This window comes from Nelumbo nucifera, chromosome 1 (genome assembly GCF_055504915.1).
Source record: "Nelumbo nucifera cultivar China Antique chromosome 1, China Antique-T2T, whole genome shotgun sequence".
NCBI classification, from domain to species: domain Eukaryota; kingdom Viridiplantae; phylum Streptophyta; class Magnoliopsida; order Proteales; family Nelumbonaceae; genus Nelumbo; species Nelumbo nucifera.
The window spans coordinates 48,944,852-49,016,940 of record NC_142649.1 but is presented as its reverse complement, the minus strand read 5'-3'; the positions used below and the strand labels follow the sequence as shown (position 1 = coordinate 49,016,940).

The 72,089-nt window shown below is 40.5% G+C and overlaps 2 protein-coding genes across 2 annotated transcripts; both read right to left on the bottom strand.

Annotated features, from left to right (window-relative positions):
- Window positions 1-37,524: 37,524 nt before the first annotated feature.
- On the bottom strand, window positions 37,525-38,008 carry LOC104590564 (protein RALF-like 12). Its single transcript, XM_010249278.2, has one exon. It carries the CDS (start codon window positions 37,923-37,925, stop codon window positions 37,701-37,703), a length of 225 nt encoding a protein of 74 aa, XP_010247580.1. The 5' UTR covers window positions 37,926-38,008; the 3' UTR covers window positions 37,525-37,700.
- A 3,408-nt stretch (window positions 38,009-41,416) lies between these two features.
- Window positions 41,417-42,374, bottom strand: LOC104590560 (ubiquitin domain-containing protein 7SL RNA1-like). The gene has a single exon (XM_088899537.1). The coding sequence runs from the start codon at window positions 42,371-42,373 to the stop codon at window positions 41,417-41,419; it is 957 nt and encodes a 318-aa protein (XP_088755663.1). The 5' UTR covers window position 42,374.
- Window positions 42,375-72,089: the final 29,715 nt, after the last annotated feature.

Sequence of the window (72,089 nt, the reverse complement as noted above, 5' to 3'; positions counted from 1 at the left end):
GTAATTCAAATTCATTTAAATTGTATCTTAATTTCCAATTTGTTGTACATAGAAAGTTGTATATATACAAAAACTCACCTCACCCAAAGATCGTCGGTGAGATTTATTCCAATCCAATCTAATCTCGTTCAATAATGAAAACTTATTATTCCTCATGAAATATATATTGTCATACCAATAAGAAAAGAAAAATAGATCATTACACATTTTACCAGAAAGAATTATCGATGTTTGGTGAACGACCAAAACATAGGGAGGGGAAGGCAAGAGGGTGAGAGGGAGACAAGAGAAAAAGATTAAGGAACAATGTGTTTCTCCTATCCAACAAAATATTCGTGTTGTTTAATTAATAAAAACTAATAAATGGTGAACTGTGACTAGTAATTGGCAAATATTAATGGTAGGTTACGTGAGGGAGAGGGGAAGGGAAGATGGGATGAGCAAGGGAAGAGGGAAAGGAGAAAAGACAAAACATGATTCCCTTTCTCCCAAAAAAATATAACTTTTAGTTAAAAAAAGAAAAACCCTTTGAATCTTTTGACATCCCTTAATTATCTTCGTTACATGTTGCATGTTGTGGCATAAAGTTGTGCATTTTGAGTAGGAATTCCTGCCTTGAACGGGCAGCCAATATTTTCCCCTATGTTGTTTGATTCTAAGAAGTGAAATGTTGTGATCCCCAATTTAAAATATATACTAGAGAATGACCCTATGCTTGGTACAATGCAACCACACATATGTATCATTTTGTGTTCGAGATGTAATACTTATATGATATATTTAATGTGAATTTACTATCTAAAAAATAATTAAGTCATATTTAATTTGTAATTAAGAACCTATTTCATTTAGAAAAGTGGGTCCTACATCTTTTAAAGTTGATATTTTTTTGATAGATAGGCATATGTATGACGAAGCTAGGACTTTCTTTTCTTTGAGCATTGTTTTAAAAGGCTTAAGCCTTGAGGTGTGAGGGATAGACCTCGAGGCAAGGCACATATATAGATTTTGCCTCAAGGCTTAAGCCTCACAGATGTGTGGCTTAAGCCTTTGTCAGAATGAGGTGTAAGCCTCAAGCCTCAAGGCGTGAGACATAACTTGAGGCATAAAAAGGCATAAGTCTCAAATATCAATAATTACTTAGTGATTTAATGAAAAAACACATTTTTATAATTTAAAACATATAAAAAGAAAACTTCCATAATTATAGGCCAAATAAAAAAGTAAAAAGAAAATCTAATAAGGAAAATCAAATTCTATTAATATTTCTAAGTGTTTTAAGAGAGTTCAATGCAGAAAGGATTATTCAAGTTTTTACTTTCTTTTGGATAAATCAAATGAGATTTTTCTTATTATTCTAAATGTAATGTTCTAAGTTTGTTATTTTTCTCATTTCTTCTTCTATAATGGATCTTTTCTCTTTTTAATAATAATAATAATAATAACAGATCAAATCAACTAAGTTGTTTCCTTTTTCTAAATTGGTTTTTTAGATGAAATGTAAAATGTTTGTAGTTGTTAGATGATTAGTTATTATTTTATTTAATGCCTAAATGCCAAAACTTATTGCTTATAAACTTTTATAGTTTATGGATATGTGTACTTTCTATTATTGTAATTTAGCATTTATATGTTATTTTCATCAATTTACAAACTTTAATTAACTTTTTCCTTAAACTTTGATGTTTACGCCTTGCAATGCCTTGAGGCTTATGCTTCATCTTTTTTGGCCATTACACCTCAACTATGCCTTTAACCTTTTAAAACCTTGTTTAAGTGAATACATACACGTCTAATGAAAAAAACTTCAATTGGAGAGTGCAAATTTTACGTCGAGAGTGCAAGTCATAATTAATTACAAACAAGCGTATGCAAAAAAAAAAACTAAATTTGAGTGCAAAATTTTTGTATTCAGTTCACATTTGCATTGCTTATAAATACAGCCTTAGGTTGCCTGTAAAATATTGTATATAAGAAAAGCCCAAGGGAATGAATCCCATTTGACAATGCTGTTAGTTAGCGTAGGTTGAACAATGCCAGTCAATACATGGTCAAGTTACTATGTCCCCAAACCCCTATACACCATGAAAATTTTAATATCATGCCAAGACTCTGACCAAATGCAGCCTAGGACGTAATCTAATAGAAACGCTCACAAACAAAATGAATAAAGGAAATAAAAACACAATGATGAAATGCTTTATTAATAGAAGCTTGAAGAATAATCCTTGGATGCAAGAGGGCTTGTAGGGATCCTTGAGAGATCAGTGGAGTGGCATCAGTTGGAACCTTTACAAACCATCTTCATTTGCGACACCTATCTCTTTCGCTGCAGCCACGATCAAATCGAGTAACTTCATGAGCATCGGATTTTGGGTCTGCGGCCTCTGCGCAGTGAGGCGGTGGATGGGGTCCTTTACATGGATCGAGGTCTAGCCAAGCGCCATTAACTTGTTCGTTCATCCACGCCATGTTGATTAAGATAACAAGTAGAAAACAAACTTTCACCTTGCTCATTTCCATGGTGCTGTTCTTCTATTTTTCTCTCTAACCTGCCTATGACGAGTTTTACATGTAAACGGTTGAGTGCTGCATAAATAGGTTTTGGATGAGAATGACAGCCATATATTTCAATCGGACAAGAATAGTGTCTGAGTTGACTGGGTTGATTTGCCAAATATTGAGGGCTTATTTACTAAAATTTATCAGCTGTACACGAAATGGATCGTTGGATCCTATTAGATGCAAAATTATCAACTTTTTTATTTTAGAACAGACCGAAGATCCCTCAATAAAATGCAAAGATGGAGCAGCGTTTACAATAAATTATTCAAGGCACCATATCAACTGATTTATTTATTTATTTTTATTTTAAGAGCAAATATGTTGGCATTTCATTGGGGTTGCATGTGACCTGGTAGCTGGAAATTAAATGTATTCTTTCCGTATTTTGTGTCTATCAAATGGCATATTCAGTCAAGCTTGAGTGGATACTAAGGTTAGATTAGGGTCCGACGACCTTTATAGTAGGGGGATTTGTTTGTTGATTAGGTTACGTTTTCTTCATAATGTTGGTCACCTTAATTTTGACGTAGATTAATATTTTATTAGGGGGCTTTGTGTGGAGTAAGACCAAACGGTAAAACACCCGTTAGATTAATATTTTATTTATTTTTTTAACTTCAAAAAAGGGTAAAAGTGAACAAAAAAAGGAGTGAAAATAAAAGTTTGTTGACCTTGGACTCCAAACAAATTCATGATAAAACCCTAAATTTATATAGAAGAAGACCTCCTTCCTCAAGCTTCAGCCAGGGGTGAAAAATCTATATGAAAGTACTCATTTGCGAGTTGCTTCCTCGAATTTTCACGGTAAAACTTTTTGAATTGTGGGATTCAATCTTTCTTTAAATATGGGTTTTCTTTTTCAGTAAGACTGAGTTTTCTTTTTCCATCTTCAGTCAAGAGCAGGATTTGGAGGCTTCATTCAAGACAAGTCTAATTTTTCTTCTAGGTTTGTAGTTAAACTACTGCTACACATGTTCAATCAAGATGAGACAGTGTACACAAACACAATTGAAGTCATTAAAGAATTTTTTTTCATATTACACATCATAGCTTGATGGAAAAAGTAGAGGTTAAACAAAACCCCCATGAAATAGAAATCATTGGAGGTCAAAGATTAGATGCATTGCAGTTTGTAGCAACTGCTCCAAGTCCTTTGCTTTGAACATGTGTTTCTTTAACATATTTCTAACATTGAATAAAATCGTGGTACAAGGTTTTCCAACTTTTTTAATCACCAAACTGGGGAAATCTGTTAGACAGTGTATGCCCTTAGCTTCAATCAGATTGATGTACATATACATTTATTGTAAATGAATAAAAATACATAATTGTTTCATGTTATCATTGGTGTGTTTCTGTGTAATTACCCCTTAAACTAGACACTTATGAGACTTGTGTTAGTTTAGAATGTTCTTAGCCGTTAGATAGACTTGGGGAGTTTATCCTGCCAAGGCTGACACTAATGTGCTGCCAAAGAAGTTGGGGCAGCCTGTCTCAGCTACTAAGGTTAGACCTAAAGCATATGTAGTGTGTGTTTGTTTGAAGCACTGAACTCAGACCTTTTTCCAGTTATGCCCTGGACCTTGAAGACTGATGGAAAAAATTGGAAAGTTACACATAACCCCTAGAGTTGATTATGGTACTGCGCTGAGTGTCGGATTGGACTTTCTTTGATATGCCAATTATTGAGATCCATTGTGGGTCGAAACTTGGGTATGTTGGGGCAGTTTGAGAATTCACTTGAGTGGGTGATCATAGTGATAAGATCAACCCCTTTGCATAACCCCTAGAGTTGATTATGGTACTGCGCTGAGTGTCGGATTGGACTTTCTTTGATATGCCAATTATTGAGATCCATTGTGGGCCAAAACTTGGGTATGTTGGGGCAGTTTGAGAATTCACTTGAGTGGGTGATCATAGTGATAAGATCAACCCCTTTGTTGGACAAAGTGAATGATCGAGACTGCACTCTCTCTGATGGAAACTAAAACTGCTGGTAGTCGATTTCAAGAAAAATGTTTGCAAAAGGATTTTAATTCTCGGGACCATCCGAGTAAAGAATGCAACACTGCACCTTGTAGTCAAGGGAGAGGTCCTTCCCGTGAAGGGATGAGAGATCCATCATATGGATGGACAAACCCTATAGGTAGGTTGTAGAAAATACATTCCCATGAGGGAATCACATTCCCTGTTTTAGAAAATCTGCATTTTCAAGGATCAATCTTGAACCTAAATCGAACCAGATCTAAAACCAAAAGGTAGGAGAGGGATATACCTGATACAAAGTAGCGATAACTCCCAACGAAGGTGTTCATGTCCAAGGAAAACTCCAAAGACTACTCCCACTGAAGATGACACAGTGTAGGGTGGAGTAGAATCAACAGGTTCTTCACAAGAACCGAATCCTTCAACAAGAATTCGATGGAGGGTATGTGAGCAGAACTTCATATCAGCTTTTCTCCAAAAAATAATATCAAGAACTCTTCTTGATCGATCCTACATTGGAGATCGAACTGGCAATGGCGGCAGTAGGAGGAGGGCACAAGAGCAGAAGATGGCGCAGTCTTACTGTAGTTGTCTTCTCTCTTTCTGTTATCTAAGATTTGTTGTGATGAGATGTTGTATCTAGAGGTTCGCCCTTCTCCTCCTTTTATAACCTTAAAGAGAGCTCTTAATCTCATTAGGAGTTTCCTAAACCAAATCTGTATTTGGATCAGGACTTCTCTTTAAGAGATAAGGATAAGCCCTTATCTTATCTATAGATTAGATCGGCCCTCCTAATCTTATTAGGAGTTTCCAAATCCAAATATGTATTTGGATCTGGACTCTCTGAGTGGATAGGGATAACTCCCTATCCTATCTACTGATCCAAATCCCAGATCTGCCCCCTTCTTTAACTAATCAAATTAGACCAGTTTAAATTGGGCTTTAGGCCCATTAAGTCTATGTGCTCATTAACCTTCCAAACTGCTGCCCAGTTGGGTTTCCTTGTATGGCGTGGTACCCAAACATTGATCTACACATCAGCCACATGGGTTCAGCTTAGCCTCTATTACAAGGCCTTGCCGAATTCACTGTTATGGGCATTGATCCCCTGAGTCCATCACTATGGGCTCTTAACAGGTCTAACACTTACACTAAGTGGTCCCTAGGTCAAGCCACCTTATAAAAAACCCAAGGAATGTGGGCAGATGCAAGATTAGCCCATCAGGTATTACTTTCAATGGTCTTACACTTAGCCTCTCAGCCCATAATGATCAAACACTGCCCGACAAGAGAGGACCTCTCCCTCGGCTACAAGGAACAGTGCTGCACTCTCTACTCGCATGGTTCCCAGGAATTAAAACCCACACTACATGTACCTCAGGTCTCACCTTGGCAACTGAGACACGCTACCCCAACTAACTTGGCGACACATCAATGTCAGCCTTGGCAGGATAAATCTCCCCAGATCTATCCAACGGCTATGAAGATTCTAAACTAACATGAGTCTCATATGTGTCTAGTTTAAGGTATTACACAGAAACACACCATAATAACATGAATCAAATATGTACTTTATTCATTTACAATAAATGTCATAATGTACATCATTCTGATTAGAGCTAAGGGTATACACTGTCTAACATCCTAGTCGGGCAGTGTTTGATCATTGTAGGCTGAGAGGTTGAGTGTAAGAGACCATTAAGGGTTGTTTACATTTTGGGCTATATCTTACTTAAGTCCATTATCCTTGAGCCTTCATAGGATGACTGGACTCAAAGATCATTTAACTGTAAATGTTGGGCCCATTTTGAGCCCATATTGATGGACTCAGGGGTTTACTGCATTTGGCAGTGAATTCAGCTAGGCCTTTACATAGAGGCTGAGCCGAACCCATGTGGGCTTATGTGAGGTCATTGATGGGGTCCCACGCCATACAAATTGAACCTAAATGGGCCAGAAACTATCTTGGGACATGAGCCACTTGCCTAACGGGCCTAAATCCCATGATTAGAAAGATTAATCAAGATGTCATATGACAGCTTAAGCAATCATGTGACATGAGCGAAAATGGGTTTGAAGCACCCATTCTCATAAGAGGATGAGACCTATCTACTGATAGAGTCTAGATCCAAATAAATTTTTGGATGAGACCTATCTTGTCATAGAGACCAATATGTTGGTCACTTCTGCATCCTAGTGTATTGACTCTGGGGCTTCCACTCATGCATGTAACTCATTGCAGGGGTTCAACGAAAGTAGAAGGCTGAGCAATAACAAAGTGGTGCTCTACTTGGGGACTTTTGCAACTGTTGCAGCTATTGCTATTAGAACAGTAGACTTATTTTTCAGAGAAGGAATTGTAACATTAAAAGATTGTCTTTATGTACCGTTACTTAGAAGAAATTTGGTTTCATTTTCTAAATTGTGTAAGGATGGATATTCTGTTTTGTTCAGTGATAAGATTCCTATTAAACTGAATAACAAATTCCTTACATATGGAAAATTTGAGAATGGTCTCTATGTCCTCCATCATTCTCTGGAAACATACATAGCCAAAACTATGTTGGTAAACATCCCCAAGGAAAGAACACATGATATACGACTTGCTTGTGACATTACCGACTTGGCCATATTAACATAGAACGTATCACAAGATTGGTGAAGGATGAACCTTTGGATTTTCTTGAAGGAAGGTGTAATCCATCATATTGATGACCGAACCATGTTGGATGGTTGGGCGAAACCGGATGGTTGGATGAAACCTTCCGGAAATCCAACTCCTAGTTTTAGTAAAACGCATTTTTTAAGGATCGTTCTTGCATCGAAACTGGATCAGATTTGAAACCAAAAGGAAGGGAGAAGTATACCTGATACGGAATCCACAGATGTAGGTCCCAAAGTGGTATAGTTCATGCCCAAACTGAATGCTAGAACCAGCTCCCATTGAAAATGGTGCTGCTTTGAATAAAGTCGGTTCAGCAATGCAGTTTTTAGCAAAACTGCAATCCAACTGGATGGATCGAGCAAGGGAGGTGAGCACAAAATTTCTCTAATTTTTCTTGCAAAAATCAGAGGTGGAACTAATCGAGAACATGAAAGGAAGGGAAATCCATCATATGGATGGCCGAACCATGTAGAGTGGCCGGGTGAAATTACAAAAATTTCTTTTCTCCCTTCTGGGAATCGTATTCCCAGTTTTAGATAAACTGCATTTTTCAAGGATCGTTCTTGCACCAAACCAGACTAGATCTAAAACCAAAAGAAAGGGAGGAGAATACCTGATTTGGAATCCACATGTGTAGCTCCTAAAGTAGGTGCTCACGCCCAAAGAGGGTACCAAAACCCGCTTCCACTAAAGATGGCGCAGCTTGAGATGAAGTAGGTTCACCAATGCAGACCTTCAGTAAGAACTACAATGCAACAGCTTGGATCAAGCAAGGGAGGTGAGCATGAATTACATTTGATATTCTCTTGCAAAAATTAGAATAAAAACTGATCTCTATCAGTTCAAGAATGGATGTCGAGTTAGGGTTAGGGTAGCAAGAGCAAAAGGAGAGAGAAAACTGAAAGTAGTGTGTAAAACTTGGAGCAGTTTGCTGATCTCCTAATCTAATAAAGAGTTTCCTAATCCAAATCTTTATTTGGATCTGGACTCTTTAAGTGGATAAGACTTATCATTTTATCCATATTTGCTGATCAAAATCAATATTCATACCCAAATTCGCCCATGCTGATTAATCCAATTAATCTTTGGGCTTTAGGCCCATTAAGCAAGTGGCTCACATCCCTTTATTAATTGTGGCTAACTTGGCTCTCTTTGTATGGCGTGGGACCCTAACATTGAACTCACAAAAGCCATATGGGTTCAGCCTAAATTTTGTGACAAAGCATGGCCAAATTCACTACTAAACACAGTGAACCCCTGAGTTCATCAGTATGGGCTCTTAATGGGCCCAACATTTGCACTAAATGGTCCTTGAGTCCAGTCATCTTATGAAGGCCTAAGGACAATGGTCTTAAGTGAGATTATCCCATTAGGTATAATATCCCTAAATGGTCTTACACTTAACCTCTTAGCCCTTATTGATCAAACATTGCTCGACAAGAAAGGACATCTCCCTCAGCTGATAGGTAGGGATGGCAACGGGGCAGGGCACGCACTCCCCATCCCCGTCCCGTAGCTAAAATCCCTGCACCCATCCCCGCCTCATACCCGGTATCGGGGTGAATATTCAACCCCCCATCCTCGGCCCCATCGGGGATGGGGAATCCCCGAAATGTACCTGCCCTGCAACCAATGATCTAGAGACAGGTAATCCGCGATATTTCCCCGCCCCGGTGACTGTATTGAATAGCATTAAAAATCAGATTTAATTTGATTTATTTATATTCAGATTCGAAACCAGTTTAGATACAATTGGGTATTGAATAGCATTAAAAAATCAAATTAAAAATGATCACATTACTGCATATACTATTGTTCAAAATTGACTCAAAATGATTTAGGAAAATAATCACATTACAGTGTATACTATAATCTGCTTCTGTCCAACATTTTCGGGAAATAACATAGAGGACAATGTCTATAAAGCCGTACAATAATACCAAGAGGGAAATAACATTGCACTAAATCGTAATCAGCAAATCAAGCATTCTGCAGAAAAAAAAAATAAAAAAAAAAAGAATCCTGCTCATAGGTAACCAGCAGATCTAGAGAGATGACAAACGTCCTCCAGAAAACTAAACTGTGGGAAAAACCAAATGCATGCCAATCACTTTGGAGTGCCTAATTCCTCAGAAAGCAGTAGAGAGAATAGTCACTTTGAATTTCATATCCAAGAGAATTTCTGGAAACACCAAAAGATGGAGCTCTGCCAAATGTGAAAAACACAGAAAATGCCACATCAGCAATAAAAAATTATGATATTTTTTTTTCTGTTATTTAACCAAGAAGAAAACGAACAGCGATCTAATAGCAGATTTGATGGTTCAACTGGTTGATTTGCTTTGTGAAATTATCAAAATCACCCATATGGTGAATTCTCCCTGTCACAAAGGGTCACCGGTTGATATACAAAAGTTATAAATAGTAAATCAATATATAAGATAAAAATAATTATTTTTTTATTTTCTTTATTTTAAAACCGATGAGGTAGACTCGGATCAAATCCGAATCCGAACTGAGACCCCACTCCCACCATCCAATTAAATTTCGGGTCAGATTTGGATTTGAAGTTCCAATAGTTGGATCAGATTTGGATGTGATTGGATCTAAATTGAATCCGACCTGATTACAGCCACAAGTGTAATAAAGAAAAGTCTTTGCTAACAGGTTGTTCAAGACAAGTCTTTCTCCTAAACAAACTCCCACCATAAAGATATTCAAGTGGGATGGACTCACTTAGATGAATAGAAGACAAATTGAACCTGTTAGCAAAGACAAGTCTTTGAGTTGGGGTGCAAATTTTGTAGTGTTTGAAGGTGCAAATTGAACCTCTCTAGCTCAGGTTTATACTGGACTGTAGTTAATATGCAGGTGCAAGGAACATATGTTTACAAAGTAGCTGTTCTGTTAAGAGTTTGCCCAGAACATCATTGAACCAAAAGTAGTAATTAATGAAAGGAGTGCAAGGGCTTCATTACCCATTACCCCGAATATACAAGTAGTAATTTTGTTGAGTAGATGGGATGCTTATGTTGGTTGTTGGTCATGATTGTTAATCTCAAGCTTTGATTTGACCTATATTTTCTATTAGACAGTTATGCCCTTAGCTCTCTAATCAGATTGATATACTTTTTGACATTTATTGTAAATGAATAAAGTATATAATTGATTCATGTCATTATGGTGTGTTTCTGTGTAATACCCTTAAACTAGACACTTAAGAGACTCGTGTTATTTTAAAATCTTCACAGCCATTGGATAGATCTGGGGAGATTTATCCTGCCAAGTCTAACACTGATGTACTGCTAAGTTGGTTGGGGTGGTTTATCTCAGCTGCCAGGGTAAGACTTGAGCTACATGCAGTGTGAGCTTTCTTGAAACTCTGAACTGGACTAAAATTCTAGTATTGCCCTGGACCTTGGAGATAGATGGGCAAAACTGGAATATTACACCTAACCCCTAGACTCGATTATGGTACTACACTGGGTGTCGGATTGGGCTGTCTTTGATATGCCAATAAGTGAGATCCTTAGAGGGGGTCAAAACCTAGGTAAGTTGGGACAATCTGAGAATTCATTTGAGTGGGTGATCATAGTGATAGGATCAGCCCCTTTGTCGGACAAAGTGAATGATCAGGGATGCACTCTCTCTGATGGAAACCTAAACTGCCGGCACTTGATTTCAACCGTTGAATTTTTTTTTTGCAAAATATATTTATATAAAGATATACATATATATATTATGGTTTCAAAATGTTTGCAAAAGCTTTTAATTCCCGAGATCCATGTGAGTAGAGAGTGCAGCACTGTACTATGCAGCCGAGGGAGAGGTCCTCTTTTGTCAGGCAGTGTTTGATCATTATGGGATGAGAGGTTAAGTGTAAGACCATTGAGGGTAATACATGATGGGCTAATCTTGCATCTACCTACAGTCCTTAGGTTTTCATAAGGTGGCTGCATCGAATGACCATTTAGTGTAAACGTTGGGCCCATTAAGAGCCCATGGTGATGGACTTAGGGGTTCATTGCCTCATACAATGAATTTGGCCCGGCCTTGTAACAAAGGCTGGGCTGAACCCATGTGGCTGATGTGTAGATAAATGTTTGGGTCCCATGCCATACAAGGAGAGCCAAGTAGGCAGTAGGTTAAGAGGTTAAATGAGCACATAAACTTAATGGGCATAAAGCCCAATTCGAACTGGGTTAATAAGATTAATTAAATAGGGGCGGATCTGGGATTTGGATCAACAGATAAGTTAATGAGTTATCCTTATCCACTTAAAGAGTTCAGATCCAAATAAAGATTTGGATAAAAGGAACTCCTAATTTGATTAGGAAGGTTAATCTTTATCTGCAAATAAGATAAGGGATTATCCTTATCTGTTAAAGTGAGTCCAAATCCAAATAAAAGGTTTGGATTAGGAGTTTCTCTCTTTAAGGCTATAAATAGGAGAGCAGGGCGAACCTCCAAATACATCGTTCACTGAATACAAAGAGAAGACCACACAGTTTGACTGCTTTTGTCTTCTACTCTTTTCTCTCCTACTCTTGCCGCTCCTACCCAGTTCGATCTCCAATTGTGGGAGTGGTCAAGAACCGTTTTTGATATTGATTCTTGCTAGAAGAGGCAATTTGTAGTTGTGCTCACTAGCCCTCCACTACATTCTTGCTAAAGAGTTTGGTTCTTGCTGTAGAGCCATCTTGCTAATTCTGCTTCACCTCACACTATGTCATTTTCAGTGGAAGCAGTTTTTGGTTTTCTCCTTGGGCGTGAACACCTTCATTAGGAGTTACTATTACTCTGTATCAGGTATATCCCTCTCCTCCCTTTTGGTTTCAAATCTGGTCTGGTTTGGTTCAAGATTGATCATTGAAAATGCTATTTTCCAAAATAGGGAATGCGATTCCCAGATGGGAGAGAGAGAAATTTTGAAATTTTGCCCAAACTTCCTGCAGGGTTTGGCCATCCATATGATGGAACTCTTATCCCTTCATTTTCATATGTTGAACAAAAATTTCATGGTGGAATGAACCAGTAGAATTTAGGTACTCTTGCTTAATAGAATATAGTAGATAGAGTTGAGCATAACATTTATCATTTGCAAGGAATAGAAAATATATTGTTCAATCCTCCCCAGAAATCTAAGGCCCACCCTACAGGTGGGATGAATCTGGATTGTGGATCAATGCCAAATTCATGGTCCGGATGCGGTTTATAGGGAGTTTCCAACAAATTGGAAAACAATATATGCATGCGGTTTATAGCTTTGATTTCACCTGTATTTTCCAAAATCAGCCCAAGTAGAAAACAATATTTCATGTAAGAAAACTGGTTTTCTCTAAATTTACTTTAAAACAATTACGCCAAATAGGTTTCCAACAAATTGGAAAATGTGTTACCTGATCCAAAGTACACAAATGCAGCTCCATCTCACTCAAACAACTTTCTACTTCAATCCACAGCCCCACTTTCCTAAAACAATAAAAAAAAACAGAATTAGTATATGGAGTTTAAGTTAAAACTATATTAGAATCATCACTATTTAAATACCTCATCATCTATATCTGAATCATCACTATTGATGGTGTTATAAGTGCAAGGATCCTCACCAACATGAGCATCTACATAAAAGAAAAAGTTAATAATAAAGGTGAAATGATGATCAATCATTTTTTTTCAATATATAAAGATTCAATATAAATAATACTACCTTGAATTTCATACGTCAACCAATTTTGAGAACACATTAATGCCTCCAATGTGTTGGCATGAAGTCTACTACGATGTAGACTACTAGCCTTCCCCCAATGCTATAGGCACTCTGAAGCAACTGTGGAAATAGAAATAGCTAGCACATCCCTGACAATTATTTGTAAGGTAGGATACTTGAGTCCATTTGACTTTCACCAAGCTAAAATATCAAAATTTTGAGTTCTAGGCAGCACATTTTCTTCCAAATAATGATCCAAATCTGACTTCACAATCAAATTACTTGAACTCCTATTAACAAACAAGTCATAATTGGAAAGCAGATCTTGTTCTTCCATATCAATGTTTTCAGATGTGTAAACTGGACTAACTAAAGTTTCACGACCATGTCCAACTTCTTTATACTTGGATTTGGATTGATACTCATGAAGCAAGTCATAACACAATTGACGAATCCTCTCGATCTCATCCAATGCACCATTTGCATATATCATAGGAAAATAATACTCCATCAACTTCATCTTTTATCTTGGATCTAATATTGTTGCCACACCCAAAATGCCATTAATCACACACCAATACTTGTTAAATTTCTCCAACATTTTCAATGACATCTTCCTTACAACCTCACATGAACATCTAAGCCATTGAGATAATGCTATTTTGATATCACAAACTTTGGAAAATATAAATTTGTTGTAGGATACTTAGTTCTTGAGAATAATTCAATCACATTATCAAACAACTTTAACCTCACACAAATTTCTCTTGCCAACTCCCATTTTTTCTCACTTGGCAAACATTTATATTGTGATTCACGTTGCCTTAAGCTTGAGAAAACATCCTTATAAATCAAAGCAGTATAAAGCATCTCATATGTTGAATTCCATCTAGTTTTACAATTAAGAAACAATTTCTTACTACTTTGGATTTGAAACTATTGAGATGTTTCCTCAAACTTTTGTTCTCCTTTGGGGGTTGCTTTCCAATACACAATACTATCACAAATTTTTTCAATGGCATCTCCATCTCATATGTTGAATTCCATCTAGTTTTACAATTAAGAAACAATTTCTTACTACTTTGGATTTGCAACTATTGAGATGTTTCCTCAAACTTTTGTTCTCCTTTGGGAGTTGCTTTCCTATACACAATACTGTCACGAATTTTTTCAATAGCATCTCCAATCACAACTAATTCATTTTGTACAATCAAATTAAGTATATGTGCACAATAACGCATATGCAAGAATCTTCCATCCAACATAAGAGAATTCATAGAAAGCTTATTCATAATATCATTGAAAATGGCATCATTTGTAATGCAATTATCAATGGTAATTGTAGATAATTTTCTATCAATATTCCAATCTAAAAATCATTCCACTAACATATTTGCAAGAACCTCTTTTGTGTGTGGACAAGGTACATAAACAAACCTATAACAATAGATAAAATAGAAAAAAAAAAAAACTAAGCAACAAAAGTAAATATAAAAAATGGCAAAACTTACTTAAGAATACTAAATATTATTAATGATTTATTATATTAAAAAGGCATACCTTATAATTTGACTTTGTTAAACCCAATCAACATCAATGAAATATGTTGTGACGGACATGAAACCTTTCTTCTGATTATTAGTAGTCCACATGTTTGTTGTGATGGCTATTCTGCTCTCATTCTTCTCCAACAACTTAATTATCTTTTTCTTTTCTTGTTCAAAAATCTTCAAAATATCTTTTTTAATTGTATTTCTTGAAACCACTATAAATGTAGGTTATAGATTATATGAGTACCTCCTAAATCTAATGTGATTGACCATAGAGAGAGGATAGTCATGTAGAATGATCATATTAGCAAGTTCTCTCCTTGAGTTTTCTGGATCAAAGGTGTTGTATGTGACTTTAAACTTTCCATCCTTCTTATTTTGACTTGCCCCCAGACATTGTTGCCTTATATCCTGTTGATTACGCCTTGGGCACCTATGCAAATGCTCGTGCAAATGTTTAATTCCATTTTTTGATTCCCCACCATGCTTTTTATTACAATAATTACAAACTGCCTTGACTTGTCCATCAATAATTACTTTTTTAAAATGTTCCCATACAATAGAAATGACTCTCTTTTTAGATGGTGCCTCTAAAGTTGTGGTACTTGAACTTCTTTTGCCAACATCATTCCTAGAGCTTGAAGATGGAGGAGCTATTGTAGTTATATCATTTTCATTTGGGGATGAAGCAAGAGACGGGATAGCACTTTGGCTAGCTGGTACTGGTAGAAAGTCCGAATTATCTCCTCGTCCAGACATCAAGATTCAAGACTAACCTTAAAGAAAAAAATATATTTTATAAGTAGTTAAAAATGTTAGACAAATAAACCTAACCCTAACAGCCTAAGTCCCTAATCCAACCCTAAACCCTAAAAAGGGTTAGTATAAGGCAGGATGTGGTCCATTCCTATTTTCATCAATCATGTCTGGAAACAGATGGTTAGATGAAGTGTCACTCTCCTTCTATGTGAATGGAAATAAGCAATGTGTAGAAATTTTATTTCTTGCATGACCAAGCATTGAAATTATATTTCTTTAGCCGTCTCCCTTAAATTGATCATCAACTTGGATGGATTAAAATGCATTAAAAACTAAGACTCTAATAGCATCTTTTTAAGTTTCTCTAAGCTCTGGGGACTCTCAACATTTATATATTTTCTATAGGGGAACCAAATTAAAACTTGAATGGTCTGGGCAGAAATTTTTTTTTTAATGAAAAGGAAAGCTTTATTGATTATCCTATTTTTTAATGCAGCAGATTACCTTGTACATCAGAAGCAAAAATTGCTCTATATACCAACAAATGATCTAAGAAACAAAAAATTTCAAGGTATTGATTATCCTGTTTTTTAATGCAACAGATTACCCTACCCTATACATCAGAAGCAAAAATTGCTCAATATACCAGTAAATGAACTAAGAAACAAAAAATTTCAAGGTATTGATTATCCTGTTTTTTAATGCAGCAGATTACCCTGTACATCAGAAGCAAAAATTGCTCTATATACCAGCAAATGAACTAAGAAACAAAAAATTTCAAGGTATTGATTATTCTATTTTTTAATGCAGCAGATTACCCTGTACATTAGAGGATAGAATTGGTAATCACATGCAATTCAACTTTTCAGAGAGTAATTGAATTGGTTTCATTCACAACCTATAATGGGAATCTACAGATCTAGCAACTGGGATTTCAATTCAGAGAATAGCTTAAGACATATTGTTACTTTTAACCATGTTGTAGCTCAAGGAAAAAATCCACTTACCCTGGACAACAAGAAGGATATTTGAAATATGTTATGCTTGCTGGAGAGAAGATTTTCTCTCAGGTTCTGTTTGTAGATTGCTGCATTTAGCACATGCTTGTTGCTGTAAAATATTTACTTTCTTAACCCAATTTTATCTATGGAAATTCTACAGATTGTAGATCAAGCACATGTTGTCATTTTAGCAGGGGCACCTCGCACTCTACAACCCATAGAGGAGACAAGGGAACGACTATTCCCATGGTTATTGGTTACTACATGAATAGTTGAAGTTTAGTTTTTGTAGGAGCTTTGCATGCATTGTTTTAGTTTTATTGTATCTTATTACACAGTTTGCATTACATGCTTCAGGGATGTGAAAAGTTGAAGGGGAATGAGGGAGTCAGTGAGAGAAAGGAACACGTGTGATTTTTTCCTTGAGCTAATCATTTTAGGCTGTGTGATAAGAAAAAAACAAAATGTAAATCTGTAAAACTATAATGGGTAACAATTTGAAAAAACGTAGAAGAATGAAGGAAGACTGGGAGTTTGGAAAGTTTGTTGCTATGGAAGCGGCGGCGCCCAACGGTCGGCGGACAAATGGAGAGAAAGAAAGATCGAATGAAGATTGCAGCTGCAGACTGAGAAGGTAAGAAGTCTTGAAGACAAAGATTGAACTAAATGATTGCAGAGTGCAGACTAAGCCGCACCTCTGTGTAGTGTGCTACGGCGGTCAGCGATTCCTCGGTGCTACGGTGGCGGCGGCGCTGGACGATTGACAGTTGTGCGAAGGTTGAAGACTTGAAGGACTTTGACTATACCTAGTGGTTCTTTAAAGGGTAACCTGTTGAACAGTTGAAGGAAGACGAAACACAGACATAGTAAACACTAAACATCGAACAAAAAAACTCGACTCCTATTAGGTTTAGGGCTAATACGTTTTAACATATATATAAGGGTATATTTGTAAATAAAAACCAAGGTCAGTTCAGGCTTGGGGATTTATAGGCAGACCCCATCCCCGCCCTGTCACCGGTCTGAGGCAAAAGAAAATTCCCCAAACCCGACCCGTATGCATTTGTGATCGGGGAAAATCTACCCGACTCAGGGCAGATCGGATCAGGGACCCAATTATGTGGGTAAAATTGCTACCCCTACTACAAGGTACAATGTTGCACTTTTTGCTCGGATGGATCCTAGGAATTAAAACCTTTTGAAAACCTTTTCATAAATACAATTATATATATATTCATATAAATATATTTTTTAAAATAAATCTCAAACACGGTTGAAATCGACTGCCGATAGTTTTGGTTTCCATCAGAGAGTGTAGTCCCTAATCATACACTTTGTCCGACAAAGGGTCTGATCCTATCACTATGATCACCCACTTAAGTGAATTCTCAGACTACCCCAACATGCCCTAGTTTTGACCCCCTCTAAGGATCTCATTGATTAGCATATCAAAGATAGCTCAATCTAACACTCAGTGTAGTACCATAATCAAGTCTAGGGGTAAGGTGTAACTTTTCAATTTTTCCAACTAGTCTCCAAGGTCCAAGGCATAACTAGAAAATGGTACAGTTCATTGTTTCAAACAAACACACACTACATGTGCTTCAGGTCTCACCGTAGTAGCTGAGACAAGCCACCCCAACCAACTTGGCAGCACATTAGTGTTAGGCTTGGCAGCATAAACTTCCCTAACTCTATCCAACGGCTGAGAACATTCTAAACTAACACAAGTTTCATAAGTGTCCAGTTTAAGGGTAATTACATAGAAACACACCAAGTATAAAATTAATCAATTATGTACTTTTATTCATTTAAAATAAATGTTTAATGTACATCAATCTGATTGGAGCTAAGGGCATAGACTGTCTAATAGCTCTCACTTGCACTTATATCCAATCGGGTACAAGTAGGAGTCCCTTACTGTCCATGTGTTTCTCAAACAGTTTCTATGTCACTGGCTTTGTCAATGGGTTTTCTACATTTTCCGTTGATGCTACTTTCTGAATCTGTACGTCCCATCTACCAACAATCTCCCGCAGTACATGGTATTTCCTATCAATGTTGTCACACAATGTATGGTATAAGCAAGAGTCCCATACGTTCCCTCTACCAACAATTTGTACATCCCCCTCTACCTTCGAGTAACTCTTGGCTCCTTAGCCTAAGCAATGGTTCTAATGTTTTCACACAACACTAGAATGGGTGATGTGCTGGATGGAACTATTCCTAATTTGTGAATGAACTTCTTCATCAACACTGCTTCTTTGGTAGCTTCACTTGCGGCAATGTACTCGGCCTCAGTCATGGAATTTGCTGTGGACCCTTGTTTGCTATTTTTCCAGCTAAATGCACAGGACTCCATCATAAAGATGTAACCAAATGTAAACTTTTAATCATCTGGATTTGACTAGAAGTCAACGTTAGTATACCCTAGTATCTGTAGTGAACTACCTTCGAATACTAGACAAAACTCTTTAGTCCTCTGAAGGTATTTGAGTATGCTCTTTACAGCTGTCCAGTTCTCCTGTCATGGGTTTGATTGGTTTCTACTTATTACACTCATGGCCTGAGCAATGTCTGGCCGAGTGCACAACATGGCATACATGATGCTCCTTACAGAAGAGGCATAGAGAACCTCTCTCATGCCCTCAATCTCCTCAAGAGTCTTGGGAGACATACCCTTGGAGAGAACAATTCTGTATCTGAAAGGGACAAATCCCTTCTTGGAGTTCTCCATGTTATGTCTTTTGACAATCTTGTCAATGTAAGTAAAGTGGGATAATCCTATTATCCTCTTTGATCTATCTCTATAGAGTTGAAGTCCCAAGATGTAGGACGCCTCTCCAAGATATTTCATGGAGGATTGCTGCAAAATCCATACCGTCACCGTATTCAACATTCCTACATCATTCCCAATGAGTAAAATGTCGTTTACATACAGAACCAAGAACGTAGCCTTGTCTTCCACTACTTTTCTATAAATACAAGGTTCATCTGGATTCTGCTTAAAGTCAAACTATTTGACGGTAGAGTCAAATTGGATGTTCAAACTTCTTGAAGCTTGCTTAAGTCCATAGTCATAGTGTGCTACTACAACTAGTAGGATCCGTATGGATTTAAGCAAGGCCACTAGCAAAAAGGTTTCCTCATAATCGATTCCCTCTTTCTGAGTGTACTCCTTTGCTACAAGATGAGCTTTGTAGGTCTAAACATTCCCATCAAAGCCCTTCTTCCTATTGTAGATCCATTTACAAACAATTGCTTTCACACCACGGGGTGGGTCTATGAGAGTCCAAACTCCATTGGTTTCCATTGAATCCATCTCAGCTCTCATGGCACCTATCCACTTTAAGGAATCTATGTCCAACATAGCCTCCGTATAAGTAAGGGGATCTTCCTCACTGATCGTGGCTTCCATTAAGTAACTTTCTTGATCACATCCATAACGAACTGGAGGCCCAAAAACTCGAGTAGATCTACTAGGTTGGGTGTTATCTGGAACCTATGGGACATCTCCCACTACTCTCGAGCTTTCCTCATCAAGAACAATTTCTTGACGATGATTGTTCAGGATGTAATCTTCTTCCAAGAAGTAGGCATTTCAACTACAAAACACATTTTGCTTTCTTGGGTCATAGAATAAGTGTCCTATAGAGCTTTTGGGAAAGCCTATAAATAGCTAATGACTGGTCTTGGATTCCAATTTGTCAGCACTTGTTCTTTTAACATGTACTAGTCAACCCCAAATCTTCAAGTGTCTTACACTTGGTTTCTTACTGGTCCAGAGGTCATAGGGAGTCTTAGGAATGGATTTGGTTGGAACCCGGTTCAATACGTATATCGCAGTCTCCAATGCGTATCCCCAAAAGGATATAGGTAGTTCTGAGTGGACAAGAAGTGAACAGACCATATCTATTAGAGTCTGGTTTCTCCTCTCTGATACACCGTTTAATTATGGTGTAGCAGGAGGAGACAATTGTGATACAATCCCATTGTCCTTTATGTAGTCCCTGAATTCATTGGAGAGAAATTCACCTCCTCAATCTGATCGAAGGGACTTGATTTGTCTCCCCAAATGTTTCTCAACCTTTTGCCTAAACTCTTTGAACTTTTCAAAGGATTCATACTTATGTTTCATTAGGTATATGTAACCATAGTGAGAACAATCACCGGTAAAATTTATATAATAAACATGCTGGTTACGTGTCCTAACATTCATGGGACCACATACATCAGTATGTTTCAGGTAAAGTGTGCTTGTTGATCTTTCAATCTTTCCTGTGAATGGCCATTTTGTCATCTTACCCTAAAGGCAAGGTTCACAAGTTGGAAGATCTTTTATAGTTAGAAAATCCAAAGGACCATCATTTACCAACCTTGTGATATGTTTTATATTGATGTGGCCAAGTCGGTAATGCCATAGGCACATGGGATTTACTGTATCATGTGATCTTTTCTTGGGGATAATTTCTGACATAGTTTCAATTATATTTGTTTCTAGAGAAGGATAGAGGACATAGAGATCATTTTCAACTTCTCTGTAAGTGAGGAATTTGTTATTCAATTTAATAGTTATCGTATTAGTAAACAAAATAGAATAACCATCCTTGCACAATTTTGAAACAAAAATTAAATTTCTTCTTAAAGAGAGTACATAAAGACAATCTTTAGGTTTATCAATTCCTTCTCTAAAAACTAGATCTATAGTTCCTATAGTTGTAGCTACAATTATTGTAGAAGTCCCCATGTAAAGAGTCACCTCATTGTTACTTAGCCTTCTGCTTTCTTTGAACCCCTACAATGTGTTACATGCATGAGTAGAAGCCCAGAGTCAATACACTAGGATTCTAAAGTGACCAAAAATTGATCTATAGACAAGAGATTCAAAATTACCTTCTTTGTTCTTGGTTTGCAGATACTGAGGACAACTCCTCTTCGTGTGCCCGATCTGTTTGCAAAAGTGGCATGCATTCGATGCTTTGTCATTCTTCTGCATTTTCGGCTTGCTTGCTTTCTTCTGATGCCTCTTCTTGCCTTTCCTCTTTCTCTTGTTTGACTTGCCACCTTCAACAAGCATGGCTATTAGCTTATCCTTCTTTATCAGTGCTTCGAACCTCTACAACATATTGCTGAGTTCTTGGAGGCTAACTTTTAGCTAGTTCATGTTGTAGTTCATGACAAACTGATTGAAAGAGGGAGGCAAAGAGTTTAAGATTCATCATTTTTAGTGTCCTCATCTAGCTGAGAACCAAGAACCTCTAGTTCGTTAATATAACCCATCATTTTTAAACAATGGTCATGGACCTGTTGGCTCTCGGTCTTCTAGGTGGTCATTAACAATTTGAGAACCTTTTGACGGGTAGGATGATTCTGCTCTTCGTACATAATCTTTAGACTATCCAGGATATCATTAGAGACTTTGATCTTATCGAATTGCCTCTAGATAGCATTATCTAAAAATGCTATGATGTAACACTGGGAGCCTCAAAAGCCCTATCACCTGGAGGTTCCAGAGTAGGGTTCTTAACAACCTTGTCCAATTTCTTGGATGTTAGAAATAGGTTAAGGTTATGAAACCATTCAGCGTAATTGGGTCCCTTAAGCTTATTATCATCCAACAACTTAGTGAGTTGTTCATTTGCCATTTCTGATAAAAGGCAACACATATTAGTCCATGACCTAAAATTGATTCATGTTAATTACATAGAAAGGTCCTTTATCTATGTTCCATCTCCATTTATTCATCTCTGAGATTTCCCTACTATCTCAGTGATGAAGATACAGTGCATGTCTCTAGAAATTTAGGAAATCATATAGGTGCATGAAGCCAACTGTTTCAGCTAAAAACCTCACCACTTTCTGTGGAGGATCATATCCACTCATCCAATGAGCTTTCCCTTTGGCCTCTATTAGACAAGATTCATTGCCATTTTAGGTTAAATCTTTTTGTCTAGTAAGTGTTGACCCATCATATCGTGGACCCCAAGGTACCAGGAAAGAGTCTTCCCTTTAGTATAGGCCTCTTCCACATCAGTCTATGATGCCCCTATCATCTCATGAAGCAATCCAACCAACTGGACCAGCAAATGGATAGCCCCATTTTTTGGTGCATCTTCTCATTGCCAATTCAACCCACTTTCTTGCTAATGACAGAGGGCCTTTAGAAATTCCCTATCACTTGCACTTCTATTAACTGGAGGGAACAAACTTAAATGATCCCTAGGTTTAATTTAGGTCATACCAAAGTGGCTCCCACTGACTTTCATAAAGTTAGATTCAAATGGGCCCAAAATGGGCTAGGGTTCCGCTGGGCTCCTCTTGGGGAGGAAACTAATCAGGGGGCCCATTGAGAAGGGAGATCATCAAATGATCTATCAGCATCATGGCAATGATGTGCATTTAGCCATGGTGTCCGCAAGGAGCCACATATGATTAAACATGGGCCAAGCACTTATGACCAATGTACGAATCATATTCAGCACATCACATACATTCACATCCACAAATTAATCCAATCAATTAATCACATGTAAAGATCTTAATTAATTTAAGTTAATACACAATCAGCCCATTGATCCCATGTATTATCAAATAATAACATCTAGGTATATGGGCTAAACTACAAAAAGCAGTGCGACCCATATAGTAGTTATGCTGAACTTGGTTGGTGTTGCTTTAACTTAGCAAAATTAGTTCTTACAAGGTAGGGCTGAATTGTATCATGTGATGAGCCATTAAACCCTTGGCCCATAACCACTTAAAACGTGACCCATGGGGCTTAGATCAGACCCCATCGAACCATGGGTTCAGTCCAACCAATTTGGACCAAATTGGGTCAATTCGGCCTAGGGTTGGGTGTCCAAAACATGTTACATTTTTTAAGATTTTGATATGAAATTATTAACATCTGAAATTGACATTCAATCACAGCAAGAAAAAAACATATCACAGGGCTTCAAGTGTGATGGTTCCAATCTAATCTGGACAAACTGCAAACCTACAAAAAGAGGGTTAATCGTAGATTATAGATTTATTTTCTACAAAATTTCTTCTTCTCCTCTGCGCATTCCAGCAAGTCTTCCAACGTAAAAAACATAAAAAATATAATTTTCTATTAATTACATCAGAATAAATCCTATACATTTTTTCTAAAAATAAAAAAAAAATATTTACAGACAAAAAATGAATGAATAAAATTGCAGGGTGCGCAAATCTTGGCGGCATTAAAGAATTCGATCTCCATCACACAAATAGCCCAAGAATTCAAGAAATAATGATAGAAAAATTCTGAAATTATTGCAGAATAATAAAGAATTAATTTCAGATCAATACGCCCAAAATTTGAGAACCAAATTCTCAAAAATCTGCTAATTGTGCAAATCGGGTAGAATTGTTCTACCAATTTGCTTCTTGCTTCAGGTCTGGTTTATTTTTGGTTCAAGATTGAACCTAGTTCTGACACCACTGAAGGGAAGGGAGGTCCATCATATGGATGGCCGAACCATGTAGGGTGGCTAGGCAAAATTTCAAAAATTTCTTTTCTCCCATTTGGGAATCGTATTCCTAATTTTAGAAAAACTACATTATTCAAGAATCATTCTTGCACCAAACCGGACCAGATCTAAAACCAAAAGAAATGGAGGAGAATACCTAATACGGAATCCACACATGTAGCTTCCAAAGTAGGTGTTCACGCCCAAAGAGGGTACCAAAACCCGCTTCCACTGAAGATGGCGTAGCTTGAGATGAAGCAGGTTCAGTAATGCAGTCTTTCAGCAAGAACTGCAATCCAACAGCTTGGATCAAGCAAGGGAGGTGAGCATGAATTAGATTTGATATTTTCTTGCAAAAATCAGAATCAGAACTGATCTCTATCATTTCAAGAATGGAGGTCAAATTAGGGTTAGGGCGGCAAGAACAGAAGGAGAGAGAAAACTGAAAGCAGTGTGTAAAACTTGGAGCAGTTCAGCCTCCTCTATATATATATAGATCTTAAAGAGTTGATCTCCTAATTTAATTAGGAGTTTCCTAATACAAACCTTTATTTGGATCTAGACTCTTTAAGTGGATAAGACTTATCTTCTTATCCTTATCTGCTAATCCAAATCCATATCCATACCCAAATTTGCCCATGCTGATTAATCCAATTAATCTTTGGGCTTTAGGCCCATTAAGAATATGGCTCACGTCCCTTTATTAATTGCTAGCTAACTTGGCTCTCTTTGTATTGCGTGGGACCCTAACATTGACTCCACAAAAGCCCTATGGGTTTAGCCTAGCTTCTGTGACAAAGCCTGGCCGAATTCACTACTAAACATAGTGAACCCCTAAGTCCATTAGTATGAGCTCTTAATGGGTCCAACATTTACACTAAATGGTCATTGAGTCCAGCCATCTTATGAAGGCCCAAGGACAACAGTCTTAAGTGAGATTTGAAGGGATGGGAGATCCATCATATGGATGGCCGAACCCTGCAAGAAGGTTGGGCGAAATTTTAAAAATTTCTCTCTCCCATCTGGGAATCACATTCCCTGTTTTAAAAAACTACATTTTCAATGATCAATCTTGAACCAAACTGGATCAAATATGAAACCAAAATGGAGGAGAGGGATATACCTGATACAGAGTAATAGTAACTCCCAATGAAGGTGTTCATGCCCAAGGAGAAAACCGAAACCCACTTCCACTGAATATGACACAGTGTGTGGTGAAGCAGGATCAGTAGGACGGCTCTTTGGCAAGAACCGAATTTTTCAGAAAGAATGGAGTAGAGGGCTGGTGAGCACGACTTCAGATTGCTTCTTCTACCAAGAAGCAATATCAAGAACAATTCTTGATCACTCCCACAAGTGGAGATCGAACTAGGTAGGGGTGGCAAGCCCAAAGGATTCTTTATGAGATCGTATTAACTTACTCTTGCTATCTTCTCTAGGAAAATCCAAAGGACTAAAATCAGTTTGCACTCGCCATCCCTTCATCAATATTTATGATATAAGAAAGAATGATAAAGAAAAGTATGAAGAAAAATTAGAAATATTGAGTTGCCAAAATTCCTAGAATCCAACATTGAGCTTTAATCATAAAAATGCAAATAAAATTGTGTGAACCCATAGCCATTAATTGGATTTCCTAGTCAAGCATACATTCTTCATGATACAAGACAATTGCTTAACAAGATCCCTAGTGTTTGAAAGCATGCATATATTTTGTATGGTTTTCAAATTGATTCCTTACATTAGAATCATTTTCTTTACTTTCCTATGTGTTTTTCTTTCTCTTGTGAAATGAATGAAAAGGGAAGAAAAGAGGAATATGAAATGCTCCATTTAGAAGAAGCATCTATGGTAGGGGGAGTAAAAATGATCACACTAAACTTGGTTATGCTAATCAAAATTCCAAACCTGAAGTTCTTTAGAGCTCAATATGTTCATGGTCTTACTCATCAACTAATGATATTTATGGTGAGTTCATTCTATTTATCTATACTTAACTGGATTATGATTTCGCTCTACTTCCCTTCCTTTTTTTGTTGATGACAAAAAGGAGTTAAATTTGTGCTTGATTGAAAAAAATGATTTCATTATAGGTTGTGAGTTGTTGATGTTATGGGAAGAAAGCATCTTCTCAGGAAGAAAGGGGGGGGGGGGGGGGGGGGGAGCATCCATCTATACCAAGTATGCAACAATTCTACATACTTTAAGGGGAGATTTACAAGGCACCTTGACATGGGGAGAATTGAGAAATATATTCCAAATGTATATGTTTCATCGGGAGATTAACGAGAATCCCTTACATGCTTTAGAGAGAGCTAAAGGACAATTGAATGAATATATTGTGCTAAATTGCTATATTTTCTTTTGATTAAGTTTGACTAAACTTGCTAAGATAATGTGCTTAAGTGTTTACATTTGATTATATGATGGTTATCTTGCACTAAAATTGTGATATCCATTGTCTAAATTTTATCTTTGTACTTAAATTGTTTTATCTTGTTGAATGATAAAATATTTTGTGTATCATTGAGCTAAATTGTAGTATATAGCATATTATCTAGGAGAATTGTCTTACTACTCTCTATCTATGCTTAATTAATATTTGTTATCACTGTTTCATCAATGACTTGCCATGATCAAGAAGGGGGAGAATGTTGACCCTATGTGTTTTGATGATAACAAACTTGTTGAGAGTACTAATATTGTGGTAAGATTGCAAGTAATTTAAATAATATTCCCTGAGACATTATCTTGTTAAACATATCATGATAAAGAAAGAAAAACTTACTAATGAGAAGTTGAACAACATTATCATCATCACTTTGCTAAAGAAAAAGGATGCTCCAAGAAAGACAAAACTACAAAGAACAAGAAGCAAAGGAGCAACCTATGAAGACTTGCTACATCAACTAAATAAGGAGGAAGAAATCATTTGTTAACCCTATGTGTTTTGATGTTAACAAACTCATACTAATAGTATATCTAATTGTGCAACAATCTTTAGTAAGCTTCTATTTGCAAATGAGTATAAAAGCTAGAATGCTAGAAAAGATGAAGTGGAAGCTCTATTAAGTTGGTTGTGAAAGGGATGAGAGATCCATCATATGGATGGCCAAACCCTGTAGGTAGGTTGGACAAAATTTCGAATATTTCTCTCTCTCCCATTTGGGAATCACATTCCCTATTTTAGAAAACTGCATTTTTAAAGATCAATATTGAACCTAAATCAGACCAGATTTGAAACCAAAAGGGAGTGGGGGAGGGATATACCCGAAGTAACAATAACCTCCAATGAAGGTGTTCACGCCCAAGGAAAGATCCAAATACTGCTTCCACCAAAGATGACACAGTGCAGGATGAAGCAGAATTAGCAGGATGGCTCTTCAGCAAGAATCTGATGGAGGGCTAGTGAGCATGACTTCTGATTACCTTTTCTGCCAAAAGGTAATATCAAGAATACTTCTTGGTCGTTCCCACAGGTGGAGATCAAACTGGTATGGTGGAAAGAGCAGGAAAGAGCAGAAGATAGAAGCAATCGAACTGCAGGTTCTTCTCTCTATGTAATATCTGAACTGAGAATTGTGTATTGGAGGTTCGCCCTGCTCCTCTATTTATAGCCTTTAAAGAGAGCATCTCCTAATCCCATTAGGAGTTTCCTAATCCAAATCTTATATTTGGATCTGGACTCTCTTCAAGAAATAAGGATAATCCCTTATCTTATCTACAAATAAAAATCAGCCTTCCTAATCAAATTAGGAGTTTCCTAATCCAAATATTTACTTGGATCTGGACACTCTGAGTGGATAGGGATAGTCCCTTATCCTATATGCTGATCTAAATCCCAGAACCGCCCCTTTTTAATTAATCTCATTAAGCCAGTTCGAATTGGGCTTTAGGCACATTAAGTCCATTTGCTCACTTACCCTCCAAACTGCTACCCAGTTAGACATCCTTGTATGGCGTGGGACCCAAACATTGATCAACACATCAGCCACATGGATTCAGCCTAGCCTCTGTTACAAGGCCTGGCCGAATTCACTATAGGAGACAGTGAACTCCTGAGTCCATCACCATGGGCTCTTAATGGGCCCAACATTTACACTAAATGGTCCCTGGGTCAAGCCACCTTATAAAAACCCAAGGACTGTGGGGAGATACAAGATTAGCCCATCAGGTATTACCCTCAATGGTCTTACACTTAACCTCTCAACCCATAATGATCAAACACTGCCCGACAAGAGAGGACCTCTCCCTCAGCTGCAAGGTACAGCGCTGCACTCTCTACTCACATGGATCCTGGGAATTAAAACCATTTGCAAATATTTTGAAACCATAATATATATATATATATATGTGTGTATATCTCTATATAAAAATATTTTGCACAAACAAATTTCAACAGTTGAAATCGACTGCCGGTAGTTTTGGTATCCATCAGAGAGAGTCCATCCCTGATCATTCACTTTGTCCGACAAAGGGGCTGATCATGTCACTATGATCACCTCACTCAGATGAATTCTCGGACTGTCCCAACATACCCAAGTTTTGACACCCTCTAAGGATCTCACTGATTGGCATATCAAAGATATCCCAATCCAACACTTAGTGAAGTATCATAATTGAGTCTAGGGGTCAAGTGTAACATTCCAGTTTTGCCCATATATCTCCAAGGTCCAGGGCAATACTGGAATTCTGGTTCGGTTCAGGGTTTCAAGAAAGCCCACACTGCATGTACCTCAAGTCTCACCCTGGCAGCTGAGACAAGCCACCCCAACCAACTTGGCAGCACATCAGTATCAGCCTTGGCAAGATAAATCTCCCCAGATCTATCCAACAGCTGTGAAGATTCTAAACTAACACAAGTCTCATATGTGTCCAGTTTAAGGGTATTACACAGAAACACACCATGATAACATGAATCAAATATGTACTTTATTCATTTACATTAAATGTCATAATGTACATCATTCTGATTGGAGCTAAGGGCATACACTGTTAACAACTCCCACTTGCACTTAGGTCCAATCTGGTATAAGCCGGAGTCTCATGCTTTCCATGTGTTTCTCAAGCACTTTCTATGTTAGTGGCTTAGTCAACGGGTCTACTACATTTTCCACTGATGCAACCTTCTGAATTAGGACGTCACCTCTTCTAACTTTCTCCCACAGTAGATGGTACTTCCTCTCGATGTGCTTCGACTTCAAGTGGACTCGTGGCTCCTTAGCCTGAGCAATAGCTCTAGTGTTGTTACACAACAATGGAATGGGTGATGTGTTGGATGGAACCACTCCCAATTCATGAATGAACTTCTTCATCCATACGGCTTCTTTGGTAGGTTCACTTGCGGCAATATATTCGGCTTCGGTTATGGAATCCGCCGTGGACCCCTGTTTGTTGTTTTTCCAACAAACAACATACGATCCTATCATGAAAATATAACTAGATGTAGAGTTTCTATCATCTGGATCTGATTGGAAGTCGGCATCAGTATACCCCTGGATTTGTAGTGAGCTACCATCGAATACCAAACAAAACTCTTTTGTTCTTCAAAAGTATTTTAGTATGTTTTTCACATCAATCCAATGCTCCTGCCCTAGGTTTGATTGGAATCTGCTTACCACACTCATTGCCTGAGAGATGTTAGGACGAGTGCACAGCATGGCATAGGGAACGTCCTTCATGCCCTTAATGTCATCGGAAGTCTTGGGAGACATACCCTTGGAGAGAGTGACTCCATGCCTGAAAGGAACATTTCCTTTCTTTGGGTTCTTCATGCTGTATCTCTTGACTATCTTGTCAATGTAAGCAGATTGGGATAATCCTATTATCATCTTCGATCTATCTCTATATAGCCAAAGACCCAGTATTGACGCTTCTCCAAGATCTTTCATGGAGAATTGCTGTGAAAGCCATACTTTCACCGTAATTAACATTCCTACATCATTCCCAATGAGTAGAATGTCATCTACATACAGAACCAGGAATGAAACCTTATCCCCACTGGATTTCGTATAAACAGATGATTAGACTAGGATTAGACTAGAACTTTCTATTTTTGAGAGATTAACTTCAAGAAAGAGTAGGAGACCACCCCCTCCCCTTAAGCTATATAAAGGGGTAGGGGGCGGACTAGAGAGGCATCAAGAAGCAGAGGAGCAATCGCGTTATCAAGCAAGAATTCTACAAGAAGATGGTGGTGGCAAGGAGAAGAAGAGATCACAACTCCAACGGCGAAACCATGAGTTCTTTCTTTCCTCTTATTTATTTTATTTCTGCTAGTATGAACTAATTTATCTGTAGTTAGGGTTTTGGAAAGCCTAATCATATCAATTAATATATTTTTATTCTGATTTATTCAAGATTGTGATTTCCATATAGTCTCTGAATTATCTTGCTAAATGCTATTAGGAGTGACCATCTCTTAGTTGATCAGGCATATGTGAATGAATCGAGAGAGGAATTCACATAGCTGACTACATAATTCATTGTGTGAATTGAATGGTATATAGGGGTATATACACATGATTCATCTGAATATAATAGCTTTTCCTTGGACTTAATGTGCTTCTATCTTGAGAACTCTAGTCGAGAGATCGAGGGGTTACCTGATAGAGATAGTTTTAGTATATCTCGAGAGAGAATATTAAATAAAATTGGAAAGACTTCAACTTATGGAAATGACAAATTATCTTGGATAATCTCATCCATTAATATTCATTGGAATGGTTAGGTGGACCGAAAGCCCTAGCGAATTCAACCAATCGTTACATACTTCAACATTGTTACTTCTGCTCTTATTTTCCTTTTTTCTGCTTTTCATTAGTTTTTATTTTCAAATATGAAATTTGATTGTCCAAATAATTAAGGAAGGTTGTAGTTCTAATACTTATTTTGTTAAATCCTCATGGGAACGATATTTTTATACTACTTGATAACTAGTGCACTTGCTAGGGTTATATTTATAGCTATCAAGTTTTTGGCGTTGTTGCCGGGGATTTAATCCTAAAATATTATTAGAACTTGTTAACCTTGGTTAATTTGGATTTTGCTCTTTATTTAAAGAGATTAGGAAGTATCCTCACCATGGAATACTAGTTTGGTATCAAATTCAAACTTTTATAATGGTATTACTCCATCTAATCGCTCCATTATTGATGGAGATTCAGGAGGCACAATTTTGAGAAAAGCTCTAGAGGAAGCCTATGATCTAGTGGAAGAAATGGTATCAAACAGCTTCCAATGGAGTAATGATCGAACCAATGAAAAGGGAGTACACCATATCGATCCCCTTGCAGCCATATCTGCTCAACTTGCTAACCTGAATAAGAAATTGGATACTTTTAATATTGTAGCAATTAATACATCTTCTAGCATCCCATGTAATTTTTGTGGTCAAATAGGACATACTAATTCTGGTTGTCCATTAAGTAGTCCTTTTACTTCACATGAGAATGCTAATTTTATCTCTCATGCTGGCAGGTCGAATTTCACTCCCTACTCAAACACATACAACCCAAGGTGGAGGAATCATCCAAACTTTTCATGGAGCAACAATCAGCAAAAGGCACCCATGGGATTCCAACAACAGCCGCCCCCATAATAAAAAAAGAGTAATTTGGAAAGATGATTTCTAAGTTCATCAATTCTACTGAAGCAAAATTCCAAGAACATGAAGCATCGATCAAAAACTTAGAAGTTCAAATGGGGCAGATTGTAAATCTGTTGTCGGAAAGAAAAGAGGGACAGCTACCCAACAACACGGAGAAGAATCCCAGAGAGCAAGTAAACGCCATAGCCTTAAGAAGTGGGAAAATAGTTGGCGAGAACCAGAATGATGACAAGGAAGTTGAGGCAACCGATTCTCAAATGGAGATCGAAGGGAGTACACCTAAACTGAGTTTAGATGCTATTAAACTTTCTCTCCCTTACCCTGAAAGAGTTTTGAAAGATAATTTGGATGAGGAAGTTAAGGAGGTTTTGAACAATTTGGAGGCCGGTCAAGAAGGGTCCAAGCCAAGACAAGGTAATGCTCATTATATGATATTGCTGATTTACTACCTGGTTTGCAGTAGCAAAAATTGGATTGACTGATGAATGAGTCATGTGTAACTTGGTTGTGTTGATTCAATGGTTTGCAATAGTTAACCAAGAATATTTGTGGAGAAAGATGAAGGGGAGTTGAGTTTAAAAATCAATAGGCTAGCTAGTTTGTTCTTGTTTTATTTTTGCTTGAATTCTGTCCTACCCAAGGATGGGCAAAAGTTTAATTGTGAGGGGGGTTTGATGAGAGTAGAATTTATCACATTTTTATCTCCAAATATTCTGTCTTGCATACTTAATTAGTACTTAATTGGACTCATTTTTCTTGTATTTCGGTTTAGGGCATGAAAGAAGGCATCAGGAGCAAAGAAAGGCAAATTGGATGATTTTTCACAGTTTCGGCACCATTAAGTAATTTGGGCCTAACTCGCGTATCCGAACTCCGATTGGGCTGATTCAAGACCCACTAGATAGAAAAGAGAAAAATCCACAATTTTCATGTTTTGGGCTTTCGCAGATTCGACCTGAATCGAAATCAAATCTGGGCCCGAAGTCAGGGCAAATTGGTAGGAAGGCCCAATCCGCAGCTTAAGCCCAACTTGCAGAAAAGCCTGGCAGCAGCCCAATTCGTAGAGGATGTCTAATACGAATCCAAGAACAAGAAACTGAGAAGAGTCTTATCAGATCTAAACTTTTGATGTAATCCCATAAAGATAAAGAGATTGAGTTCATTAGATAAAGAGATAAGACTAGGATTAGACTAGGACTTTCTATTTTTGAGAGATTAACTTCAACAAAGAGTAGGAGACCACCCCCTCCCCTTAAGCTATATAAAGGGGTAGGGGGCGGACTTGAGAGGCACCAAGAAGCAGAGGAGCAATCCAGCTATCAAGCAAGAAGTTTGCAAGAAGAAGGTGGCGGCAAGGAGAAGAGATCTCAACTCCAAGGGCAAAACCATGAGTTCTTTCTTTCCTTTTGTTTATTTTATTTTTGCTAGTATGAACTAATTTATCTATAGTTAGGGTTTTGGAAAGCCTAATCATATCAATGAATATATTTTTATTATTATTTATTCAAATTCGTGATTTCCATATAGTCTATGAATTATCTTTCTTAATGCTATTAGGAGTGACCATCTCTTAATTGATCAGACGTATGTGAATGAATCGAGAGAGGAATTCACATAGCTGACCACATAATTCATGGTGTGAATTGAATGGTATATAGGGGTATATACACATGATTCATCTGAATATAATAGTTTTTCCTTGGACTTAATGCGCTTCTATCTTGAGAACTCTAGTCGAGAGATCGAGGGGTTACCTAATAGAAGTAGTTTTAGTATATCTCGAGAGAGAATATTAAATAAAATTGGAAAGACTTCAGCATATGTGAATGACAAATTATCTTGGATAATCTCATCCATTAATATTCATTGGAATGGTTAGGTGGACCGAAAGCCCTAGCGAATTCAACCAATCGTTACATACTTCAGCATTGTTACTTTGCTCTTGTTTTCCTTTTTTCTGCTTTTCATTAGTTTTTATTTTCAAATATGAAATTCGATTGTCCAAATAATTAAGGAAAGCTGTAGTTCTAATACTTATTTTGTTAAATCCTCGTGGGAATGATATTTCTATACTACTTGATAACTAGTGCACTTTATACTACGATATTTTTAGGAAGGTGTTGGTAAGGTTTGGATGTCTCATTGGTTATACCACAATGAAGATTTATGATTTTGAGAGTGACTAACAATAAGAGCAGTCGAATCTAAATCTTTTTCGTTGAAGGGGAAAAATTGGGATTTTAGGTATGTAATTTAATGAAGAGTTGATCAGGGACTCCAAAAAGGTAATGGTATGGTTTGAAGGTCTTCGAAGAGGTGCCAATGATGGAGATCTATAATTTTAAGAGTAGCGAATGATGAGAGTGGTCGAATCAACATCTTTTCTATAAAGAAAAATGTGTATTTTGGGTTTAAAGTTTGGTTAATGGTTGATTGAGAGATTAAGTTTATAATAGGGCTTGGATGGGTTGAGAGATGTGTTGAGATGGAGATCTATGATTTTGATCGAGAGTGGTCAAATTAGAATCTTTTCTAAAGGATGGGAAAAATGGGTATTTTGGGTCTAAAATTTGGTGGATGGTCAATTAGGAGATTTAAGAAGGTAATGGTAGGGGTTGGATGGCTTAGGAGAGGTGTTGTGATGGAGATATATGATTTTAAGAGTGTAGGGCAATGTGAGTAGTCAAATTTGAATATTTTTTATAGGAGGGGAAAAATAAGGATTTTAGGTATAAAATTTTATAAGAGGTTGGTCTGGATGTCCGAAAAGGTAATAGCATGGTTTAGAGGTCTCGAGGGAGGTATCCCAATGGAGGTCTATGATTTTGAGTGTGGTAGATGATGAAAGTGGCTGAATCGAAATCTTTCTTATAGATGGGTCAAAATGGGGATTTTAGGTCTAAAATTTGATGGGAGGTTAGTTGGGAAGTCCAGAACAATAATGGTATGGTTTGGAGGGGTAAATAAGGGAATTTTGCATTGAAAATTGCTGGAGTGGCAAAGATTTGGGTTATGAGACTAATAGAAGGGCTCAATCATGCTAGGAATGTATGGATTATAGGTTTTATGTTTGAGAAGTGTCATAGTATCAAATCCATTAAAATATAATCTTTGATGAATGTAAAGCATATAACCCTACCCTCCTAATTTGGCATGGGTTATGGTTTAAACATTGTAGAAAATTAACAAAGACTTGGAGTTTAAGGGTGAAATTTGGTGTGATTGGATGTGATGTAGTGCAATTGTGATTGTCGGAAGGGAATATTGTAGGTTTAACAGTGGATTTGAGGGTATTTGAGTTAAGGTTTTGTTTCCTAGAGTTTTGTTATGATCTAAAGAGAGGGGTGAGGTATGATCAGGCATTTGGTGTATGAAAAGTGAGTTGGAGAGGGGACCGAGGAAAAACAATAGTGCTCAAGGTTTGAACATCGAAAGAGGTTTTGATTGGAACCGAAAAGACTAATCAAGGTGTGGTAGAGACATATAGAATCTACCAATAGAGGTTTCGATTGAGACCTAGAAGACCAATCAAAGTTTGGTAGAGACCTGTAAGATCTACCAATTGACAGCTTGTTGGTGCCCGGGTTGATTAGTTAGTTTTAGTGGAAACTCTCAACAGATTTTCTTAGCAAAGGATGTAGGCTGGGGTTGGCCAAATCTCTATAAAAATCTTGTGTGCTTTATTTTGTTCTTGTTTTAAGCTTTTGTAGTTATTTGCTATATTGAAAGTAGTTACTTTACTTTCCTTGTTCATTTACATTTTCTTAATTGCTTTGTATTTGCACAAAGAACATACTTGCAACTATTATTTTACTTTCTTGTTTTTAAATACACAGACACAAAGGCTTTCATTCCACTGCATTTAATTTTAATCTTTTGAAGAAGGCCTAGAAGCAACATTTTGCTAGCTCTCATCAACCGTCGAGGTAAATAAAAGATCTATTTGCTCTCATCAACTTTAAACCATTGGAGCTTTCCCATACCTCAACCATTGATGTTTACATTCTTCCGTGAGCACATTTTCATCTTGTTAGTCGATCATGTCTTTTGAAAAGCTTATAATGTTTTCTAGTAAGCCTGTTTTACTTTTTTTAGTTGATCATGTTTCTTGACGTATAGGTTTCCTTCTTCTTGGCCAATCACATCCTCTACCAAGCTAATTACATTTTTTGGTGAGCATATTTTTTCTTAGTTGATCAAGTATTTTTCTCAATTGATGAAGGGTTTTTTGGCAGCACCCTGTTGTTTGGACTACTTCCAAGTGGCCGATGACTTAGAGGATGAAGTGGAGGATTTCTACCGAATGAAGACATGGATGCCGAGCTGACTAGGTCGAGTTCGGGGTACATCGGGTGTCAAGCTAGGTTGATTGTTGAGCTGAGTAGCTCTTCAGAGAAACCTGCAAGGAATCAATGTCAAAGTGCCCAGGTTGCTTTACCCGGGGTGGGCACTCCGATGCTTAAGTTAGTATTGTACATTGGTTGTGAGCTGAAAACTTGAATGGAAGTAATCTAGTGAGAAAGTAATCGTGTGTACCTTCTCCCTTGGGTCTTTGGGGTTGGTGCCTTTATATAGGCATTGTTTGGTGTGGCCCTCACGCATCACCTCCGAGATTTCCGAGAGGTTGTGTCTAACTGGTCTGAAATCCTCAGAGGTAACCACTATGCACGTTGACCATCCTCCAAAACATTCGGTACGTGGGCCAACTTCCGAGAAACGTGTGTCGGGATATGCATGTTGAATTTGTCGGTGAGCACGTCTCACAAGTCACCACCTGGACCTCAGCCAAGCTGGCATGCCCTAGAGGGAGGCCGCTCCTTGCGTCGAGGTCACTTCGGCCGGTAACGAGGTGCTACAGGCTAACCCTAGACGAAGTGCTACAAGCCGACAAAAGTTGTGGTCAAGGTCGCTAGGTCGACATAAAGGCAGGTCGCCAGGTCGATGGTAAAGGCAGGTCACCAGTCGAAGTAAAGACAAGCCGTGATCTGGGACTCCAAATCATCACTTAAGTGGTGTCTAGGTGTTATCTAGCTTTCCTGAGATGCCATGTGTCATAATGTCATTGGAGGGCCAAATCCGCCCTCATCAGTACCATTTTCTTATTTATGGTTGTAGGTCTGAACTCTTTATTGCTAAAAATAATGTTTTATAGATCTGGGAATATAAATCCAGATGGATTAATCACTTTTACTTAAATGGATCAGTAATAGATCTAGTATAGTTGTAAGATGCAAGGAATTAAATATTGTTCGATATAGGGAGACACTGACCGATACGCAGCGCCTTCAATTAAAAATTCAAATCCTACACAAATAGAGTGATTTGAACAAGGGATACTGCACACGTGGCACAAGAGCCTTAATAATTATGATAAATATAATAAGTCCATCTTGGACACTTAATTAATGCATTGTATGATATATTTTTATGTACACTTTCTTATATATTTATACATTATTTATGGCTGTTTGACCATAAATTTAGTGTTATTAGTGTATTTATGAAATTTATGTGTTTTCTAGTGTATCCAAGTTTTTCATATGTTTCGTCTGTATCAATGCGTTTCCAAAGCATATCTATATCCATATCCATATCCGATTTGTCTGGTACGATACTCGATACCAATATTTTAATCCTCGGTAAGATGTAGATCTGTTTTATAACTGTTTTTCTTGAACAGATTGGTAGCCGGTCTATTTTGCTTGAATAGATCAAGAATAGGATCATTTTACTTGAATAAATCAACCATACATCGATTTTAGTTCAATAGATCGCTCACACAATTGTTTTACTTGACTATATTAGCATTTCCAGACTTGTGAAAAGCTATATTACTTGCTTTTGTAATAATTTATGATTAAAAATATTCACGAAAATGCATTGTGACTTTGCCTCATTACAGTCAATTGGAATCAATACAAATATGTATATGGAGATCCGGTTTCAATTTGCATTCTCTTAAACCATTTTCATTCGCATCTGTACTGGTGAAATTTGCGTTTGTATTTTTACAAATGCCGCCTTAGGTATAGAATATCGTTCACCCAAAAACCCAAGAATATAATGAATTTGATTCGGGTATTCTGTAGGTTAGGTTAGGCTGCATTAAGCAAATGAAAACAACCGTGTTCTAATTCTCCCAATGTTAATAGAAATAATCATAAAAAAGAGGAAATAAATAAGTAATTAAGTAACAAATAATAACTGTTATTTTTGAAGAAATTTTTTATTAATAGATGTTTGAACAACATAATACTTGGATGCAAGAGGTAATACAATACATTGATCCGAGAGAGAGAGAGAGAGAAAAGTGCAACCAAATGGAGCTAGCCTTTGAACTTTCTTCATCAGATGATAATATTTTAATTTCCACGACACCTGAATATTTTACTGCAGCCACGATTATATGTATTAGCTTGTTGAGGAGGGGATTTTGGATCTGTACCTGGTGGAAGGCAATGAGGTGGAGGGTTGGGACCTTTACATGGATCAATGTTTAACAACTTTGCTTCAACCTGCTCGTTCATCCACATTGTGCTGATTAAGAATACAAGTAACATACAAGCTTTCACCCTGCTCATTTCCATGTTGCTCTTCTCTTCTCTCTCTATTCTACCTTCTTTTTAGTGTAAAGAACCTACCTTTCCACTCACAACCTTTCACCTGCCTTTAAAAGCTTTATATATAATTGAGTGCTACATAAATGGGTTTTGGATGAGAATGACAGCCATTAATTCATTTCAATTGGAACAAGAATAATGCCTAAATTGACTAGGTCGATTTGTTAATATTGTGGACTTATTTAGTAAAATTTCGTTGTGCATAGAGGAAGCAATGGATCCAATTAGATATATATATAAAATGAACAAATCTTTGTTTTCTTAAATAGCATCTTCAGTTGAATTAGAGTGGCTACTAATAAGGGTAATTAGATTACGACCATCTCATTGACCAATGCAAGACAATATTAGAACAGGCATATGAGCCAAAGTAAATGAATACGATGGTCTTTACGGCTAAAGTCATGCAACCAACGTTGTAGTTTTACAAGAATAACATCTTCAATTAGTGGAATGTTCACTACATGCAAGAAATATGAGCTTTTTCTACGGACAGAATCATGGCTAAAGGTCAATAAAATCATAGCTAAAAATGCAAATCATGTGAGCGTTTAGCCACAAACTGAATCATAGCTAAAAGATGCATATAACTATGGTTTTTAAGTTGTCCATAGCTATATATTAAATCTATAACTACGGATTATTACAAAATCGTAATTAAAGCCTTCCATTTATAGCCACAGTTTATTACAAAAACATAGCTAAAGCATGTACCAACTTATAACCATGATTCTTCTTCCAAAACCGAAGCTAAATACTTCAACTTATTGATACGGTTTTCTACAAACCAAAACTAAATACATTAACCTATAGCTATGATTTTCTACAAATCGAAGCTAAATACATTAACCTATAACTACGACTTTCTACAAATCAAAGCTAATACATTAACTTATAGCTACAGTTTTCGACAAACCGTGGCTAAAATCTGAAGTCTATAGCCTTGGTTTCTTGCAAAACCATAGCTAATTGTTTCAATATATAGCCACGGTTTTAATATAGAACTAATTGAAAACCATGGCCATATTCCATGAATAAAAGCTGAAGTCTATAGCTAATTGTTTCAATCTATAGTCACGGTAAGGGATTGGAACTTGAACTCAAGAACAAGCACTTGAGAACTCTTTCTCCTTCACGGCCTTGTCTGAGTTTTCACACCTCAGGCCTCGCCTACCTTATACCCCTCTTAGTACTAACTTGACCATCAAAGTCTCCGCCTCAGGTAATCACCCAGGGCCTCTGACGCTCTCATCCTTGCAGGACCAGCCTTGGGCGGAGCCTCGGCCTCTCCGGGGCTCAAGCCTCACTGCACCTCAGCATCTTGGATTGGGAGTAAATTGATAGTGTTGCCCTCAACCCATTTTGACCAGCAACAATTGATGCCATCTGTGGGAATGCCGCTAAGACTTTCAAGCAGTATATTGGGGCAAGGTCGGGGCCTCGTCTTCCCAATAGCAGCACCAGCACCACAACAATAACTTCTCGGCATCATAGATGTTAATCGCCAAGGGCACAACCTTGGACAGAGCCTCGGCCTCAGCCTGCAAGGCCTACGCAAGACAACTAAACATCCAAGGGCCGACCCTCAAGAAACCAAAGCAAGAAGAAGACCTTGCATTCACAAATGAGGACTTAAAGGGGGTCAAAGTCCCCCATGACGATGCGCTTGCGATCTCGGCCGTCGTAGAGAACTTGATGGTGAAGAGGATTCTAGTAGACAGCGGCTCCTCACTCGACATCCTCTTCTACGATCCATTTGAGAAGATGAAGTTGGAACCCGAGTGCCTTCAGCCCGCCGATGTCTCACTTGTCAACTTCTCCGACAACATGGTCAGGCCAAAAGGAAGAATCACCCTACCCATCACGGTAGGGACAGAGCCTTGGCAGGTGACGAGGATGAATGAGTTCCTGGTCCTAAGGATCAGCTCCCCTTACAATGCCATCATCGAGAGGCCGACCCTCCATGCACTCAAGGCAGCCATCTCCTCCTACCACCTCGCCCACAAATTCCCCACCTAGCACGGCGTTGGAGTCATTCAGGGGGATCAGCAAGTCGCCTGGCAGTGTTACGTGGTAGCATTGAAGGACAAGAACAAGGAAACCCTACCACTTAAGGGCCTTGACCTCAAGGAGGAACCAACAAGTTGAGGTCAACCGGCTGAGGATCTCGTCTCGGTCGCCCTAGATGAGGCCGAACCCAAGAATACAATCCAATGTCGGGTCCAACCTTCCCCCACAAAGCTTATCTGAACTGGTAAGTTTCCTCTGAACTAATGCCGACATTTTTGCTTGGTCTGCCATTGACATGCCCGGAATTGACCATTCGGTCATTACTTACAAGCTGAGTGGGGACCCGAGCTCTAGGCTAGTTCGGAAAAGAAAAAAGAACTTTGCATCGGAGCATTGGAAGGATATAAGAAAGAAAGTTGACAAGCTACTCGACGTTGATTTCATCTAAGAGGTATACTACCCTAACTGGTTGTCAAATGTTGTTATGGTAAAGAAAGCTAATGGGAAATGAAGGATCTGTATTGACTTTACAGACCTCAACTGAACTTGCCCCAAAGACGGTTTTCCTTTGCCGAGGATAGACCACCTCATTGACACCACCATAGGGTATGAGCTACTTAGCTTCATGGATGCCTTCTTTGGATATAATCAGATTAAGATTCACCCCGAGGATGAGGAGAAGACCTTGTTCATCACTAGGCATGACACGTACTATTACAAGGTCATGCCCTTCAGCCTCAAGAATGCTGAGGCCACCTACCAACGCCTTGTCAACAAGGTCTTCAAGCACTAAATGGGAAGAAAGGTCGAAGCCTACGTGGATGATATGGTGGTGAAGAGCTTGAAAGTCGACCAACATACCTCAAACCTGGTCAAGACCATTGACACCTTGCAGAGATTCAGCATGAAGCTCAACCCCAATAGGCCACCTCGGCTTAACTCACTTAGCATGGCAAAGATCAAGTGGGGCACAACCCCAAGCACCTCGGCAGTTCACTTCGACCTCATCCAATTTTCTAAATTAGGGAATGCAATTCCCATATGAGATAGAGAGAAATTTTTGAAATTTCGCTAAACCTTCCTATAGGGTTCGGCCATCTATATGATGGATCTCTCATCCCTTCAAAATCACCACATTGAACTATATTTTTTGATAATTAATAGATTATAAAAATGTCTTGAGGAAGCTTAGACTGGATTTGTCATTTGTGTATATAAATCCAATCCATCTGCAGCCCAAATATATATTGAAGCAACATAATAGATAATATTGGGTCGTGTATTGGATGATAATTGAACTTAATATGGCTTTAATTAAGAAACCAATTAAGCAGATTAAAATCACACAGTAATTTCTGCCTACATTAATTGTATTATCTTATGTCAAAAAAAAATTAGAAGAAGAAGAATAAGAAGAAAATTCAACAACAATTAATAAAAGAGAAGATTCAGGATCCACCAGTTACACTCCCATTAAAGATCTCTATTGTGTCACCTTGTCGCACATTGTGCCAACGAAACGAGCGATCATCATCCATTACGTTCTGTTTATAGATAAAGAAGTATCCTTCACTAGGAAGATGAAAGTGACGATTTTGGTGCAACCTTTGCAGTTCTTTCCTCAATTCCCCAACATTATCTGAAGGGTTCACTTCTATTTGAATTTTCTTCGTACCACACTTTGGCAGAATCAACAACTTCAGTTTTTTCGAATTCACCGAATTACCTCCTGCACTTGTTGTTGTTGGTGGTGGTGGTTGCGTTGGTGTTGGTGTTGGGGTTGGGGTTGGGGTTGGCGTTGGCGTTGGCGTTGGCATTGGCGTCGGTGTTGGTGTTAGCGTTGGCGTTGGCATTGGCGTTGGAGTTGGAGTTGGCGTTGGCGTTGGTGGTGGTGGTGTGGTAGAAGAGAAGGGTTTAAAAATGACAGTCACCTCTGATAGATCGGAGAGTCCATAATCACCAAGTGATCGATGAGCAACTTGTAATTGGATGTCGGAATGAAGTAATACAAGTCGACTAGCAGGAACCTCTTCCAGTTCTTGAATCTTCTCTTTCAATTGGCCAACGCTATCATTTACATCCATTCCAAGGGAATACTGTTTCTTGGTGGGGGGCACCCTTATACGGAGTTGAACTTTGGTTGATGGTACCGACTCTTCTACCTTGACAACAGTTTTTGCAGATTCTGGTTCAAGCTTTAGTTGAATGCGAGACCCTTGTAGGACTTCATAGAACTCGGTGTTTTTATCATCGGCCATGACTTTGCCATTGAAAACCAAGGTTTGTTTGGAAACGGGGATCCCTTGGTACTTGTTGATCTTCTCTTTTATCTCAATCACAGTGTCAAAGAAACCCACCTCAATGGTGAACTGCTTTCCTTTTGGGATCTCGAATGTCACATCCATGGCTGAGAGTTACAGAACTCTCCTGGGTCCCTTCTGCACCTTCTGTTTGTGAGTTTGTTCTATATTCATGGATGAAGATTGGTAAGGTTAACTACAACCCGATACCTTAGGAGAAATGTGTGTATGAAGATTGGTAAGGTTAACTGCAATCCAATAATCTAGTTGATCTGGGTACTATTCTTCTAGAATGTTCAATCATTTAAAGCTCATTATGTGACAATGTGAATAACGTCACTATTATACTAGTGTATACACACATTATACTAGTGAATGTGTACACACATTTAGTATATTAGTGTATACACACTGAGTTTACACTATTATTACACACACAATTACTTAATAGGTTTTTCATTTATACACACACTAATAGTGTGTGTACTTAGTGTGTATACACAATGTGTGTACTATTAGTGTGTATACACACATTCATTATAGTGTGTAATTACACAATAATATTATAATTAACAGGCACAAAAACCTCCCATGATGTTTCCGACAATCATAAAAATTTCTCCTATAGTTTTAGTTAAGTAAAAACCTCCTCTGAAAAAATTGAAAAGCCTCCCTTCCGTTACTAATTCAGACGAAAAACGTTTATGGATGCATAATTTTTTTCTAAATACCCATTTTACTCTTTTGTAAATTAATTTGCATATATTTACCCCAGTCGACATATTTTCCACATCAACGACCTTCCACCGGATTTCTCCTCCTCCTCCTTCACCCCAACCCTTAACCCTTAGCTCCTCCACCTTCCTCCGTCAGAAAATTACATAGGGGGGGGTCCATTATCTAGCAGATTCAAAATGGCTTCACCGATGAATGAACAATGGTGAGACTGGGTGGTGTTGAAGCTTTCATAGGAAACCAAATCAGCAACTGCTCTATTAACAGCTCTGACCCACCCAAAAGTTCGTATAGAGCTCCCACTACTACTTTGTATTGAGAGCTTTGTTCATTGTCGCCATCCAAACGAAGAAGACGAACAACCAATCAGGGATTGTCATTGGGGGAGTGATGATACGGGAAAGAGATAAGCGTGATGAGCTCATCAAAAGTTCGTATAGACTCATTGCGGGGTGATGAGATGAACAACCAGGTCATGATTGGAGGGAAGGAATTTTGAGGTATTTGTGAATCCCCGGTTGAAACAGTGTCGTCTCATCACTCCCTGAGTCTATACGAACAACAACTGTGCCGTTTCATCACTCCCTCAAAATTCCTTCCCTCCAATCGGGGAAGGAGAGGTTGCTGCCGAGTTTAGATCCGTCGTTGCAATGGTGGTGATGAGACAGGAAAGAGATAGAGAAGGAAATGGGGAGGAGAGGTTGCCGCCAAGCTCAGATCCACCATTGCAACGGGTGATGAGACGGAAAAGGGATAGAGAACAAAAGAGGGAGGAGAGGTTTCCGTCGATCTTAGATCCGCCGTTGCAATGGCGGTGATGAGACGGGAAAGAGATAGAGAATAAAAGGGGGAGGAGAGGTTGCTGCCGAGATCAGATCCACCGTTGCAACGGTGATGATGAGATGGGAAAGAGATAGAGAACAAAAGGGGGAGGAGAGGTTTCTACCGAGCTCAGATCCGCCATTAGAAGTAGATAAGCTTGGAGGGAGAGATGGCAAATCGCTGTTGCAAGAGGTAGAAACAGGGGCGGTGACAGTGGTAGGGAATGGGACGAAGAAGAAGAAAGAGTAAAAAAAGTAGAGGGAGGGAGGGAGAGGGAGAGAGAAGATAAGAGAGAGTTGGAGGGGGTCGCCGCTATTACTTTGTGTTGGAAAGACTACTCGCCACTACTCTCTCAACAAAGAAGATGAATAGTAAACTTATGAAAACTTTAGATAACTAGGGAGGTTATCGAAACAAAGCCGACAAGGATAGGGAAATGCTGTCCAAGTTTTCTTAAAAGCAAGAGATTTTCAAGAACAGAGAAGAAAGCTGCTTCTGAAATCTAAACAGAGTTGGATACTAAAGCAGTGAAATTCACGCGCAGCTCATGGTGGCTGACATGGAAAAATTTTGCATTTGGATACCTTGAACACGAGTTATATCGTAAGACCGTGCTCTTCCGAAGTTCATCGTCGGGCCGTTTGTGTTTGAGGTCTATCCCAGAGCAATGCATGTTCAAGGTTCATCGTAGAACCGGATATGTATAAAATTCATTGCAAGTTTAAATAGAATCTATTTTGGGCTTGTATCAAGCATTGGTTCATCGTAGTCGTGTGATGAACCGTGTGTTTACCACAAACCTGTGGTGTACTATAAGTTCATTGCAGGGGACAGATGAGCTATAGACCGATCGCAAGCGTCCATATGGTATCAATTTAGTGCTCTGTACTCTAAAGGGCTACGCGGACATTATATACCTACATTAGCCCCCCTACTTATCAGTAAGTGAATTCTTATCAATAAGCATTTTGCCTTCACATTTGTCTTGAAGTTTTGCGATGGATCAGTAAATACTTGTGCGTTGGGTCTGGGGATCTACTCTATTTTGCGATTTCGTGTGATTGGAGGAAAGTTAATTTGGGCTTTTGTTTGCCCCCTACTTGTTAATAGGCTGGGAGTCAGTTACTTAAGTGATCTCGTGTCTTTGCATGTTAGTCGTTTTGGGTAAGAGTTAAGTGTTTGTTCTTCGATTGGATTTCATCTCTTCTACGGTCTAGCCCCTATCTTTTGATGATTTTCTTTCTATCAGTGGGCAAAACTCTATATCGGATTTGCAAGTTTCAGCCCCCTTGACCATTGACAGGAAGGAAATTAGTAAATGACATTAACGTTGTTCTACTAGTGTGGGCGGTAAGCCCCCCGTGTGTCAGGGCGATGCCTTTTGTGGATGCATGGTGTCGATTGATGGTGTAGGTTCAATGGCTAATCATATTCGGTGACTAATGGAAGTTGAGGAAGACATTAAGTGACGTGACGTGGTGGGTATCACTAGCATTTTCTTAACTGTCATGCTGTAATAAATGCAATCTATTTTCTTAACGGGCGGTAAGCCCCCCATGACATGATATCCGATATTTAAAGTGGCGGTTAATGATGTGGCACTTTGTTTAAATTAATGCACTATTTCATCTTGCCTTTTGAAGGGCATATCTATAAATTTCTTTAGATTGCTTTTTCATTAAGCGTTGGCTGGGGGCCCATACTCGTGCCTGTTTATCTTCCCTGACGCCGTTTGTCATTCCCAACATGTGAGAACTGTTTATAAAAGGTATGGGTGTTGCATCGAATCTGCACTTCATTTTCTTGTTATTGTGTGTTTGTTTACTTACTATGTCTTTTCGCTTGTCTTGCAACCTTCTTTGTATTTTCCTTCTTGTTTTCCGTTGTAACCATTGTCTGCTTGCCATGGCTCCTCAACAAAAAAAGGTTGACTAGCCATTCGTCGACTTCGTTAGGGAAGTGGACACTATGGAGTTGTTATTGGAGTGGGAAACGGCCATGGCGGCCAATGGGGGATGGGGATTTTGGCCCCCGATGCCAGTGTCTAGGGGCGAAGGTGGATTGTGTGATGTTATCACTGGCACAGAGTTGATGTGCCTCTGCAGCCAGCCAAACCGGTCAGTGTCATATAAGTGTCAGGAGCCTAGGACTGACAACTCAAAATCTCCAAACTGCTACAATGCCTGGATAGAGTTTGTGCTCAAAAACCTGATATACTGCCAAATGTTGCAGGACTCTGGTCTTCTCTGCTTTGCGGATTGTTACACCAATCTAAAAGGGAGAGAAGGGGTAAAATATGTAAAGCCTCTCCTGGAACATTGGTGCTGTCAGACTCACACCTTCGTCGATGCATTCAGGGAGTTTACCATTACCGTGGAAGACATGGCTGCGTTATTGGCACTGCGCATTGGGGGTTCCGTGTTTGCTCAACATCTCTAGCATGTTGAGTCTATGTTCCTAGGCTATTTATATGGTACATGGGGCGGACAGCCAGTGCCACCTTGCCACCTTCATTCTGTACATTGCCTCCCGATTCTGTTCCTGGGGCTCCCTGACTATGGATTGCATGCAGTTTTGGTGCCCCTCGCTGTCCTAGTTGCCAGCAGCCACCAATTACCTTTGGCCTCTATGTTCCTAGGTTATTTATATGAACATCTCTAGCATGTTGAGTCTATGTTCCTAGGCTATTTATATGGTACATGGGGCGGACAGCCAGTGCCACCTTGCCACCTTCATTCTGTACATTGCCTCCCGATTCTGTTCCTGGGGCTCCCTGACTATGGATTGCATGCAGTTTTGGTGCCCCTCGCTGTCCTGGTTGCCAGCAGCCACCAATTACCTTTGGCCTCTATGTTCCTAGGTTATTTATATGAACAGATGGACGGCATCGTTTAGCAAATAATGGACCCCAGTTGCAAAAGGCATATCAGTTATGTCTGTGCCCCCTTTTTCTGGATGTTTCTATGTGAACTTTTAGCCTCAATGTCACACCTTGTGATCTCTCTCCTATGTGCGTAGCCATGGCCACCATGAAGGGAGACAAATCTAAAGAAAAAGTGTTTGAGGTTTCCCGGGGAAAGCACTAGCTCCAGGCCAATAGACACAAGTAGTTTAAAATGAGCCAGATTGATTTGAAGCTAGCTTCGCTCAATGGATTTGTGTGAAGGCCATACACCCAAGCCATTCGTCATGCCACACCATTTTGTGTCAGCATGCCTGTTCCAGAAGGCAGTGATCAGCACTGTGCTGTGGAGATGAAGAATCCTACTATGGGCGCGACTAGTAACTTAGCTTGGTGTGGTGGCTTACCTTGATCGCATCAGCGAAGCACAACTAGTTGTATACCACCCAGACCAAGTATTGTGGCAATTCAGTTATGATGACATGGGCACCCAATTCTTGTCACGAGAGGTTTAGCTTCTACCCACTTGGTGAAATAATCCACTACTACCACTAAGAATTTCCTCTGGCCTGTCGCTGGTGGAAACGGTCCGAGTATATCGATGCCCCATTGCACGAAAGGCCACGGGCTGGTGAGATACTTGAGGTCGGTAGCGGGCTGATGGTGGATATTGGCATGCTTCTGACACTTGTCACACTTTCTGACAAGCTCAATAGCATCTGCTTTCATTGTCGGCCAGTAGTACCCTTGTCGTAGCGCTTTTTGGGTGAGGGCCCTGCCCCCTAAGTGTCTGCCGCACAGGCCCTCATGAGTGTCATGGAGCATGAACTCGGCTTCGGAAGGTCGCAAGTAGCGCAGGTAGGGGAACGTGTAGGATCTCTGGTACAGTCGTTCGTCTATCATGACTTATTTGGCTCCTGACACTCTACCCTTCTGGCAGCATTGCGATCTGCACGGAGGGTCCCATGTAGTAGGAAGCTCGCAAGCGAGTCAATCCAGCTCGGCTCTGCTTGAATGACAGGAGCGACTTCCTTTGCCCCCCCGAGAATGGTAGGCCGAGGCAGGTTCTCTAATTACACGGTTCTCATGGTATTATCACTGGTGCTGACTAATCGGGATAGGGCGTCGGCCTCAGCATTCTCCAACCTCGGGATTTGCCTGATGAAGTGTGATTGGAAGTTGAACAGAGTCTCTCTTACTTTGGCTAAGTAGGCAATCATAGTTGGTTTACAAGCTTCGTATTCGCCTGTGACCTGATTCACCACGAGCTGGGGATCACTGCAGATGACGATATGCTTGGCTTTCACTTCTTTGGCCAGAGCCAGCCTGGCTATCAACGCCTCGTACTCTGCTTCATTGTTGGATGTCGCGAACTCGAAGAGTAGTGCATACTCCAGTTTCGTGCCACTTGGGCCGTACAGAACGATTCCGGCTCTGCTGCCCTACTGGTTTGAGGAGCCATCTACGTGAAGGATCCAGGGCTCTTCATCCCAGTTCATGCTTGGTCTAACTAGGAGAGATGCCGCACTGGCTGCTACCTCACGGTGCTCGGACTCAACTGACTTGGGAGCTTCGAGCTCGCCCGAACTGGGGGCTTCATGCTCAACCGGCCTGGGGACTTCGGAGCTGAAAGTGCATTCCGTGACGAAGTCTGCTAAGGCTTGGGCCTTGATAGCAGTTCGCAACTTGTATTGGAGGTCGTACTCGCTGAGCTCAATGGCCCACTTCATCAGTCGACCAGAGACCTCGGGCTTGAGTAGGACTTGCCTTAGAGGTTTGTTGGTGAGGACGATAACAGTATGAGCTTGGAAGTATGGACAGAGCTTCCGGGCTGCAATAACCAGTACGTAGGCCAGCTTTTCTATCTCTGGGTATCTCGTCTCTGCTCCCTGCAACACCTTACTAACATAGTAGATAGGTCATTGGACCCGATCTACCTCTTTTATTAGTACCAAGCTGACAACTTCATCACTTGCTGAGAGGTACAACTCTAAAACACCGCCCTGCTCAAGCCAGGTTAAGACCGGTATGCTAGTGAGGTACTTTTTGAGCTCATCGAACGCGAGCTGGCAATCTAGGGTCCATTCAAACCCTTTGCTTTTAATTGCTTTAAAGAAAGGTAGGCAGCGGTCTGCCGACTTGGACATGAAGTGGCTCAGAGCAGCTATTCGGCCATTCAGCCTCTACACCTCCTTCATTTTTCGGGGTGGTCTCATGTCTAGGATGGCCTTTACTTTGTCCGGGTTAGCCTCAATGCCGCGCCGGTCAACGATGTACCCCAAGAACTTACCCGAGGTGACACCAAAGGCACACTTATTCGGGTTCAACTTCATGTTAAATCTACGCATTATTTCAAAAACTGAGTTCAATTCTTGTATTAATTCATGCGAAAACTAGGTTTTGACGACCATGTCATCTACATAGCACTCTATTTTTCGGCCAATCAATGGCTCAAAAAACTTATTTACAAGTCTTTGAAAGGTTGCCCTGGAATTTTTTAGCCGAAAGGGCATAACCTTGTAGCAATACAGGCCAAGCTCGGTTATGAAGGCAGTCTTTTCTTCATTAGTCGGGTCCATCCTGATCTAGTTGTAGCTTGAATAGGTGTCTAGAAAGCTCAGCAACTCATGCCCTGAGGTCGCGTCCATCAGACGGTCGATCCTGGGAAGTGGGAAACAGTCCTTTGGGCAAGCTCAGTTTAGGTCGGTGTAGTCGACGCACATACGCCATTTACCGTTAGCCTTTTTCACCAGAACGGGGTTGGCCACCCAGCTCGGGTAATGGACTTCCCTAATGAAATCGACTGCAAGGAGCTTCCCAACCTCCTCGTCGACTGCCCTCCATCGCTCTAGGGCTAGGTTGCATTTCTTCTACCTAAAGGGCCTAACTACAGAATCAGTATTAAGCTTATGAGTGATAATGCTAGGGTCTATGCCGTGCATTTCTGCCGCAGACCATGCAAAAGCATCTAAATTTTCAAGTAAGAGGCTCCTCAATGGAAGCGCCGATCTGAAGTGTTTGGGTCGGGTCCTCCGTCGATGCCGGGATGGAGACGGTCTCTTCTGTGGGCACAGCTCGCTCCTCACTCTGCTCCGTAGGTCGCTCCAGCTCGAGGTCGTCGGCCACCTTGGCTTTCCCTTTGAGGGCGACGACATAGCATTTGCGAGACTCAAGCTGGTCACCTCGCGCTATCCCGATTCCGAAGTCCGTGGGGAACTTCATGGCCAAGTAGTAAGTGAAGACCACAACTCATAAGGCATGGGTGATCAGCCGACCTACTATGGCATTATACGGGGAGGGGGTTACGACCACTAAGAATTTGTGGTTGAGCCTCACTATGCTAGGCCAAGTGCTGACTTCCACAGGTACTGTAATCCTTCCCAGGGGCCTGACTTCCTCTCCGTTAAAGCCTACCAGGGGAGTGTTTGCAGGCTTCAGATTGCTCTCTTGGAGCTGAAGTTGGTCGAAGGCTGCTTTGAAGAGGATGTCTGCTGAGCTGCCTGAGTCGACGAGGACACGCCTGACTTCAAAGTCATTGATCTTCATCTTTATGACGAGCGCGTCATCATGGGGGTAGTGGACCCTGCGCGCGTCATCTTCTGTGAAGCAGATTGGGTCTTCCATCCTTGGCCGCTTTGGGGGGTTCTCTTCCTCCCTGGCAGCCTCGCGAGCTAATGTGCGAGCTGCGGCTGAGGTGCAGCTCGCCACAATCAATCCTCTGACTATCATGTGGATGGTCCCCCGAACTGGTCTCTCTTCGGGGGACTGCTTCTGCGGCTTCTCTGCCTGTCTGCTGGACTCGAGAGCATCTCTACTCTGCTCCCCCTGCCGACCTGCTTTATTATTATTATTATTTTGTACAAAATTCCTCAGATATCCGTGATGGATGAGCTCCTCCATCTCGTCGTGGAGGTTTTCACAATTCTCGGTGTTGTGACCGTGGTCTTTATGAAAATTACAATACAAATTTTTATTCCTTACATTAGGGTCTGCCTTCAGCCGAGGTGGCCACTTCACATATGGGGCATCCTTGATCGCCATGAGAATCTCGGCCCACTTCGTGTTGAGGGGCGTGTAGTCCCTTTCTCCTGCTGGTGCTCGGAAAGGCTAATTTGGCTTTGCCCCCCAAGCTTGGTCCTTCTTCTTCTTGCTATCGCCTTGAGTTGGGGGCTCCGGTTCCCTTTTTCTTTTCTCGAGGGCCTACTCGCCCTACTGGTTGATCTCTTCCTCCATCCCTATTAACCGATCCGCGAGTTTGAGGAACTCGGTCACGGTCTTAGGCTGGTTCACGACCACATGCCACTTGAACTCTTTGTGGGTAATACCTCGCTTGGCTGCGGTGAGGCGAACTGCGGGGTCCAGATCGGGTATCTGTAGACAAGCATCCTTAAACCATTTGATGTAACTCCGAATGGACTCCCCTTCCTTTAGAACTATGCCGAGGAGGCTTTCTTGAGTTCTTGGGCACCTCTTACTGGTGACAAAGTGGGAGGTGAAGACTTGCACGAATTGCGCCCAGCTTCTTATCAAACCGGGCACGAAGTTTCGGTGCCATGGGTGGGCTACCCCTTTGAAGGTGGTGGAGAAAGCCACACACATACAGGATTCACTGGCTCCTGCCAGGTGCATCTGGGACTGGAAGGCGTCCACATGATCATTCGGATCGAAGGATCCATCATACTTGTCTAGTGGTGGGAGCTTGAAGTCTCTTGGCATGGGGACAACAAGAAGTTCTGGAGACAGTGGGGAAAGAACTGAGAGGAGAGGAGTAGCTTTTACTTCACCTGAGCTTACCTCCTCTTTACCTTTGAACTTAGGCGAGACACGGGTAGCAGTTCGGTGAGCTCGCCGATGTCTGCGGCTAGAACCTCAAACGGATTTTTTGCAAGCAGGAGCTCGAACTGTGAATGTTGGGGCGAAGCGGGCTTGACTGGCTGGGAGGCCCCCAACCTGCCCACAAGCTGCGAGGCGGGGGTGGCTGGCCTCTCCTTTCTGCCATGGGAAGAGACTTAGCTCTGGGCCTGAGAGGCGTCTCCCCGGCGAGGTCGTTCACTCCGGCGGGAGGGCTTGGTTTGCTTCGTGGCGGGGTGCCTAGGGGGAAGCGGAAGCTGGGGTTGCTCTCTAGAAGCGTTCTGGCTGGCACCACGTCCGATATTGCTGGAGGAGGCCATGAATGCTAAGTTCTCAAAAGGAAAATGTAGAAACTTAGAGGAAGTCTTTTTTGAAGCGTTTTCCACATACGGTGCCAAATGATGCTGTGCAATCCGGGCACTCCTAATTAGCAGCTGACTGGCTCCATGCTGGCGACGGATGGTACCTGAGAAGAAGACGGTGAAGGATTCCTAGGGGACTTGCCCGGTGGGAATACTCCAATACTTAAGTTAGAACGTTGGAGAAAGTAGTAAAGAGTGCAAAGAAGGCTAAGAGTGTAGGTCGCGCTAGATCACTGAGTTAGCTCGAGAGAAAATTCGAGTAAGTTCAAGATATTCCAGATAAGATATGATACTCAAGATATTCGAGAGAGCCCTTTTTCCTTCAACTAGGGGGCTCTTAAATATGAGCGTTCTTGTCAAATTGGGCATAACCGCCACTGAACCTCTATCGCAGTCGTTATTTGCCAGGGCTGCGCAGGTAACCGTTGCAGAGTACTACCCAATCGGATGAGTGACACGTCTCGGAATGACAGACACGCCACCATCTGTCAAGAGACGTGAGTGCAGTCTGTCGGGCTGGCGGGGACTGCGCCATCAGTCAAGAGACGTGGTGCAGTCTAACGGGTGCGGTCTTGTCAGATAGAGGCTTCTTGAAAACATCGCGTCACTTAGTAGCGAGCTATCCTGTCACGAGCTACCTTGTAGCGAGCTCCTGAGGGTACTACGAGGTGATTCCTCTTGAAGTGGCCCTTGAGGCAGTTTTTCTGCCTAAGTATTGGAGCGAGCTGGTTATCCTAGCTCGCGAAGTGAGATAGACTTGTCTTGGAGTATTCCCTTTTAGTACATCGGGGGTCCTCGAGCTCACCCTGTGGCGAACTGTGACGTAGCGAGCTGTCCTGCAGGCTCATTACTTAGTCACGATCAGGCTGTGGTGCTGAGCTGTTACTCGTGATGAGTCATATCCACGTGTCACCGTCTTAAGGGGTCGGGTCAAATCACCCTCCATCAAACACGATTGTGACAATGATGGACCACATAATAAACCGACCCGTCGATGAGCTCTCATGGTCAGACTTTGCTCAATGGCTAAAGGCCTGTAGGTGTTTTTCTACTATAGGCTTCCAGACGGATCAGATTGAAAAACGGGTTATTCTTTTGGCCCATGCATTTTGGAAGGCTTGCCTTAAGGCATCGTAGTCTGTTTTTGTTCGTCCGCTAAAAGATGTGCACCTCCGTCAAAAGGTAGTCAAGGCCAGTCTTACAAAGGTCACTGAGAAGCTCGAGGCTCTTATGGATGAGTGTGGGCGAAAGCGGAAGATCGTGAGTTGAAAGATCTGACAGACTTCGAAGAGCGTGGGCAAGCTTTAGAGAATATCATTACCATGAGAAAAGATTGGGCCACTGTATGAATACTTGTAATTGCTAACTATTGTAAATCAGTTGAATGAGAATGAAATGTAAATTTTGCCTCATGTTGTTTTCATTACTTTGTTTATTTTGTGCTGATGTGCCTTCATTACGACATCCATTGTCTATCAGCCTCTTCGTAGTATGATTAGGCTCTAGTGTATATCAGACCCAATCGTGGGGAAAGTTTTCTTATTGCTTTAAGTGTTTGCTGTTGTTATAAAATCTTCATGGCAACATTTGGTATAACTTCACTGTATGTTGGGCAGTTCCGAGTCCGGGATGAAACTTCTTCTCATTAGGTGTTTTGTGTCGAAGTCATGTCTCATGTAATACTCAATCGTTTGTTTTGAAAATAGAAAATTTTAAGCCCAAGGACTATCTTAACTTTTGTTGGTTCGCGACATCGAAACGATAGAAAAATGCGAATCGCCGGGTGCTTCATGAACTTTATCGCAAACAAGTGTTACTATGACCTTATTGCTGACTGTAAAAGGCGAACAAAGTGTTATTCCCGACGTCCGCAATGTCGTTAAGTGGAGAAAATGCCCCAAATGACAATATGTCAATGATTAGATAACTAACATCTGCGCAAGAATGGGCGTTGAGTTACTTTGTAGGGAAAAACAGTTTTGTTATCCACACAAGAGTCATGGGCTGCAGTGCCTTGAGAAGGTTGATTGGGATTCAGGCGAAATGTAAGCTATTAGCATAAGTTAGAGCACCATTGCAACCATACTGAAGAAGGCATCTAGCCACAAGAGTCAATTTCGAACTTTATACCTTTATTTCTTTTGTGATAAGTCATGGTTACCATACAAGGAGACGACTTGAGTTTCCTTGTGGCAGTAGGATATCTGTAATCGCAATGAGTGCCATTTTTGGAAAAGTGTTGTTGGCTATACAAGGGTCGAGAGTTGCCATGCCCTGACGTGACGAACTGAGGCCCTCCATCGGCGATACAGTTGAGGCTCAGTCATAGTATAAATAATTGTGTAAGTCAGAGCTTCATCACAACCATGTTTGGGAAGGCGGCTAACCTTAGGGATTAATTATGAACTTCAAACATTTGTTGCCTTTGTGGTAAGGTTTTGGCCATCGCATGATAGGGCCGTCTGTGCCTTCCCGTGAAAGTGAGATATCAAGGGTCGGAATTAGTGTTGTTCCTCAACAAAGTGTTATTGTCGAGGTATGAGATGAGTGAAATTTGTCCCCCCTTTAGACTATTGCACTTATGAGTAGGTGAAGTGTCTGCATTTATAGACTAGAGAAAGATCATGCCTAATGTCGCCAAAGCCTCCCTGGGGCTGCTAGGGGATGTGTCAGTGCGCCTGGGGTTGCCAGGGCATGATAGCACACTTGGGGTTGTCAGGGCCTTCCTGAGGTTGCCAGGGAATATGAGCGCATCTAGAGTTGTCAGGGCATTCGCATGGAGCATGCGGCATCGTGGAACAGAAGGGATGGGTGATCCATCCCATGGACGCCCAAAGATTGCGGAATAAGGGGCGAATTTCAAAAAAAATTTCTCCCATCTTTGCAGTTGGGAATCACATTCCCTATTTAGAAAACATATTTTCAAGGATCAATCTTGAACCATGAACCAAATCAGATCTGAACCAAAAGGAGTAGGAGGAAGGATGTACCTGATACGGAGAAACAGTATCTCCCAATGGAGGTGTTCACGCCCAAGGAAGAATCCAAAATCTGCTCCCACTAAAGATGGCGCAACGAAGGATGGAGCAGAGTCAGCAATGTTCTTCCAAAAGAACTTGACCCTTCGCAAGAATCAACTGGATGGCTTGTGGGTACAGTTCCAACCAATCTTCTCCCAAAAGATTGGAATCAAGATCAGATCTTGATTTCTCCCAAGAAGTGGAGATCGAACTGAAGGAGATGGCGGCGGCAGGAAGGAAGCGGCAAGAGAGAATTCATAGGGTGCAGAAATCACTCTTTCTGTGATTTTCAGCTCTGAAGAGAATTGAACATCAATCACTAACTATATTCACCCCTTTCTCCTTTCATAATCTTAAAGGGATCAGCTTCTAATCTCATTTGGAGTTGCTAATCCAAATCATATTTGGGTTAAAAGTCCCTTTAAGTGATAAGGGATAACCCTTATCTTATGTGCAGATCAGATCAACCATCACCTAATGTAATTAGTAGGTTTCCATATCTAAATCTCATTTAGATCTTGGACTCTCTAAGTGGATAGGGTCTAGGCCCAATCCTATCAGCTGATCCATCTCAGAATTTGCCCCTTTTTAATTGACTGATCAAATCAGCCCAGTTCGAAATGGGCTTAAGGCCCATTTAAGGTTATGTACTCACTTAGCCTTCTAAACTGCTGCCCAGTTGGGCTTCCTTGTATGGCGTGGGACCCAAACATTGATCTACACATCAGCCACATGGATTCAGCCCAGCCTTTGTTACAAGGCCTGGCCGAATATACTGTTATAGACAATGCACCCCCTGAAACCCATCTTATGGGCTCTATGGGCCCAACACTTACCCTAAGTGGTCCCTGGGCCAAGCCACCTTGTAACACCCAGGGACTATGGGCAGATGCAAGATTAGCCCATCAGGCATTATCTTCAATGGTCTTACACTTAACCTCTCAGCCCATAATGATCATACACTGCCCGACAAGAGAGGACCTCTCCCTCGGCTGCAAGGAACAGTGTTGCACTCTCCGCTTACATGGATCCCGGGAATTAAAACCTTTTGCAAACCATTTCGAAACCATAACATATATATATATATATCTTTATATAAATATATTTTGCAAAACAAAATCTCAACAATTGAAATCGGCTGCCGGCAGTCTTGGTTTCCATCAGAGAGAGTGCATCCCCGATCATTACCTTTGTCCGACAAAGGGGCTGATCCTATCACTATGATCATTCACTCAGATGAATTCTTGGACTGTCCCAACATACCCAGGTTTTGACCCCCACTAAGGATCTCATTGATTGGTACATCAAAGACAACCCAATCCGACATCTAGTGTAGTATTATAATCGAGTCTAGGGGTTAGGTGTAACTTTTCAGTTTTGCCCATCTATCTCCATGGTCCAGGGCAATACTGGAAATCTGGTCCAGTTCAAAGGTTCTATTAATCTTACACTATATGTGCCTAGGGTCTCACCCTACCAGCTGAAACAGGCCACCCCAACCGACTTGGTGGCACCACAGTGTTAGCCTTGTCAGGATAGGTCTCCCCAGACCAATTTGTCTGGATTCGTTCTCTTAACGTGAGCCGGACAACCCCAAATCTTCAAGTGTCATACACTTGGTTTCTTTCCGGTCCAAAGCTCATAAGGAGTCTTAGGAACCTATTTGGTTGGAACCCGGTTCAGCACGTATATCGCAGTCTCTAATGCGTACCCTCAAAAGGATGTGGGTAACTCTGAATGGGTGAGAAGTGACCAGACCATATCCAATAAGGTCCTATTCCTCCTCTCTGAAACACCGTTAAGTTGTGGTGTAGCAGGAGGAGCCAACTGTGATACTATCCCATTGTCCTTTAAGTAGTCCCTGAATTCGTCAGAGAGATACTCGCCACCTCGATCTGATCGAAGGGCTTTAATTTCTCTCCCTAACTGTTTCTCGACCTCTTTCCTGAACTCTTTGAACTTTTCAAAGGATTCAGACTTGTGTCTCATTAGGTACACGTAACCATATCGTGAAAAATCATCAGTGAATGTAATGAAATAAACGTGTTGGTTACGGGTCCTAACACTCAGGGGACCACATACATCAATATGTATAAGGTCAAGCGTGCCTGTACATCTTTCAGGCTTACCGTTAAATGACCTCTTTGTCATCTTACCCTGAAGGCAAGGCTCACAAGTGGGAAGATTTTCTACAGTTAGAAAATCCAAAGGACCATCCTTTACCAGTCTTGTGATTCGGTCAATACCAATATGGCCAAGTCGGTAATGCCATAAGCATGTGGGATTAACTGTATCACGTGCTCTTTTCTTGGAGATTTCAACCGACGTAGTTTCGGTTATGTTAGTTTCTAGAGAAGGATGTAGAACATAGAGACCATTTTCCAGTTCCCCATATGCGATGAATTTATTGTTTCTTTTAATAATAATCATATTACTAAAAAAGATAGAATATCCATCCGCACACAGTTTTGAGACAGAAATCAAATTTCTTCTTAGACTTTGCACAAAAAGATAATCTTTAAGTACAATATTTCCTTCTCTAAATTTTAATTCTATGGTGCCTATTGCCGTAGTTGCAACGCTTGCAGAAGTCCCCAAACAGAGCATCACTTCTCCATCATTCAGCCTTCTGCTTACCTTGAACCCCTGCAGTGAGTTACACGCATGAGTTGAAGCCCCGGAGTCAATACACCAGGATGCAGAAGCCACCAATAAGTTAGTTTCTATGACACAAGATTCGAAATTACCTTTCTTGGATTCCAGGTACTGAGGACAATTCCTCTTCCAGTGGCCGGTTTGTTTGCAGAAGTGACATGCATCTACTGTCCTGTCCTTTTTCTGCTTCTTGGGCTTGGTAGTCTTCTTCTGAGGCTTCTTTGCCTTCCTCTTTTTCTTGCCCGTTTTGTTAGCTTCAACAAGCATCACCACAAGCTCATCCTTCTTAACTAAGTCCTCAGCCCTTTGCAACATATTGCTCAGCTCTTGGATGCTGACATTCAGCTTGTTCATATTGTAGTTTAATATGATCCCATTGAAGGAAGAGGGCAAGGAGTTCAGAATGGCATCTACTTGAGTCCCAAGATCTAGCCCCGATCCAAGGGCTTCCAGCTCGTTAATGTAACCCATCATCCAAAGATAATGGTCGTGAACTTTCTGCCCCTTGGACATCTGAGCGGTCATGAACATTTTCAAGACCTTCTGCCAAATAGAATGGTTCTGCTCTTCATACATTGTTTTCAGACTGTCCAATATGTCCTTAGCGAGTTCGATCTGATCGAACTGCCTCTGTATTGAGTTGTCCAAAGAAGCAACGACATAGCAGTGGGCTAGGGAGTTTTTATCCTCAAAATCTTGGAATTCTCTCCTACGGGCTTCAGAAGCCCTATCACCCGGATGTTCCGAGGTAGGAGACTTGACTACCTTGTCCAATTTTTCAGATGTTAAAACCAGCATTAAGTTACGGTACCAGTCGTCATAGTTTGGGCCCTTAAGCTTGTTGTCGTCAAGAAGCTTTGCAAATTGTCCGTTTGCCATTTTCTGATAAAACAGCAAATATCAGTCCACAACCTTATTTGATTCATGTTCAAATCACAGATATGGATTTTAATCTATGTTCCATTCCCATTTGTTTATCTCTGAGTTTTCTCTCCTGCTCAGGGACAGAGACTACGGGTCGTCTCTGGAAATGTGGGAAATCACATAGGGTGCATGGAGCCAACTGTTTCAGCTGCATAACCCCACCACCTTTCTATGAAGGATCATATCCACTCATCATATGAGTTTTCCCTTTGACCTCTGTCAGACAAGGTTCAGAGCCGTTTTCAGGTAAACCTTTCTGTCCAGTGAGTGCTTACCCATCATATTCGTGAACGCCAAGGTACCGTGAGAGAGTTCCCATTTTCTGATGAAGCCCCTCCCACGTCGGTCTATGATGCCCCTATCATCTTATGAAACACTTAGACAAGCTCAACAGCAAATGGATAGCCCATTTTCTGGTGCGTTTCCTAATTACTGAAGGACCCATCCTCATGCTAATGATGGAAGGCCTTTAGAGAGTTCATCACATGAATCTCCCTATCACATGCACTCATATTTACTAGAGGGAACAAGAATTTTGCCCTACTTTATTTTAGGTCAAACTAGAGTGGCTCCCACTGACTTTCATAAAGCCAGATTTTGGTGGGCCTAAATCGGCCAGGGTTCCGCACGTAACCTCTTCAGGAGGTGTGGGGCCCACCATTGAGGGAGGTCATCAAATGACCAATAGTGACACCATGGCAATGATGTGCATTCAGCCATGGTGTGCGCAAGAGCCACTATCGAATCTCCATGGGCCAAGCACTTATGGCCCATGAACGTAGCACAACACACACATCCATACATCACATGCAGGGAGGAATTGATCCAATCAATTAATTATCTGTAATAGCCCATTTGAAGCCCATTTTAATTCATAATATTAACAATTAATATCATCTAGGTATATGGGCTGAATCAGGGTTACCTAGTTCGGCCCATATAGCTTGTTCTTTTGAAGTGGGCTTTTTGCAGTTTTAACAATTTAAAACTGGGCCTTACAGGTTGGGCCGAATTAACCATTTAATTAAACATCAATCCTTAGGCCCATTTGTGGGAAAATTAGGGCTGACTTTCAGCCTTGAATAAACCCTAGATTCGGTCCAAACAATTTGAACCAATCTTGGTTCGAATGGGTCTAGGGTTTGATCTTTAATTAAATCTTTAATTCAAGAAAATAATCTGAAATTAAAGAACTGATAAAAGAAAACAAGAACCAGTCAATCCAGGGTTGTTCGTACAATCCATCCTGCAAAACAGAGGTTAGATCACAGAATGCAGTTTCATAAACTGCAAATCGCAGGTAGCGAATGTCCCATCTGCTAAATCTCCTTCCTTGCGCCGCCATCTTCGATCCAAAAATAAATTAAATAGAAAACCTAATTTCTATTATAATTACATTAGATCGAATACCTAATACATTGAGTCTAAAAATAAAAAAAAAATATTTACAGACCAAATGTAATTAATAAATCAAGAAACTGCAAATCTTGCAGGTTCCCTGCGCAAACCAAGAATTCGATCTCCTCTTGTACGAACAGCCGTTAAATCAAGAAAATCATAAAGAACCATTCTAAACAATAATCAGATTTATTCAAAATTAATTTCAGATCATTCGCCCATTAATTTTGGGAATAAATTTCCCAAAACCCATATCTACGCAAATCGGGTAGAACACCTTCTGCCCATTTGTGCAGGTTCAGATCTGAATTAAATTGATTCAAGATTTGAACCATGGCTCTGATACCACTGAAGGGATGGGAGATCCATCCCATGGACGCCCAAAGATTGCGGAATAAGGGGTGAATTTCAAAAAAAAATTCTCCCATCTTTGCAGCTGGGAATCACATTCCCTATTTAGAAAACATATTTTCAATGATCAATCTTGAACCATGAACCAAATCAGATCTGAACCAAAAGGAGTAGGAGGAAGGATGTACCTGATACGGAGAAACAGTATCTCCCAATGGAGGTGTTCATGCCCAAGGAAGGATCCAAAATCTGCTCCCACTGAAGATGGCGCAGTGAAGGATGGAGCAGAGTCAGCAATGTTCTTCCAAAAGAACCTGACCCTTTGTAAGAATCAACTAGATGGCTTGTGGGTACAGTTCCAACCAATCTTTTCCCAAAAGATTGGAATCAAGATCAGATCTTGATTTCTCCCAAGAACTGGAGATCGAACTGAAGGTGATGGCGGCAGCAGGAAGGAGGCGGCAAGAGAGAATTTGCAGGGTGCAGAAATCTCTCTTTTTGTGATTTTCAGCTCTGAAGAGAATTGAACATCAATCACTAACTATATTCACCCCTTTCTCCTTTCATAATCTTAAAGGGATCAGCTCCTAATCTCATTAGGAGTTGCTAATCCAAATCATATTTGGGTTAAAAGTCCCTTTAAGTGATAAGGGATAACCCTTATCTTATCTGCAGATCAAATCAGCCATCTCCTAATCTAATTAGGAGGTTTCCATATCTAAATCTCATTTAGATCTTGGAAGCTCTAAGTGGATAGGGTCTAGGCCCAATCCTATCAGCTGATCCATCTCAGAATTCGCCCCTTTTTAATTGACTGATCAAATCAGCCCAGTTCGAAATGGGCTTAAGGCCCATTTAAAGTTATGTACTCACTTAGCCTTCCAAACTGCTGCCCAGTTGGGCTTCCTTGTATGGCGTGGGACCCAAACATTGATCTACACATCAGCCACATGGGTTCAGCCCAGCCTTTGTTACAAGGCCTGGCCGAATACACTGTTATGGACAATGCACCCCCTGAAACCCATCTTATGGGCTCTATGGGCCCAACACTTACCCTAAGTGGTCCCTGGGCCAAGCCACCTTGTAACACCCAGGGACTATGGGTAGATGAAAGATTAGTCCATCAGGCATTATCCTCAATGGTCTTACACTTAACCTCTCAGCCCATAATGATCATACACTGCCCGACAAGAGAGGACCTCTTCCTCGGCTGCAAGGAACAGTGTTGCACTCTCAGCTTACATGGATCCCGGGAATTAAAACCTTTTTGCAAACCATTTCGAAACCATAACATATATATATATATATATATATATATATATATATATATATATATATATATATATATATCTTTATATAAATATATTTTGCAAAACAAAATCTCAACAATTGAAATCGGCTGCCGGAAGTCTTGGTTTCCATCAGAGAGAGTGCATCCCCGATCATTACCTTTGTCCGACAAAGGGGCTGATCCTGTCACTATGATCACCCACTCAGATGAATTCTTGAACTGTCCCAACATACCCAGGTTTTGACCCCCACTAAGGATCTCACTGATTGGTACATCAAAGACAACCCAATCCGACATCTAGTGTAGTATTATAATCGAGTCTAGGGGTTAGGTGTAACTTTCCAATTTTGCCTATCTATCTCCAAGGTCCAGGGCAATACTGGAAATCTGGTCCGGTTCAAAGGTTCTATTAATCCTACACTGTATGTGCCTAGGGTCTCACCCTAGCAGCTGAGACAGGCCACCCCAACCGACTTGGTGGCACCACAGTGTCAGCCTTGTCAAGATAGGTCTCCGCAGACCGATCCACTGGCTGTGAACGTTCTAAACTAACACGAGTCTCATTAAGTGTCCAGTTTAAGGGTATTACACAGAAACATACCAAGGGAACATGAATCAAATATGCACTTTTATTCATTTACAATAAACTCATAAAGTACATGATTCTGATTGAAGCTAAGGGCATACAAAACTGTCTAACAGGAACCGGCCATGACATCGCGGAACCGGCTACGGAATCCGGGAATCGGCTTGGGAATAACAATGCACCCGGGGTTGCCAGGGCCTTCGCATGGAACATGCGGTATCGTGGAACCAGCCACGGCATCACGGAACAAGCCGTAACATCCTAGAACCGGCCAAGGAATAAGAGCATACCTGGGGTTGCCAAGGCCTTTGCATGGAGCATGCGACATCATGGAACCGGCCACGACATCCTGGAACTGGCCGCAGCATCCTGGAACTGACCAGGGAATAAGAGCATGTCTGGGGTTGCCAGGGCCTTCGCATGGAGCATGTAGCATCGTTGAACTAGCCACGGCATCGCGGAACCAACTGCGGCATCTTGGAACCAACCAAGGAATAAGAATGTGCTTGGGATTACTAGGGCCTTTGCATGGACCACGCGGCATCGTGAAACCGGCCACCACATAGTGGAACCGGCCACATCATAGAACCGGCAAGGGAGCAAGTGCATATATGTATATGTATATGTATATATGGGAGACATACCCATGGGTTAGTACACAGATTTTATGTGAACAAAACATGTATTAGCAAAGAATTATAATTTTGATCGTATTTTCATAATACATGGAGAACTTAGAGTACACTGTAAAAGATATTTCTTCACAAAATATGAATTATTAACACATGCAGCAAGAATTCATCGCACGTTATTTACAAGTGTAAGCATGACAGATTTGATCACATTAGAGTTTGCAAGACTTTCAAGAAAAATAAGTAATACATTTGATACATTTATCTTTAAAGCAAATACATGGGAAAATGATAACATATTTTGTACAATTTTTATTCAAAGTAGGGCTTCAACTAGTTTTCATTCGTTTTTAAAACGTAGTAGCCAGACGGGTGGGCTTCTTTGATCACATATGGTCCATCTCAAGTAGGAGTGAACTTTCCAGCAGATTTGCCTTGCTTGACATGGAGCGACGTCTTGACGACTTTGTCTCCTTCTCTAAATTTTCTGGGCTTCACTAGTCTTTTAAAGTCCACACCTAAGGCTTGTTTATACATGACTTGCTTTTGTAACACATTTTCCCTTTCCTCATCAATGCATTCTAACTTTTTGCTGAGTAGCTGGTCCATGTCTTCTGTTTTGAATTTTTTCCCCATTAAGAAGGCTACATGAGCGGAGACCGAATGTATCTCTACTGGTAGCATTGCTTCTTGGCCGTATACCAGGGAATAAGGTGTTGCCTATGTGCTTTTCCTAATTGTGGTGCGATAAGCCTAGAGGGTTTCTGAGAACTTCTCCAACCAGTCCTTCTGATTGTCAGCCACTATCTTGCTCAACATCCTTAGTAAGGCTTTGTTTGTGGCTTTTTCTTGTCCATTCCCTTGCGGATAGTACATCGTGGATGTGCCTAGTCTCTCCCCATGCTGCCCTAAAAGGTCTCGAACTTCCTGATTTTTGAAGGATAGGCCATTGTCTATCAAAATCCTCATTGGAATCCTAAATCGGTGAACTACATGTTGCCTAAGGAAGTTGGCTATGTTCTCTGTGCAGATCCTTCGCAACAGTACAGCCTTTTCCCACTTGGTGAAATAGTCAGTGGCCACTATGATGAAACAGTATCCCCAAGAAGGTGGGTGGATTTTGCCTATCAACTCTACTCCCCAAGTGTGAAAAGGCTAGGGGGTGATGACAGGGTGTAGGTTGTTGGCAGGCTGGTGTATCCTTTCAGCATGTATTAGGCACTTGTGACACCTGCACACATGTTTTTGAGTATCATCTACCATAGTGGGCCAGTAAAAACCCAAATGTAGGATGTGGTTGTATAAAGTCACTTGTCCTTGGTGTGGGGCGGGTTCGGAGCTATGGGCTGCTTCTAGTGGCTCATCTATTTCCTCATTGGCTAGGCATCGCAGAGGCTTTCCAGTATGAGACTTCATGTACGGTATTCCTTCTTGAAGGTAGAATCTCTTGACCCTTGATAAAATTTTTCTCCTCATTGTTGGGTCAAGTGGCAGTGTGTTGTCCTCCAAGTAGTTAACGTACATGCTCTTCCAGTCTGCCTCTCCCACCGCAAAGCACTCTTTGTCGTCTACTTCCGGTGTGCACTTCTCACAATCATTCTGTATCCTAGCTGCATTTGTCTTCATCACAGGCCAGTAATATCCCAACCTTTGTAGTCTTCTATATAATGTGTTGGTTATGTTCCCACACTACGCCTTATGGGTCTCACTCAGAACTATGTCTGGCTCCTTCAACCGTAAACACCTTGTTCTAACCCCATTTGCCAACCTAAGGTACAATACCCTATTCACCAATTGGAATTTCATAATCCATTTGCTGTCCCATGTCACGTCCCTTGGATTACTCAGCTTTTGTATTATGCTATATCTCCAATTTCCCGTCGTGATCTCGTCCTCTTTTTCTACCTAGTGTCCTAGTCTATCGGTTGACGACTCATAGAGTTTTTGAATGGTGATGTTGATCAGGTTTTTCATTGGGTTGGATTTTCGATCCTAGGGCGGCTAGCGCATCAACGAATCTGTTTTGGCTCTATTCTGGTGTTTGAAGGTCACTTATAGGTCACGGGTTAGCCTCTGTATCAAGGTTGTATACGGTAGGATTGTCAATTCTTTGATAGTGGTACTCTCATCTAGCTAACGGATTGATGAGACTAAAAAAAACCCTATTTTTATCCCCTAATTTTCATCTTTTTACATTCCTTTAGCACTTAAATGGACTCATTACTCTTGTATTTCGATACAGGGCAATAAAGAAGGCAAATGGAAGAAAATAGGGCAAATCGGGTGATTTTGCATAGTTTCGGTGACAGTCAGTAATCTGGGCATAACTCTCAATTCCGGACTCCGAATTGAACAATTCAAGAAGAATTAGAAAGATGAAAGGAAGACCCATAACGTTTATGTTTTGGATTTTGATAGATTCGGCCCGCATCGAGTATGACAACGAGCCTGAAGTCAGAGCAAGTTTGTAGCCAGGCCCATTTCACAACTGAAGCCCAACTCGCAGAAGTACCTTGAAACACCCCAAGTTAACAAAGCAGCCCAACTCGAAATCAAGAGCCAAGAGTCCCAATTTCGAATGTAACCTCTTGAGAGAGAGTTTTATCAGATCTAAAGTCTTGAATGTAATCCCATCAAGATGAGAAGATTGGATTAGATCACTAGATAAGAGATAGAATAGGATTAGTTCAAAAACAGATTAGGACTTTCTAATTTGAAGTTAATCTCCTAAAAGGAGTTGGAAAGCAGCCCTCTCCCTCTGCTATATAAAGAGGGGGGCGGACCAGCTCTACCATCACTCACTCCAAGATCCAAGAGATCATCAAGAAAATCAAGAAACTCAAGAAAGCAGTTCGGCCATGGAGAAGCAGAGCATGGAGATTGCGCAGATCATGAGCAGCTAAGCTTCTCTTTCTGGTTCAAGGGGGGAGGTTCAATTGTGTCATTGTGAGGTTCTATAGTTAATTTATTTTCTTGCTTTCTAATTCAAGTATTCATTGATTCTTGTGCATATTTTTATTGGATGTTGATGTTAATTGGTTTGACAAACTGAATTAATATTGATTTTCCTACTGCTATCCATGATTTCAGTGATCCATAATTGTCACGAGTAATGGTACAAGTAGCAATTAGGTTAATATCTTTTTGGGTCAATTGTTCATGACAGCCTTTGACCAATGCATAAACCTATTTTAACCTAAAGGGAATCGATGGAACAAGATTCAGTAATTGCAGCTATCTCAATTACTGTCATTTTGGTTTAACTGTTTTCACAAATCTTAATGCTATCACTGTTTAACATGGAACACTATCGTACCCAGTTGAGTGGTGATAAGTGTTGATCGAATGCTGGGTTTGGTCAACTAAATTAGGAAAACACAAGGTCTATTATAGCTATCCTAATAAACCTAAGGTTAAATGCTTGAATTACAAGAATGCTGAAATTTACCTAGGATCGATGGCTAATCGATTCAACCCGAACCCTTGAACCAGAATTCGGTAAGACTGATTTTCTCTTGTTTGTTTAGTTGCTTTCTTATTCTTTTAATTTTAGTTATTAAATTTCCCCACTCAATTATAGTATCCATTCGGCTAAGATATTATTGTTTAGCTCACTGTGGGATTTGACCTAGTACCACTTTTACTACAATTATTTTATTGTGGGACTAGTACTAATTTTGAGGGCTTCAACAAACCTGTCAAAATTTTGACGCCGTTGCCAGGGAGCAACTTTAATTTCTTAGCTATTACCTTCTTTTTGTTAACTTTCTTGTTTTATGACTCATGCTTCTCAACGAGGTGAACTCGAGTGCAATGCCGAAATTGAGAGGACCACGTGTCATTTAAGGAAGGAGGCAAAACAAAGGAAGGATCGTTCACCTAAAAGGGTGAGCTCAGATTGTGATTTACCTGCTTGTGATCTACCCATCTTCGAAGAAGAAGAAAGAATGGCTGACAGAGAGAGGACATTAAGGGAGTTGGCTGCACCGATTATGAACCAACAACCCTTATGCATAACGTATCCCACTCTTGAGGTAGCCTTTGAACTCAAATCTAGTTTGATTCAACTATTGCCTATATTTCATGGTTTTCTAGGTGAGGACCCTCATAAGCATCTAAAGGAATCCCATGTCGTCTGTTCGAGCATGAAGCCCCAAGGTATGACCAAGGACCAAGTAAAACTCATAGCTTTTCCATTTACTTTAAGATAAAGCAAAGGATTGGTTGTATATTCTTCCTCCCGGTTCAATATGCACATGGGATGAGATGAATAGGATATTTTTAGATATATATTTTCTTGCATCCCGAGCTGCAAATATAAGAAAAGAACTATGTGGAGTTTGGCAGTTTGGTGGTGAGACACTATATGAATATTAGGAAAGGTTTAAACAACTTGCTACTAGCTGTCCACACCACCAAATACCCGAACAATTGTTAATCCAGTACTTCTCTGAAAGGCTACATCCCATGGATAGAAGTATGGTCGATGCAGCCAGTAGAGGAGCCTTGGTGAACAAGACACCCGAAGCGGTCAGGGAATAAATTTCCAACATTACCGAAAATTCATAGCAGTTCTGTGCAAGGACAGATGGTACCATTAGACGAGTTAATGAGGTAAGCCATGTTAATTTGGAAAATCAGATTTCAGATTTAACTACTTTGGTTAGGCAACTCGCTGCAGGACAATTGCAACCAGCCAGGGTGTGTGGTATCTGTTCGATCCCTGGTCATCCTACGGACGTATGTCCATCACTACAGGATGGATCGATGCAGCAAGTAAGTGTCATAGGAGGATTCTCGGGCCAGCCCCAACGAAAATATGATCCCTACTCCAATTACTACAATCCGGGGTGGAGGGATCATCCAAATCTAAGCTACGAGAACCAAAGAGGATAGCAGAAATACCAGCCCCAATTTTTTAGTCGGCAGCCCCATTTTTCAGCACCTATCACAGTGCAAGGCCAACCTACTAATACTCAGCAATTTCAGCAGGAAACAAGAGCCAACATTCAGAATTTGGGGAACCAAATCAGCCAACTTGCCACTTCCATTAGCAAGTTGGAAGCGCAGATCTCTGGGAAACTACCATCACAAACGGTAGTCAACCCAAAAGAGAATGCAAGTGCGGTGGTGTTGAGAAGTGGAAGAGAGTTGCAGCCCCAACCAAGTTCACAATCGAAGGCGGCCAAGGAAGATGAAGGACAAGGGTCAAACGACAACCCCATTAAGGTAAAATCCGACCCCCTCTCCCTAAAGTTATACCACCTTTTCCTAGCAGGTTGGCCAAGTCAAGGAAAGAGGAATATGAGCAAGAAGTGCTAGAAACCTTCAGGAAGGTGGAAATCAACATTCCCTTTAGGAAGGTGGAGATCAATAGATTCGGCCCGCATCGAGTACGAAAATGAGCCCGAAGTCGGAGCAAGTTCGCAGCCAGGCCCATTTCACAACTGAAGCCCAACTCGCAGAAGTACCTTGAAACAGCCCAAGTTAACAAAGCAGCCCAACTCGAAGTCAAGAGCCAAGAGTCCCAATTTTGAATGTAATCTCTTGAGAGAGAGTCTTATCAGATCTAAAGTCTTGAATGTAATATTATCAAGATAAGAAGATTGGATTAGATCACTAGATAAGAGATAGGATAGGATTAGTTCAAAAACAAATTAGGATTTTCTAATTTGAAGTTAATCTACTAAAAGGAGTTGGAAAGCAGCCCTCTCCCTCTGCTATATAAAGAGGGGGGCGGACTAGCTCTAGCATCACTCACTCCAAGATCCAAGAGATCATCAAGAAAATCAAGAAACTCAAGAAAGCAGTTTGGCCATGGAGAAGTAGAGCACGGAGATTGTGCAGATCATGAGTAGCTAAGCTTCTTTTTCTGGTTCAAGGGGGGAGGTTCGATTGTGTCATTGTGAGGTTCTATAGTTAATTTATTTTCTTGCTTTCTAATTCAAGTATTCATTGATTCTTGTGCATATTTTTATTGGATGTTGATGTTAATTGGTTTGACAAACTGAACTAATGTTGATTTTCCTACTACTCTCCATGGTTTCGGTGATCCGTAATTGTCACGAGTAATGGTACAAGTAGAAATTAGGTTAATATCTTTTTGGGTCAATTGTTCATGACAGCCTTTGACCAATGCATAAACCTGTTTTAACCTAAAGGGAATCGATGGAACAAGATTCAGTAATTGCAGCTATCTCAATTATTGTTATTTTTGTTTAACTGTTTTCACAAATCTTAATGCTATCACTGTTTAACATGGAACGCTATCGTACACAGTTGAGTGGTGATAAGTGTTAATCGAATACTGGGTTTGGTCAACTGAATTAGGAAAACACAAGGTTTATTATGGCTATCCTAATAAATCTAAGGTTAAATGCTTGAATTGCAAGAATGCTGAAATTTAACCTAGGATCGATGGCCAATCGATTCAACCCGAACCCTTGAACAAGAATTCGGTAAGACTGATTTTCTCTTGTTTCTTTAGTTGTTTTCTTATTCTTTTAATTTTAGTTATTAAATTTCCCCACTCAATTATAGTATTCATTCGGCTAAGAGATTATTGTTTAGCTCCCTGTGGGATTCGACCTAGTACCACTTTTACTACAATTATTTTATTGTGAGACTAGTACTAATTTTGAGGGCTTCGACAAACTCATCACTGATCACCAATTTAGAGTCTCCTGTCACTTTGATCTTCTTAGCTCTGGAATCTCTCGCTATAGTCAACCCTAAGACTAAGACTTCGTATTTGGCTATGTTATGGGAGTAGGGGAACTGGAGTTTGAATGAGTAGGTAGAGGTATTACCGGCGGGTGATGTTAGTGTGATTCCGGCACTGGCTGAGGTGCTAGTGTTGCTTCCATCAAAAGTTTGGCTCCATTCACCTCCTTCAACTACTACAATCATGGGGAATTCTCTCGGGATTTCTTCAGATATAGGGAAGTTGTCATTGGTTGGGAAGGCGACCGGGAGGTCCACTGCTGCTTGACACTTAATGGCTTGAGGTTGAGAGTACATGATCTTATATTCACTGAGTTGCATCATCCACTTGACCAATCTCCTAGAGAGAGGGGGCCTATCCATGAAGAACTTTATTGGGTCGCTACCTAAACTTTTGCACAACAAATACCAGTGCTAGACATTGTTGTTCCATGTGGGAGTAATTCTTTTCAGTCAACTTTAAAGTTCTATTGGCATAGTATATCGAGCATTCAACTCCTTCATCATCTTCTTGTACCAGTAGACATCCTATTGCCTCTGAGTTTGATGCGATGTTGTATACTTTGAATTCTCAGCCGTTTCTGGGTGGTGACATGGTTGGGCCCTTAGTAAGTGTAACCCTTCAACTGTTCAAAGGATCTTTGGTGCTCCTCTGTCCATTTGAAGTCTATAGACTTTTTGACCAATTTCATCAGTGGCATCACTGCATGTGCAAGACTAGGGATGAACCTCTTGATGTATGAAACTTTTCCTTAAAAGGTCTTTAACTAGGATTCATTAGTTGGAGGTGGGAGATCTAGGACTACTTTTACTTTGTTTTCATCTGGGTGAATCCTGGTCTGGTCCTCTCTCTGTATCCCAGAAACTTCCCGAACTGTACTCCAAATGCACACTTCAAGGGATTGAGTCTTAGGTTGAAAACTCTGTACCGACTAAACACCTTTCTTAATACACTAGGATGATCTTCCTACTTCTTTGCCTTCACTACTATGTCATCCACTTGACCAATCTGACCCAAGATGTAATGCCTAAACTTTTGTGCCTTCCTAGAGAGAGGGGGTCTATCCCTGAAGAACTTTATCGGGTCGCTGTGTGTGGTTAACCTCGCCTTCTGACCCAAGATGTAATGCCTAAACTTTTGTGCAGCAAATACCAGCGCTAGACACTGTTGTTCCATGTAGGAGTAATTCTTTTCAGCCAACTTTAAAGTTCTACTAGCGTAGTTTATCGGGCGTTCGATTCCATCATCTTCTTGCGCAAGCAGACATCCTATTATCTCTGAGTTCGATGTGATGTACACTTTGAATTCTCAACAATTTTTGGGTGGTGACATAGTTGGGCCATTAGCTAGTGTACCCTTCAACTATTCATAGGCCCTTTGGTGCTCCTCTGTCCATTTGAAGTCTACAAACTTTTTGACCAATTTCATCAACAGCGTTGTTGCGTGTGCAAGACTAGGGATGAACCTCCTAAGGTATGAAACTTTTCCTAAAAAGGTCTTTAACTAGGATTCATTAGTTGGGGGTGGGAGATCTAATCTAGGACTGCTTTTACTTTGTTTTCATCTGAGTGAATCCCGGTATGGTCCACTTTGTATCCCAGAAAATTCCCAGACTGCACTCCAAATGCACACTTGAAGGGATTGAGTCTTAGGTTTAAAACTCTGGACCGACTGAACACCTTTCTTAATGCATTACGATGATCGTCCTGCTTCTTTGTCTTCACCACTATGTCATCCACTTGACCAATCTCACAGAGAGAGGGGGTAATTGTTCCATGTGGGAGTAATTTTTTTCAGCCGACTTTAAAGTTCTACTGGCGTAGTAATTCACCTCCTTCATCATCTTCTTGTGCCAGTAGACATCCTATTGCCTATGAGTTTGATGCGATGTACACATTGAATTCTCGGTTGTTTCTGGGTGGTGACATGGTTGGGCCCTTAGCTAGTGTACCCTTCAACTATTCAAAGGCTCTTTGGTGCTCCTCTGTCCATTTGAAGTCTACAGACTTTTTGACCATTTTCACTGGGATTCATTAGTTGGAGGTGGGAGATTTAGGACTGCTTTTACTTTGTTTTCATCTGGGTGAATCCCGGTCTGGTCCACTCTGTATCCCAAAAACTATTTGAACTGTACTCCAGATGCACACTTCAAGGGATTGAGTCTTAGGTTGAAAACTCTGCACCGACTGAATACCTTTCTTAATATATTAGGATAATCTTTCTACTTCTTTGCCTTCACTACTATGTCATCCACATAACACTCAATTTCCTTGTGCATCATGTCATGGAAGACACTCATCATCGCCCTCTAATATGTGGCCCTAGCATTCTTCAAGCCGAAGGGCATCATCTTGTAATAGAAATTCCCACTAGGCATTCTAAAGGTTGTGTGAGGTGCATCTGCGGGGTCCATGAAGATCTGGTTGTACCCACTGTAGGCATCTAAGAAGGAGAAGAGTTGGTTCCCCATTGTCAAATCTATCAGAACCTCCATGTTTGGTAGGGGAAATTCATCCTTGGGGCAGGCTTTATTTGGATACCTAAAATCAACACAACACCTATGATAAG

What these genes read in the sequence shown, in the direction of transcription:
- LOC104590564 (XM_010249278.2), bottom strand. Translation starts at nt 37,925, where the DNA reads ATGGAAATGAGCAGGGTGAAAGCTTGTATGTTACTTGTATTCTTAATC.
- LOC104590560 (XM_088899537.1), bottom strand. Translation starts at nt 42,373, where the DNA reads ATGGATGTGACATTCGAGATCCCAAAAGGAAAGCAGTTCACCATTGAG.